Genomic DNA, 72,089 nt, shown 5'->3' with positions numbered 1-72,089 from the left:
TCATTTGGGTTGTGTGTCAATTCCAGCGAAAATAAAAAATGTTGGGATACCCGACAACAAGTCAAGTGTACCTTTTTGGCATCGCGTGGGCACAATATCACGCGGATTAATCGGGGGTTGAAAAGTGACCATTAAAAGTCATTATTTTAACATATATTGTGAGCTTTTCCAACCGAAAGCGTCTAAATCCGAGTAAAATACCATCAGCATTTAGTGAGGCTTGGCCGCGACCTTTTTGATCGAATGCACGGTAATTCCATTGCTTAGATAATACTAATAAACAGCCGACAGTACGGATCGTGAAAATTTCATGAGTCGATGGTCGGAGCCAATCTCAAAAGAAAGAGACCTCCATGCTGAGGAAGCTGTGCGCATCATTTCTCAGGGGCCGCGTGGCTCAACTCAAAATATTCCAGGCAACCCAAAGAGCAAATTGCGAATTGATTAGCGAGCCATCCACGGTCCGATTGAAAGAGAATTAGCCTCACGGCGAGAATGAGCCACTTAACCCTTTGCTTTTTCAAAAGGACATCATTTTAAAATTCCCTGATGAGGGAGGCGAATATCGCTTGAGTGTTTTCCTATTTGTGCTCGGCGTGGCGCTCAAACGTTTTAATCGTCAATAGACCAATAGAGAGGCGCAGGTCATCGGCATCAACTCATCGGGGCGAACCATTCATCACGAAGGAACAAACAAACTTTTCATTTTATCGCAGAGACGGTATTACCGAGTTCTGAATATTCAAATTTCAATTGAGCCTAACAAAACTAACCTAAAATTAATTCAAATTCGTTTGGACTGGATTGCTCAAATCCCTCATTTAATTAATTGTCCCCTGTTTGCGATGAGATTTGATTTCCAGCGTCAAAAATTGTACGCGAGAAGCGATAAATTTCAAGCAAAAAAATAAACTCTGCGGATTAAACAACACAAAAGGGTCGGTCTCCATTTGTCTCCCCCCTTTGTTGCTCCTAAGCAGACAGCAATGGAAACGAGAGAACAAGCCTTGCTCCTGTTTTTTTTATTTGCTTTCTGAAATGCGATTCCGTCGCTACTTTTGAATTTACTTCCGCAGTTTAATCGAAAACAAAATTATGGGATTTCCCGTGTCGCACCTTTTGATAATCCGCCATCTCGAAATGTTATATCATGCATATAAATACGCAGTAGTTTATTTTTTTACTCCAAAGATCTCACTTCAATTTTTTTTGGTGTATTCGAGAGATATCTCACGCATTTTTTTCATTATTTTAGTTTGTTGCCGCAGCGCGCTATGCTTTTGTTATTCCGCAAATCCGTCCGTGTGTGTCCAGAGTGCGCGCGTGTTGACGGCTTGCACTTGGGCAAACGGCCGCTGGCGCTAGTGAGAGGGGCATCGGGCGGAAGCATGCGCAGTGTGGCGAACAAAAGTAATTTTGTGAACAAACTCTCTCGCCTGCTCGGGAAAACAAGACTTTCCCTCTCGCCCCTCCATCACCTCATCCCTCCTCCGCCCCCTCCTTCTCTCCCTCCAAACCACTTTTTTTCACGCCACCGCCGGCTTTTGGGGGAATATTAAATTTTGAAGGAAAAACAGAAGAGGACGCGGCGAGCCCACGTACGCGGCCGGGGAAATGACGAGAGCGACGGCCAGTTTGTTTTGTTTCTAAACGCCTCTTGATTTCTAATGAATACGATATGAGAAAATATTAGGGGGCATAATTGAATATGGGTTGGGATTAAGACCCGGGAACGACAAACACTTTTTGGATTAGAGGTTGTTATGGTTGACTGGGTTGCCATCGAGGAGAGCGGGCGTGCACTCCAAACGCTGTCCCGATCTCACATGGAAATGTGCGTGTACCCAACGTGTGAATACGGAAATTTATTTGGAAGAAAATGTAGCATTTTGCGAACACATTTGCCGCCATTCCAGTCGTTATCAGTTCCTTGAATCCGCCTCAGTAGGTTCTCAATCGCGGCACATTCATTACATACCTAATGCTAGGAAGAAAACCAACAAACCCTTACAGTTTGCTACGGTTCAGACGTATAATTTTAATTAAATACAAATCAATAAAACTATTACCATTGAATAATTAACCCTTCAATTTCTCAATCTATATTCTTTTATTTAAAAAAAAAGTCCAGAAAATCACGCTCCTCTTGACCGATAGATACTTACAAAATCTGATAAGTCAAAGTCAAATGATACCTGAAAATAATCATGTTCCCCAAGAGACTTCACTATCAAAAAAGAAGGAGTTAAAACCCTTATGCGAAAACGATGCAAATGATAATAATACCCGTAGCTTTCGTTGCTTGAACTAGATTTCAATATTATCCCTTATCAATTACCCGGGTAATATATTCCAATTTCTATCGCATTCATGCAGAATGCTAATGCGAATAAGGGTCGAGCTCTCGATCAAAAGGTAAGCACCGAAATATGCGAGGAAGCTCGAATAATAACCAGCCTTGGGCAATAGGAGGTAGCGTTCGGGAGGACGAAGGCGATCGTCCTTCACTTATACAACAACATACCTGCGGAATCGTAAGAGGGGGTTATTGGATGATTGACTGAACACTGCCAGATCTTTATATATATATATATATATATATATATATATATATATATATATATATATATATATATATATATATATATATATATATATATACTATATATATACATTTGCCTCCGATGCTCCAAAGAAATGGAGCACTTCATATGCGTGCGCCTAGATGCTTTCGAGAGCGATCAACACTACAATTCCACTGAGGCGTCATAAAATTCACTTTAGCAGTTCAGCACTGTTTTGACAACAAAATATCATTAAAAAAATTTTACTGACATTCAAAAAAGCAGAAAATGAACATCACTTAAATCTCTATTATAATACTGTGCTATTTATTGCATATATGACGTCAGAACCACATAGAGTAAAATATTGTGGAGGTCACCCTAATTCAACCCACGGGACTTTTTCACGTGATATAGCAAGCCATTAAATTATATAGGAATTAATAAATGCAAATAAGAAGAGGAATTCATTTAAAATACTTCATATATATATATATTTATATATATCATTAAGTAATATACCGGTTAAGGTAGGTTTTTGGATGGACACAACTACTGAATACATATCATAAGATTCCCAAAAATATTCAAAATCCAGTATCCCACTCTACGTTGCAACCCCTTGACTGACTGACAATCTGAAGCTTGGTCATCAGCAAACCCAACTGATTTTACGAATTCCCCGCCCACTTTTATTCCTACCTCGAGTTCTTCCAATGCCTCGTTAATCATTTCATCTGCATACAGGTTGAACAACAACGGTGATAATGGGCAACCCTGCCTAACACCCCTTCCTAACACTGCCCAACCGGACTTCCCGTTCCCCACTCGCACCTGAGCAGTCTGAGACATGTACAGGTTGTGGATTAGCCTCCTTTCCCTCCAATCTATTCATATTTTCTTCAATATACACATTAGTTTTTCCCAATTCACTCTATCAAACGCTTTTCCGAAATCAACGAAACAGGCAAATACTTCCTGGTTGTATTCTATATTCCTCTCGATTAATAATCTCATAACTAAAATGGCATCACGCGTACCTCTCCCCTTCCTAAACCCAAACTGATCATCCCCTAAGTAATCATTTGACCTTATCTATATCCTTTTGTTTATAATCTTTATAACAACATTAGCTACGTTGGATATCAAACTTACTGCCCTGTAGTCCTCACAAGATGTAGCCTTTACCTTTTTCGGAATAGGAACTAAAACTGATCTCACAAAGTCTTCCGGCCAAATTCCTTCCTCATAGATACTACGAATCAGACCATATTGCCTCTTCCTCCCACATTTTACTAAACATTTGAATAGTTCCGTGGCAGTGTTATCGACCCCAACGGCCTTATTTAGTTTCATCTCCCTTAATTCCCTTTCTATCTCATCGTGTAGTACGCCTGGACCTAAGCTATCTTCCTCTACGTTATGTTCGTTTTCTATGCATAACTTTGTTGGTCTAAGTTCTTCACTATACAGTTCTTCTATATACTCCTTCCATCTCTCTTGACATTTCTTGTGCCAACTATTACCTTACTATTACAGGAATCATGTAATACTCGAGGAACTTCTGACAAGAACGAGAATACCTCTACCGAAGTACTTCCAAGATATTATTCCATTGAAGGTGTTAAGGCCTTCCACAAGATGGAGTTGAAAATAAAGAGAACAGATGGAAAATGCATTTGGAGGATCATCTCGAAGGAACGAAAATGCACACGAGAATAGTGAAAAAAGAAGGTGTTACGGAGAGGAAAGAAGGCTCCTTTTTTGCCAGGGTTGACTTTAATGCTGCTCTAAGGGATCGATAGACACACAGGGCCACCAGGTGATTCCTACATACATTTGCCCTCCCTGGAGAAGAAACCTGTTGGAACCCTGAAATGTGTCACACGCGACTTTGCAACAACGAGGCAATTCAACTAGCGATCGAAACGAACGCTTTTAAGAATATTGAATACCTATGGACGAAAAGTGATAGACTTGCATGTGAATGGATTAATTATCTTCCGTGTTATTAAGGAAAGATAGTTAGTTATCTATTCCATTAGATTGCAGGAATGACCTCCCAGGTTAATGAAGGTTCATCAGAATACATAAAACAACAATAATGGGGGTGCACATAGGGCATGGGTGTTTGTAATTATCTAAAATTCAGTCTACAGGGGTAAGGTGGAAGAAGAGACTGCGAAGTCCCAATCTCGCCCCCGAAATATTCGTTATATAACTTAAAAAAATGGATAATGCTGACATAACTGCTGCCGCAAAGGCATTGACGACGGACTAGACGAAGGATTCTCAGAAATGCGGTAAAGGAGACGAATCCATGACAATCCTTTGGTTTTTCTTGTATATTTTACGGGTAAATATGTTTCTGGCCATTTTATCACGGCATAACTTAGCGAAGGGCACCTGTTAGTTTTACCAAGATGGGCATTAAGAAAACTGATTCCGTTTTTACACGTTGACAATTCGTTCGAAATGACTATTGAAGCAGTGCAACTTTAAATCGAGATCGGCTTCACGGAGGAGGCCTCACTCCGCCCTCGCCTCCGTTGTTCGAGACCCAATTATTCGATGCTGAGGGCCCCCCAAGGCCTTCCCCTCCGACACTCTCCCATTTCATTCCGCCATTTGATAGAAGGGAAAATGCAGTAAATTATCGATTGAGGCGGCATGTTTCCATGCCCTTCTTTCCAGCGCAATACACTCAGCCAGCCATCTTTCAAACTGATCATTGTGCCTCGGAGTGCAGCAGCACACCCTTCATGCACGGAAACCAGTCGTGACCTCGTGCACATGCGTAGGAAATTACAATTAACTCCGAATGAATCAAATCACATCACCTCACGCGAAAAAGTCAGCAAATAGTGGTTTCAATTCATCATATTCTATGTGCCTTCCCCGGAAGCACTGTCCACCTCTTTCCAAAACGAAAGATAATTTTCCGAGAATATGCACATATTCCCGAGTGCAAAATAGTAGAAAGTCATTAGCTCCAACTCCAACCAAAAGCTAACATCAGCAATTAACAACAAACAAATAAGAAAAAATCAGTCATCAACATTATAAAATTTTGAATCGCATAAGAAAAAGAGAAATCATAAAAGGAGTGTTTTAGTAATTTCTTTAATGCTATGAATTATGTTAAGGTTATAACGATTTGGAAATGTTTTGGAGAAAATCAATTGAATACAATGGAATGAGAGCAAATAGAAATGAGAAAAGAAGACGAGAAGAAATTTACACCGAGGCATCTCATAATACATGCCGCCACTGGAAAGTATTGCTCGCACAGACGTAGATCGACCGGTGTATGCACTTTCATTTGCACCGTTAATAAACGACTCCTCTTCACCCGCTACAACTTAGAAGTTACCGAATGGCTTCCCCTTCCCTCATCGACATAACACGACATCACTGGTTGGATCAATGGAACCCGCGGAAAGGCCACTCACGCCAGCCAGATAGGTCAGATGTTTAAGTGCCCGACGAAAGGTCGTTGGTGCAGCGTACGTCTGAAAGCAAGGCGAGGAGACTCAAAGGCGTCTCTTTCCGGCGAAGCGAATACGGAAATCGAAGGTACAAATTACGAATGGGTGAAGCGACCGGAGACCATTGCGACGATGAACGTCCGAGTAATAATGAAGACCTGCATGGGAAACAGTGGAGAAGATTCACATGTAATTTAGAAGTAATAGAAAACGAAATTAAAGACTCCCTGAAAGTTATTCTTAAAAAGGAAACTAGGAGATTCGACTAAAAATTAGTGGAGTCCACAGTGGCGTCCAGACTGCTTGATCAAAAGATCACCGCACGTTTTAAGAGCAAAGCGAACGGCGGCGAATCAGCGATGGGAGAGGGAGAGAGGGTTCCGCCGCGACGGAGGGAGGAAGCACTCGGGCTCACTCGGGGGCGTTGTGTGTGCGGGAAGGCAGTAAGTCGAACGTGCCTTTCATGTCACGGCATTCTTTGCCAGTGAATAAAAGTCACCGGAGTCCGTGGCGGAATTTAAAATTGGATTTACCCTCTCGATTTGGAAACCTTTTCCTCCATGGAGACTAAAAAGAAATGACAGATCCGACGCAGGCCGGGGCGAGAGAGTAGGCGGTGTGGGCGAGCCTCAAGGGGCAGAGCTTGTTCCGGCGTCAATGCCAGCCGTTAAAAGGGTTAACATTCCATTTCGCATTTCTCGAATGAATAAAAATCGAAAACAAACGCGTGAGCTATTAAAAGTCTACATCAATCAATATTACTCTTTCAGAATAATGGTGGATTACTCGCCTTAAAAAAATAAAAAACACATCCAAAGGGCTTGGCACGGACCTTTGTGATGAAATAATTGAAACCTCCGCCTCCTCGTCCTCGGGTATTCCGTCTAAACTACACACGCACATCTCGTATCTGACGAGTGTAATCGGAATCGAATCAAGGAGCGGCGCGATTAGTAATTCGAGAAGCATAAGAGACTTCAAGAGAGAGATAGTTGGTCATAAAACCCAAATACGAGATATAATCCGGAATTAACCATTCATGTCTGGTAAATTTATTAAAAAGGTACATAATATGTTTGGAAATTCATTGCAAGCAGACGAAACAGTTTTGCAGGACACTATTTATGCGATTTAAAGAGTTTTCGCCAGAAAATTTAGGCCCAAATGACTTTTTATTGCACTGTTCGGGGAAATTAGTGTTAAAATGTGAATGGGCGAAAGTAAAATAGATGTGTCATCAAAGGCAGAATGGAAAATACCCGACTAACTGAAATTTCATTGGAAACTTTATTCCCTCCAATTACAATTTACGGGGATTTCAGAAATGATCCGAATAAAAATATCAATTGAAAAAATTTAATCGCAAAGTATTTATTCTCGCTCTGTTCTTAAAATTATTTATCGGCTATGTGGAACGAAAAAACAGGACTTTGGGCACCGCAAACAGTAGAGAGCAATGACATGCCAAAGAAGACTTATTGGTGATGTCAGTACCTTTATATTGCTGTTTTATTCTCAATTACGACATTCAAAAAATTCGAGTGAAGTGATGCTAACTTAAATTGAGACCATCATACGCTTGGACTTTCATCTAAGCAATCATTGGCATTTGCCATCTCCAATGACGGGTCATGCTCGACAGTTGGTTCTCAACCTCTTCAATCGCCTCCGACGTAGGTCACTTTTCCCTAACCCTCACACCTTATCTACCCCATAGCACCACTCCGCGCATCCAGCCAGCGAGCGAAGTCCACCCCGTGCACGCCATAGCCGTTAAAAAGGATCCTTTAAGGATATTTTATTGATTCTTTGCATAATGCAATTTAACTCTCCTTTACATGTACGATATCTTCCATTTCTTCATTCAGCCACCTATTGCTTCAAAGTTGCAGCCAGAAAAACCACGCCGTGCTCAGCCATTTTTGTCAGTAAAGAGGGGGCCGGACACTATTAATATTATTTTGAAGTTCTCGTACAGCGACGTCGGTCAAACCACGCTCGTCTCCTGTTGCCTTGAATTGCATGCAATCCGCCACCAATACACGTGTCGAATTCTTTCTACATTCAATATCCCTTTGTAAAAAGTAGCTATTGAAGTAGCATGTTATTTTGAGTATCAACTTTAAATACTTTTGGATGAAGACAATTGATAGGTACGTAAAGAGCACGCCGTAGTGGAGATAATGTCACTCATTAAAAATCATTCGTTTCATTTGTGAAAATCTCAAGTATCGCGGACCTTTCTCCGAAAATATCACTTCAACATTCATGCACATTGCATCCACGCGTATCCCAGCTGGCTAGGGACGAATTTCAAGCGCCATTTCATGCTGCAGGTGAAATCACACGACACATGAAAAATTGAAAGGAAAAAGTTACCGTAAAGGCTCTTTAGTAGGCATTGGCATTTCAAGGTGTTCTGAAGAGTTCCTGTTCGGAAGTTTGGTAATTTGGGCAGTACTCACACTGCACAAGAGGCATGCTCTTTCCTTTCGCCGATGCGAGAGACACTGCTTCCCAATATCAATGGAGAAAGAAGGACCAGTGATAGGGTCCTTTAATCTTATGCGGTCCCTTGCTAGGAGCATGGTTGATAAGAAACGCTCACATTACCTTGCTACGTTTACCTGACCTTTCTATGCTTACCTTCTTAGCTAACCTTCCTACGCTCACCACCACTCTACGTTCTACGTCATTGCGCCAACGCGCGTCGGAATTCGCCGTGATTACAGGCAGCGGGTACCAATGTGAAGACTTTCTGGTTGCCAAACATCAAGGATAATATGCATTTCGCGAATTTTCGACATTGCGACAGTGTCTCTCGAAGGACCGACTAAAGGTCTAAAGAACGTCCATTAAAACTCAAGAGTCAATAAAACATTCTACTGCAATAAACCACAAATTGGTTTCATAGCGCTCACCCAATGCTAATCCCTGTACGGCGAGTGAATTTCGCAAAGTGTGCTCACTGAGGGCAGTTATTTTTCCAGCACTGCTTGCGGTTTTCTATTAACATTTGGCACCGAAATAATCGCACACCATGAGTGGACCAAAGAGTGCCAAGGGGTCACCTGGAATTGAATCAGGACCCTCCGGCCAGTATTCCAACGCTCATGCTACTGAACTGAAATTGCCATCAATATACGATCACACTTAAAGAGTCTACATCATCTGCTTTCATATATGAAAGATAGATTTTCCGTTGGAACACTAAAATACTATTATTTCAGAAATTAAGTCCATCAAAAACAGGAAGTTTATTCGGGCATATAACAGAACTTAAAATAAAAGGCAATCATATAAAAAGATGAAGGGAGAAACATTTAATTAATTATTTAGGTAAAAGCGAGACATTTTGGGGAATATGCAAGAGGAAATCGAAACTGGAATGCCACATGCGTATTCAGCAAAGAGAAATTATTATGTCCGATCGAGAGAAGAGGAGGAATTTGTGTTGTCAAATGGAGATTTAAATCTTTTAAGAGAACAAGAGACGAGGATATGTCGTATCGTATTTGCTTGAGCACAAGATAAGCCTCCTTTGCACTATTCATAGGGTTTAGTCGGGAGCTAATGCAATTTTTCCTTTTGTAGAGACCTCAACGCTTGCTTACAAAACCTAGAGCTGTCCTGTGTCACGCACGCCTATATTAATTAACTGAAAATTATATAGATTATTTAAATATAGTGTCATTTGCACATTAATGAGTATTATGGCAACATGGGTAACCCGAAGAGGAAAATGAATGGGAAGAGATAATCCGAAGTTAGATAAAGGCTCACCTGAACGTAAAATGTGCCAGGGTTAATCCATTATCCTAACTCTCATTAGACTACGCATTGTCCGTGGTAAACATTCCAATGCGAACCGTTGTCGGAAGAGGTCAGTGTAACATCAATGGAATAAAAGCATCCATGTGGGGAGTTTTAACGCAAATTCTTGCATTATATTAGATTGTAAATCATTTAAAAAACCGAAAAAGCTCAAAAATAGTACTGAAATTTAGTTTAAAATTGTAAAAAAAACTGAAATTAGAAATTGCTGCGCGATAAGATCCCATTTCTAAGATAGACCCGTTCAATTACAACGAATTTCCTACGAATCAATTGTATTTCGTCTAACTCGCCTATCTCTTTGATAATAATTTTGCGTAATGAAAAGGTAATTAACTTGCCTACTTTTCATGAAAAAAATCGACACTCAATGTGGTAACCTGAAAAAATTAGCTCGTGAATCAATAGGACCGCCTGAAAAGTAAGCCTTTCAGTTGAGAAAAAGGCTGTCTATTGGGAAATTAACGTCTTAAGCCTAGGTGAAGAATTTACAACTGAACGAAAGAGGAGGGACGCAAGAAAGGTCCGCCATTTGAGAAGGAAATCATCATTCAAAAGGCAGCCGAAAGGCAAGCGTTGTTGATGACCTCCTGCTTGAGGTCAATGGAGTTGTAGCAGTAACGCACGAGCCACGCTTATTGCGTGACTCAGTGGGCTCATATTTAGTACATATATACGTGGGCCCATACCCAAAAAGTACGAACCTCCGATACAAATGCACTATGTGGAACAGTTAAGATGCTATGATTTACAACGAATACTTGTATTTAAAGTTAAATTTATGACCCAATATCAGGTCACTACTTTACTAAAGTCTACGGCGAGTAATGCTATCCGAGTCGCATTCGGAAACACACCGTTTGCACACCTTTCTTTGCAATAAACGAAATTGTTTATTAAGAGAAGGAATGAGGATGACTGATTACTAATTAAGAGGACAGCGGTGAAAATAATGTACGCTTCAGAAGGAAATACCATAAAATAGTTTAGTTTGCAACATTTTCAAAAACGGGGCACAACTTTGACCTTTAATCTCTACCTTTAAATGAAAGAAACACAGCCAAACAGATATAAGCGCATTTTATCCTGGCACAATTCTTGACCTAGGAAAAGGATAATCACCTAAGATACATTTCCGTGATGGGTATTCCAGTTGTTCTTGATTGGTACAACAGTCATCGACTTGGTTTTCATACATCAAATACGCGCACTCTCCAAAGCGTGGTGTGACAGGGAGGGAATGCATAATTCAATGAAAAACATATCCGCACATCTCCCCTTTAAAGTAACTTTATTGCAGAATGCATTTCAGTCGATTAAGCAAATGCAAAACAACGAAAATAATCAAAACAAATATTTGTATTCCTGATGGCTAAGCCAAATAACGTTGTACAATAAAGTAGCTTTAAAATGGAGAAGTTGGAGTGTGCTCTGCATTTAGGCACAGAACTTATGTCAGTGCCCCGTTTTTCTGTCATTGACATACCTCGCCTGAACATGACTACAAAAGTAAACGAAAGGGAATCGTCAAAATACAGGTCATCCTGCAGTTGCGGTGAAACGCGAACGTGAACTGCAGGGGAGTATGCCTTCGCCGTCCTGCACATTATTCTGTCAAATCATCAACCCACCACATGAATGGTAACTAGCGCATCCTGTGCCCAGAACATCCGCAGGAAATTAAGCCGTTCATCCGAGTTGTTCGCCTTCGATAGCAATAGTTATGAGATCGACGGCAACACTCGTCAATAGCAGCGAGTCCTCGAGATAGGATTCGATGAAGAGTTGGCGAACTTAAACATTGGCATTACGGCCAGAAACACCGACGGCGAGAAAATGAGTAGGCTAGGTCACCGAGGCACCATGAGACGTGGTTTACGGCGGTGCACGCCAAAGCACCAATGTCGCACATGAGTCAACCACCACGGGCGATCGACACGTGGAAGTGGGAAGAGAGGGCATTTCCAATCGATTTCCTCGATGGGGAATTTTCGTAGATGACGATTCTACATCATTGACATTCCTGAATTCATACTTCCTGATCTCAATTGAAATCGTCTGGCTCCGAAGTAAGATCACACGGGTACACAACAACGGATCCATAAGGATTAGGTGCTCGATTAAAGTTTTTAATCTCGCAAAAAGAAAAATAGTTATAAATATACACAAACCGGGCAAATGTCCGCATCAATAGTTAACGCAGGGAACATGGAAGGAATACTTGGCATTTAAACCACCCTCGTAGAACACATATAGTGGCGTAACTAACCTGCACACAGTATAGCTTAGCATTTTTTCCTAAGTTTTTGTTTTTTTTACAATAAATTCTACTTTGATCCGAAGACATGATTTCCATCGTTTCATCCAGATTCTAATTTTTGAGTTGAACTTTCTCGAGTGAACTGATTCAACGCGCAGCACCGTCGGTTGACTTCTCGAGTCGCCGGGGGAGGGCGGGGGCGGGTGGGGGAGGGGGGAGAAGAAGACGAAGATATGTTCAGTGTCGCGCGTTCGCTCCCCCGCGCGCCTCCGGCGTCATTCCCACCCCCGCCCGCCCTTTCTTCTCCCTCTTCCCTCCCTCACCCCAAGGAATTAAATAAATAATCGATATCCGAGTTATGTCGGAGGACACCCACGGAATCGATTGTACATGGGGGAGAGAGAGGAAGCGACCTCGCATGCGGCCTCTCCTCCGTTTGTGTGCGCGAGCATTCGAAAAACACGCGACAGGACTCCGTCACGCTCCCCCGTCCCCTCGACCACGCCAGCACAACGCTTCACTCCACCCCCCCTCCCCTGCCCGCCTCACTCGGGAGAGAGAACCCGTCTCTCCAATCACATTGGACTCTAATAAAAGATGAGGAAACTATATCCGCTATTGCACGGAAATCTAGTTCTAGTTATGACCTCGGCAATGCCCTCATTTCAAATTGAAAGCTGGTGGCTAGGAGGGAGGGAGACACGATGGCGGAGTGGTGATTTGAGATAAAAAAAACAAATTTGTTTAAACTCATCCATATTTATCGCTTGCATAATTGTTTTCGTTTCATCCATGCATTATTCCCCTCGGAGATTGGTTGATTGTAGCCGCCGATTCTTCGCTAATTTTCTTATGCCCTGATAACTCTTCCGTTTCATAATCATATTCATTTCGCCAGTGTTTTTCCATTTTATTTCATCCTTTTTTTCCCCTTTCCTCATTTATGTGTGTTTCCATTGAATTGTACTTCTACACCCCTTCTCAGCTGTTTCCGATGGCTACCCACCTGTTTCAAACACCAGTGAAGTTTGATCAAAATTAATAACTAATCTAATTTTCACATTTCTAAAACTATTCTTGTTTATATGATATTCTTATGCATTTTTAAGGCGAATAACTTAATCAGCTATTTATTGATCGTAAATGAGATACTGCATATTATACAGGACTTATTCCTTCGTCCCTTCTCAATAAACATACATATTTTTCAACAAATGCAACACGTGCGTATGATTTCAGTTGTCGCCAATGAATTAGATGGCAAGACCATCTGGACAGCTATTTAATTGAAAGAAGTGCTAATGCAGAATTTTTTGAACTAGAGAACGTTCAGCACTTGAGTGCTAACGCGTCTGATTTTTTTCCCGATAATATATCTTTTTTTGATGGAAACATTTAATTAATTAGGTTCTTTGATCCCGGGCTTTCGTGAAAAATTTGTCATCCATTCAAGAATGAGGAATGCGAAATGGGCAGGGGAAAATTTCCATTCCCAAATATTCTCGATGTCGGAGGAGGATGATCGGCACGCGACGCTGGGGTGAGCGGCGCAGCAAAAGGGCTTTCATCGTGCCGGGGAGGGGGTGGCCACGTGCAGGGCCCGCAGCTCGTCTGAAGAGGCGCCGCGGACGACATCCGCGCCATTCCCAAACCAGCGATTCAACGGATGGGACTGCTCCAATCGTCGTCGACTCCGCGCCGCGGAGATCCTATTCGATCACCGCCTTCTCTCCCGCCACGCATCAATCAGGCGCGCTCCCGTTCATTTCAAGCCCCCCCCCCCGTCATCTTATTTTTGTTTCTTAGGTTCCGAAGGAAAACCTCTCTCCATTTCCTACAGATTTATTTCCAATATTGCCTTCCCATTTTAATGCTAACGGAAACAAGAACAGAAACAGAATCAGTAAAAACCATCATCTCATTGCTAACTTTACATAAAGTAACAAATTTAATATTTTTTTCTCGGGACCAGTTTGTCCTCAATCACAGTGAAAATGAAATGAAGTCATTGGGTATTGTTTGAACTGGGACTGAATAGTATTTCCAATGCATCGCACATACATTACAATATATATTACAATGCGCGCTCCCGTTCATTTCAAGCCCCCCCCCCCCGTCATCTTATTTTTGTTTCTTAGGTTCCGAAGGAAAACCTCTCTCCATTTCCTACAGATTTATTTCCAATATTGCCTTCCCATTTTAATGCTAACGGAAACAAGAATTTATATCAGTAAAAACCATCATCTCATTGCTAACTTTACATAAAGTAACAAATTTAATATTTTTTTCTCGGGACCAGTTTGTCCTCAATCACAGTGAAAATGAAATGAAGTCATTGGGTATTGTTTGAACTGGGACTGAATAGTATTTCCAATGCATCGCACACTATATTTATATTAAAATTCATAGAATATCATGGAAATATTAACTGGGAAACTTTCTGAAATACTTCTCTTCTCGTTTATATAAAATTATTTCTTTAGTCGAAATAAATTCCCTGGTGTGTCCTCAGAACTTTTATTTTAACAATGGTATTCCTTAACATTTATTAATTTAATGAACCATCACTTCCAATCAATCGATAGAAAATAAGTTTTAATGTTGAAATATGGTTTTTCTGTTCATTGATAACGCCTTGCCAAGAACCCACAACAAATATTTCGGGAGGTCAATACGCGGTGATAGAAAATTAATACTTTATGTTTTTATAAAAAAGCCATACATATTCTACACCATCGAGAAAAATATATTCACTGTTTGTGTCTTCTTTTAGGAAATAGTTAATCATAGAAATAAACCGCCATCGGATTAATTCGTCCAATCAACGAGAACCCTTCTTACGGCTGAAACGTCCACATGACGAATATTTCGTCGTCCACAACGCGTATATGGTACATACAAACGACCTTCGCCGAACATAACGCCGAGGTGAAAATAAAAATAATCATCTTCACAACTTCCTTCAATTTGTGGCTTTAAGGATTTCGAAAATACGAGTATAACACAGAATTTGTCCACATCATATTCATCAAACTTCTCAACCTCTTCTCTCCCGCCATTATCAGGGAGAAACATAATGATATGCGAGTCTATTCCATGAACAGGCTTTCGTAAAATAAGTAGCCATAGCAAGGAAGTTCCAATCGACCTGGAGACGCGCGTGGTCCAGAGCAGGCAATTCTGCCCCCTCTGCCGCAGGAAGAGGCAAGACGCGGGGGGAGGGGGAGCGGCGGAAACGCCAACAACCCTTCGAGCTGCCCTGAGAGTGCGGGGCGAAGGCGAGCACGGGCCAGAGGGACACGCTCGCACACGAGCGTAGCGCTCCCAGAGTCGGGAGCCCTTAAAACAACTCAATCACCAGGACGGATATAAACGCTATACCCTCGCTTACGTGGATGGAGAAAGAGGACCCGGTTCCACAAAGTTAATGAGACAAAAATACGGGAGGGAGAGCACCTTAATCAACTCAAGCGGTGCGCGGGGAGGAGGCTAGAGGAGGCCTAGGCACCCAGCACCGGAGGCGAGGTCTACGATGCAAAGAAAGGAGAGCGGGAGAGATGATGAGGGCTTATGAAGAGGAATAGAATGGGGAGGAGGGAAAGGGCGGCGGGGATGGGGGAGGCAGAGAGAGAGAGAGAGAGCAGGGTTTTGCATGTAAATTGGAAACGGTGATTTAGCAAGTACAGTGGATCCTTGATCATCGAACGGTCGGGGTGGGCAGGAGGGAAGGAGGGAGCCTGAGGCGCCATCTACGGGCCGAGAAAAGAAGATAACGGTGGGGGGGGGGGCACTTGGAGTTGTTGTTGGATCAGGTGGGCGGGAGCGGAGGAGGGCATGAGTGAGAGGCCCCTCCTGCCCCCCTGCATGGACCCCTGCCCCCCCCGGACGCAGGGCGGGATGGGTTGGTTCGGATGGTGAAGTGTATGAAGTCAATTTCAAGACTGCCAAACGGGGCCAGCTTCCGTTCGATATAATTAGTTGGATGGCCATTCTGTGTCCTCCACTGAAGTGATTTCCGCGTGCGTTGCCCTCGCAATGAAAATGACTTGGTTCTATGCTCCTTTTCGATCTGAAACTTCTTTAATGAAATAGGCTTCAAAATGCTGCGTCCCAAAGTACACTGCGATCTGCACATAGGGCTTATTTAACCTCTATGAAGACAATTACACCATTAAATATCCGTTACCTGATAAAAAAAACATTATCATTTTCTATTCTTCAGTAGAACGTGAGTTATTATTTTACTTAAGTCATATATTTCCCCGAAGCTTTTACCTAGCTTCTTTTTCTAATTTTTTTTATCAATTAGAGAGATGTGTAACGACGTAAAGTCCACAGCCAGGGTGGTAAGGCCTGTCAGCAATCAGGTTACGCGTTTGAATCTTTTCTATTGTAGAATTATACCATTTAGTGGAATGGTTAGCTAGGGTTCGATAGTTCAACAAAACCGAACTTCACTTTCAAATGCAACGTATGTCACTCTAATGATTCCCACGGAACAGTAATGAGCGCCAAGACCAGAATTGCAATCTTCCCTTAAACAATTTATCCGGGGGACGCGTCAAATACCTACATGTCAAATCCGGGAGCAAATATCGCTTGCAGCCAACCTACCAACTGGAATCCAACGAGTCGTATCTAGCCTTCTATTGCAAATTTCAAACTGATAAATATGTAAAATTACCACTGTATCTTTTCCCTCAATTTTTACGAGGGCAAAGTCAAAACATCTATTGAGTGAGAGAGTAAGTCGTCAACTTCGTATTTTTAATTTTAAAAATCTAAACCACAATTCTTACAAACTCCCATAAGGGAAACTAGAAATATTTGTTAGAACGCAGAAAGGGTATTTTTTCATGGTAATGTATAATTTTAATATTCCAAGTTTCGCGCATTTATAAATTATTCTAAAAAATATATGTATCTCTAGCGACCCCCTTCTTTTCGACTTAGGCACGAGCCAGCAATTTTGTACCTTGCTAACTCGGGCCCCAGTCAGAAAAGGATGAGTCTCAAAATGAAACAAATAATTAACTTTGCGTATCGTTTCGCAAATCACTCTCCCAAACACTGGGCAGAATTTTAATTGCTTTATAAATTCATGCGTCGTCTAAAACAAATGAGTACAAAATCAACTCAAAGCTTTTATTTCGAAACTGATTTCTTCTTTAAATGGGATATACTATACATACTCTCGTCTGATTGCAGTGAAATCAAATCGCCCAAACGAACGGCTTTTATTGCGGATTCATTTGCGCCGTGAGCTCTTTTGACTTTCATTACGATAACAAACAAAGATCAAGGCCTTTGGTTACACAGTCAAAAATAGTGATTGACTTGCACACAATATTGACAAACAATGCACAGATTAGAGGGTCATGGCGATAACAGCACGGATGCCGGAAGATAAATCTCCTCCCGCACCGAAAACGATCAGCGGGTAAACCCCGGGGATGTGGGTCAACCGCATATCACCCCGAACCGGGGCCGCTGTGAGGCCACTTGAAAGGCGCGCGTCAACCAAAACGAGTCTTATTCGAATATGTACAACATGCTCGGAAAAAGGAGCCGTCGGGAGAAATGGGTAAGGTGAAGTACAGCCCCACTGTTCGATGCCCAGTGGGAAGGCGGGCGGAGGAGAGTTGGTGTTGCCGTGGCAATCCGTCACCTGGGAGATGCAGAGGAGGGAGTCGGAGAGAAAGAATGGCGGAGTAGAGTTGAACATCCTTCACGAGGCGGGCACGAAATCCAGAATTTTGAAAGAAGGCAGCGATCACGCGCGTTTGGAATGGCACAATATATCCGCAAATTTGGGAACAAAAGAAATGAACACAAAATGTGCGGATTAAACGTAAGCTCTAACGTACGAGTCAGTAAAATCTGATTTCTTAGCACAAATGATTCATCACGAAAATGTTTTAACCAAGATATCATTTGAATCGTGAAAATTATGCCACAAACTCAAATCTATTTTAATAAACGACTTGGGAAGTTTATATGCCTCAACTATTCTATGGTGTTCATATCTTTTTCATTTATTCTTAAATAATATGTAATGAAGCTAAGGAAACAATGTAGAAACATTACAAGTGCAATACCCACTTCTTTTGGCATCAACGTGTGAAATCTAAGGGCCTGAGACAAGTACAGGTTGCGGATTAGCCTCCTTTCCCTACAATCTATTCCTATTTTCTGAAATATACTCATTAGTTTTCCCAATTCACTCTATCAAACGCTTTTTCGAAATGTGCGAAACAGGCAAATACCACCTGGTTATGTTCTATATTCCTCTCGATTAATAATCTCATTACTGCAATGGCATCACGCGTACCTCTCCCCTTCCTAAACCCAAATTGATAATCCCCTAAGTAATCATTTGCCCTACTCTCTATCCTTTTGTTTATGATCCTGAGAACAACTTTAGCTGCGTGGGATATCAAACTAATTGTCCTTTAGTCCTCACATGACGTGGCCTTTACCTTTTTCGGAATAGGCACTAAAACTGATCTCACAAAGTCTTCCGGCCAGATTCCCTCCTCATAGATACTACGGATCAGCCCATATAGCCTCTTCCTCCAACATTTTCCTAAGCATTTCAATAGCTCCACGGGAATGTTATCCACCCCCACGGCCTTATTTAGTTTCATCTCCAAAGAAACTGCGGGAGATGCCGCAACAGTAACTTTTAACGGAGTCATCCGCTAATGTGCATTTCAATGCAACAGTTTCAGAGTGTAAAAATCATTCGCCTTGACTGGGATTCGAACCCAGATCCCTCAATATCCGGTCGAGTGCTTTAGCCACTTAAGCTACCGAGGCGTCCTCTTAAACTCTGAAAATAGTTTCATCTCCCTTAATGCCCTTTCTATCTCATTGTCGAGTGTGCCTGAACCTAAGCTATCTTCCTCTACGCCATGTTCCTTTTCTATGTCTAACTTTCTTGGTCTAAGTCCTTTACTATACAGTTCTTCTATATATTCCTTCCATCTCTCTTGGAACTTACCTGCATCAACTATTATCTTATCCCCCTTATCTCTAATTGTTAGCATAGATCTTCCTTTCCCACTTCCCGATAAAGATTTAACTTTGCTGCACAGCTCACCAATTTCACCCTTTCTCTGCAATCTTTCCATATCTTCACACTTATCCGCGATCCATGTTTTCCAAGTCCTTTTCGCGTCAACGTTGCCAATTGTGTCTTTCGCGTCTTTCGATAACCCTTTCGTGATACTTTCCAATTTTTCTTCGATAGTACTTGGCCCTTCACCATCTTCCATGATTTTCTCTACAGCCTGTTAGTACTCCTTCCTTTTCAAACCATTTAATGCTTCTACATTCCATTTTCTGACTCGCCGCCCCTGCCTTATCTTTTTGAAACGGACGCTACATTTCATAACAACTAAATTGTGGTCAGAGTCCGCATCCACTCCCGGGAAGCTGTGCGAATTTATACCACTGTTCCTAAACCTGTGTCTAACCAGGATATAATCTATCTGATACCTTTCAGAGTCACCTGGCATTTTCCATGTATACCTGCGTCTTTTGTGGTGTCTAAACCAAATTTTAATGATGACTATCCCCTGTCTCCGGCAGAACCCAACTGCTTTCTTCCCGCGGTCATTCCTCGTGCCTAAACCGTAGTCCCCCACCTCATCACCATCTCTTCCTTCGCCTTTCATCACATTCCAATCCCCAATCACTATCAAATGTTTCCCAGCAGGAACACACGCGATTGTCTTCTAATTGATCGTATATTCTATCGACCTCTTCCTCCATATTCTATCTACCTCTTCCTCCGTATGGTTCGGCTCGGTGGCATGTATACCTGAATAATAACCAAGTTCGTCGGTTCTGCTTTTATCTCTACTAGTAATAATTTATCCCTTACTTGCTCTATGTTGACTACGCTTCTCCCTACCTCTTCGTTTAATACTATGGCAACCCCTCGTCGGCTCTCGTCCCCGCCGCTGCATATTACTCTATAATTATCACTTCAGTAATCACTGCTATCCTTCGCATAGACCTAAAATGTCTATTTTCCCCTTTCCATCTCTCACTTGATAAATGTATGGAGGGCTGTTCTAAATACTTTCAAATGTTTAATTTACAGCAATCTCAAAGCAGCAACCTTTTCTATCTTCACGTGCAGGGACGGGCACAAACAAGCGCTGGCAAAGACAGCCCGAAGGACGTGGTTGGGAGTTAAGCTAAGGACGGAGGGCGAATAAATTGGACGGGATGACATCGCTAGTGTTTCACCACAATTCGATGCCGCGGCAATCGTCACCCTTGAAGGACGAGGTTGCGGGTGGCTGGGAAGGGCTCTACGTGGGGTGGGCGAGGGAGTCGCGGGCTGTGGTTTGGTATGAAAGACGCGACGTCGCGTCGGCAGAACTCGTCGCATTCCCGCTGCTCTTCGCCGCCATCCGCCCGTCGCTAATTAACTCCTCCACTCTCGGTGTCGCTAACTCACCGCCGCCCACACCCTCCCCCGGCCGTCACTTTAAACCCCTCGAAGTCGGGGTAAGAAACCGATTAGGGGAGTACCACTGGGAGTAGTTTATCCGCGCCGGGGTGGGGGCTACGAGAGGGAGGAAGGGCAGAGAGCGGCGGGAGTTCCGGGAGCGGTGTGGGGGGGGGGGAAGAGTTTGCGACGACCGAGGATCGGTCGTGTTTTGTGGTGTGAGTGTCGTGGGTGGAAAAATATGAAGAGTGGGGAGCGCGCAGGTCGGAAGAGCAGCGTGACGTTTGACGGCCTAAGGCCCGCGATTGGCGCCGCAGAGCTGTCTCCAATGGAAAAACTCTTCAACTTCAAATTCATCTTTACGAGTTTGGTTCAGCGGTATGCAATATTTTATCAGATATACTAGACCGTTTATGAAACATACGTTAGGATAATCAAGACTCAAACAAATTCGATCCGAAATGGATTTAACAGTCAAGATGACTCAAATAGCATGGGCACTGCTTCAAAATTTTCGGTCAATTTAGATTGATTACATTTATTTTCAGCCACAAAATTTTGCTGTTTAGTAAATTGGCTAAAAATATTATGTCAAAAGCATATAATGTTTTAATTACGCGATAATATTATTTAGCATAATTTTATATTAAATTATTTTAATGTAACATATTACACAAAATGACCAAAATTGATTTTAGCTGCACATTCTCCCGTGATTTTTTTTAAAAAGGTTAGGATTTACTTAATACGATGAAAGAGTCGCGTCGCGCGAAGGTGCGTCGCGGTGACCACCGAGTACATTCACCAGCGGTCACTCCTTCAAAGTGTAAAAGCCAAATAAAGATTAACCTGAGAGCATTACTTCAATCCGTTAGGTCATATCCCTTCCAGATAAAAATTCGAACATACCTCTATGCATACGTAAATACATATTCAAACACGAAAATCCGAACAGATGGCGAACATGTATTCATTTATATGGAAAAAGATGTAAGGAAAAGGTATGATGACACATATGAAAGATAAACACTGGAGAAATAGGTAAGGCGAAATCGAGCAGCTCCAAACGCTATCTCCTGGCCAAAGAATCGGGGTACTCAATTGTATAAACCCACATTTCACAGATTTCAATGTAAATTACGTTTCCTGGATTGCTCAAGTGGTTAGAGCATCGGTTCGGCGAGTAGAAAGATCTGTGGTTCAAGTCCCGGTCATGGATATTTACACATGTAATGAGTTCCATTCCGCCTTCCCACCATCATCAGCGAACCTAACTGAGTTTACCAATTCCCCGCCCACGTTCATTCCTACCTCCAGTTCTTCCCATGCCTCTGTAATCATTTCCTCTGCATACAGGTTGAACCGCAACGGTGATAATTGGCAACCCTGCCTTACACCTCTTCCTAACACTGCCCATCCTGACTCCCCGTTCCCCGCTCACACCTGTGCAGTCTGATACATGTACAGGTTACGCATTAATCTCCTTTCCCTCCAATCTTTTCCTATTTCCTGCAATACACTCATTAGTTTTCTCCAATTCACTCTATCAAACGCTTTTTCGAAATCTACGAAACAGGCAAATACCTCCTACTTTTGTTCTATATTGCTCTCGATTAATAATCTCATTACTGCAATGGCATCACGCGTACCTCTCCCCTTCCTCAATCCAAACTGATCATCCCCTAAGTATTCATTTGCCCTACTCTCTATCCTTTTGTTTATGATCTTGAGAACAACTTTAGCTGCGTGGGATATCAAACTTATTGTCGTGTAGTCCTCACATGCTGTAGCCTTGGCCTTTTTCGGAATAGGAACTAAAGCTGATCTCAGAAATTTTCCAATTCCTTCCTGATAAATACTACGAATCAGCCTATTTAGCCTCTTCCTCCCACATTTTCCTAAACATTTGAATAGTTCCGCGGGAATGTTATCCACCCCTACGGGCTTATTTAGTTTCATCTCCCTTCTATCTCATCGTCTAGTATGCCTGGACCTAAGCTGCCTTCCTCTACGTCATATTCTTTTTCAAAGTCTAAGTTTGTTGGTCGAAGTTCTTTACTATACAGCTGTTTTATATACTCCTTCCATCTCCTTTGGATCTTTCCAGTGTCAACTATTACCTTACCCGCCTTATCTCTAACTGCTATCGTTGATCTCCCTTTATTACTTCCCGATATAGATTTAACTTTGCTGTACAGCGCACCGATTTCACCCTTTATCTGCAGACTTTCCATATCCTGGTACTGCGTCTTCCACCATGCTTCTTTTGCTTTATTTGTCACCCGCCTCAATTTATTGTTTAACTCTTTAAACTTAATTTTGCCTATCTCTGCATATACATTCTTATATATATATATATATATATATATATATATATATATATATATATATATATATATATATATATATATATATAAGGGTTCGATTCCCAGCCTCCAGCCAAGGTATGCGATTTTTCGGGTACCAGGTCTTTCGGGGAAACCATAACCGGCACAGGGAAAGGAACTGCCCTGATGTGTTAATTTCACAAGCCGTCGGGCTTAGTACTGGGTGAACTCTACCATCACCTACCAAACCGAACTTTGAGTTGATTGCTGTGTTATGGTTATATATATATATATATATATATATATATATATATATATATATATATATATATATATGCGCGAGGTAATATAACAGCACTGCTGGCATTACTGGAGTGATAGTCACTGTGGGATTTGCATAATATAGAATAATGGGTTAAAAGTAGCCCAGTAAATATGGAACAACCAAAGGATAAAATAATACTTGAAGAGATGTAAGCAGCACCAAGGAACTTCATCGTCATTCTTCACTTCATGTCACTGTTCTGGTATGCACGCCACCGAGTAACCATACGGAGGAAGGGGGCGTTTGGATATACGATTAGTTAGAGGATATTATTGCGTGTGCTCCTGCAGGGAAACATTTCATTGTGATAGCGGTTTGGAATGCGACGGTAGGGGAACGAAGAGATGTTGATGAGGTGAGAGACACAAGAAATGACTGTGGGGGGAAAGCAAACTATTTCTGCAGGAAACAGGAATTACTCATCTCCAACACTTGGTTTAGACACCAAAAAAGGCGTAGGCATACATGGTAAATGTTAAATGACTCAGAAATATGTCAGTTTGATTACATTTTGGTCAGGCATAGTTTTAGGGACAGATTGATTCATTCGCACCGCTCAAAAAGAGTGGATCGCAGATCACATTGCAGTTATTATGAAACGTAGCGTCCATTTCAAAAAGATAAGACCGAGACAGTGTTATGAAATGGAAAGTTAAACCATTAAATGGAATGACAAGGAAGGAGTACCAACAGGTTGTAGAGTAAATCATGGTAGATGGCAAAGAGCTAAGTACTATCGAAGAAAAATGGGAATGTATCAAGAAAGGGTTATTTAAAGCCTCAAAATACACTTTAGGAACCGTTAACGGGAAAAGGACAAGGAAACCATGGATCGCGGATGAGATGATTACAAAGATGGACGAGAGAAGAAAATAAAAGAATGTTGACACAGAGTTAGGCAAAATGAAGTTCAAAGAGTTGAATAATTAATTGAGACAGGTAACAAATAAAGCCAAAGAAGCATGGTGGAAAACGCAGTGCTAGGATATGGAAATTTTGCAGAGGAAGGTGTAAATTTGTGCGCTTTACAAGAAGGTTGGTAAGAACGTCAAGAAAAGTCTCGTAAAAAATTTGAAATGGAGCGTAGTTATGCACGGCGCGGAAACGTGGCCACTGAAGTTGGATGATGGACATAGATTAGAAGTTTGTGGAATATGGGTGTGGTGAAGGTTGGAGAAGGTGCAGTGGATAAAAAGGAAAACTAATAAGGAAGTATGGTGTGTGAGGAGGGGTGACAAATCTTACACAAATCATAAGGAGGTTGGAAAAACGGATAAAGGGCGTATTAATCAGCAGTGTAATGTTGAATAAGACTATTATAGTGGGGAGAATGTTAGGGATGCGATAAAAGGGCAGGAACAGTATAAGGATGTTCGACGGGATGAAGGAAGGGAGAAGTATACACAGGTGAAGAGGGGCATGTTGTATAATAAAATGTTGTGTTATCTTTTGTTAGGGGAATCAAAATATTCATTTGTAAGTTGTGTCCATGCAAAACCTAAGTTAACTGGTAGATTACTTATTAGAATAATATAGATTTATGTATGCATACACATCATTGAAATTTATGAAATTAATATTCACGACTTTATTATTTCCATGGGAAAGATGATTTATCGAGTTTACTACTATTAATGCTTAAAATTCTTCAAAATACTCTTCCCCTTGTGTTAATGCATTTGCGGAGACTTGTATGCCGCCTTTGGTGGTCCCCTGAATCTCCTCGACGGGAATGTCTCTCAGGAACGTTGTAACATGCTTTAGGATATTCTTCTTTGTCTTCCTTTCAGTTCTCTCTTCAGTTGGGGCAACAGAAAAAAATCGCACGCAGCTAAGTCGGTACTGTGATGGGACTGGAAGACCACCGGGTCACGGATGCTCTGGGCCAGAAAGATAGTAACGATGAAGGACGGGCGGCGACACTTTCGGCATAAGCTTTGCACAGACCTTGTGCATTTCCGGATCCTAGGTCACTATCCTATGTACCGCAAATTGGGATATTTGCGGGGTGTCAGCAATTTTCTGGAATGCTCAGTCGACAATTGGAACGGATAATTCGCTCACATGATTCGCGTTTTCGTAGGTTTTGCCACTTGTTGGGTGTCCAGAACCGGGTTCACCAGTGACCTCCTACCGGCCCACTTTGAGTGTCTTGTATTACCTCCCGGACTTTGACCTTGAATTTCAGTCGCCCATGAAGGCCTCTTGAAGCATCTGGAATGTTTCGGTAGCCTTCTTTCCAAGCTGCACCCAAAACTTGAATGCATATCGCTGTTCAAGCGAACATTCAATCGCGCCGTTTTACAATGTCGAAAAACACTTCATGTGGAGGCAATTCTTTCCACTACGACTGCTCGGAGCAAACCGGCGATTTGCTTCGTTGGAAGATTAGACCACACCCACATTTCCCGACCTTTTTCATCACAATGCAATTGATAGTCGCGTATAATAAACCTATGGGCTTTACTTTCATAATTGCCCATGTTTATGTTGAATAGTTCTGGCAAAATATTTCGTTCTTTTTTAAATCGTTCGTTCATTTTGGCTTCTTTTATATTTCCTTTTTTCATACGCGTGGTTTTATCCCGATTCGTTCAAATGTGATGGATATTTCTTCTGTCTTTGTAGTCCATTCCAAGCGGTTCTAATACCAAAAATACCATGTTCCAGGAAATGTCGTCGAAGGCCTTCCATAATTATACAAGTGCCACATAATGGTTTTCTTATCTGTATCAATTTTGAACCAGGATCCTTTACCTGAATATTTCCTCATTTGCCCCTCGAAGTTCTTAATGTCCATTTGATTTTTCATGCGTCTTTCTCCTATCTTTCCTTCAGCTAATTATCCAAGAAATTAATTTAGTATTCAAAATATGTTTCTTGAAGTTTTTTGTACTTCGCATTTATCTGTCTCTGGTTTCTTCGGTATTGCATTTATCACACTTCCCGAATTCTTCAGTAAGTTTTCCACTCTCTGAGCCTTCTTTGCTTATTCCAAAGAGGATATTCTCCGCTTTGATCTCGATTGCCTTAATTATTTCGGTTTATTTCCCCAACTCAGGTTATCTGACTCTTTAGGTTTCTCTCCCCTCAGTCGAATCCTCTTCTCTCTTTTTCTCCGGGCAGCGTTTATCCTCTTTACACGAGTTTTTCTTTAATTACCGTCTATTGGTTTGGGCCCTTGGTAGAGTTTTTCAGTGCATTCCTTCCATGTCTTCATCTTCCTCTAATATATTTCCATTAGCATCTTGAAAATTATGGGACTCTATTTTTCTTTCTTCAATGGGTCAATTCAACAATTTATAAACAGTTTCCCTTTCTTCATTCTGCCATTGATTTCCTCGCAGCAGATTTCTATCTGATCCTTTTTTCTTCCTTGCAATCTCGAATAAGTTGATTCCACAACTTCTTATTTGGAATTCCCTTGGCTTCATCCTTCAGATTCTTGTATTATTTCGCTACCACGAGGTCTCTCATTTAAGCAGTTATCCATAGAAGCTTACATTTCGCCGTCATTCTTACGAGTCCTTCATCTGCCACTTCAATTATCATAGTCATTCATCTACATCAATACCCTACGAGCCACCAAAAAGGTGTGTGGCAGGGGGTTCAGACTAGGAGGAAAGGGTCAGGGATGAAGGGGTGAGGGTGTTCAAATGGATGGGGAAAGGTGTGGGGCGCCTGCAGAAAAAGTCTATAAAAATACTAGTATAACCCTGCGCAGTCGCTACCTTGTAGATAAATACTTATTATGTCGAGCCGGCTCCAGGGGGATTTCGATTACAAGCATTCTGGTTTCTTATTTTCTTGGAAAAATGACCATTTAAACTTATCTGTCTTGCAGTCCATCTCTCTGATCTTATATTCGTGATCCCTCCGCCCGTAATACGTTGGGGTTCGTATTATGTTCTCGATGTCATCGGAAAAGGACTCATCTTTAAATGTTTTTAATAAGTTAAATCTGTATTGTAAACGCCGCTGTGTAAGGAAATCCCAGCCTAAATTTTCCAGCAAAGCAAGCAACAATTTTTGACAAATCTAGCCTCCCTCCACTGAACTCGTTCCAATTCCGAAATCAAATTTATCTCTTGAGGATATTGGCAGCATACTCTAGGTGGGGCCTGACTAGGGCAATAAAACATCGTTCCTTCACTTTTTCGTCACATTTACCCAGCACTCTTTTACAAATCCCAGTTTTTTATTCGTGCGACCACACATTTCCCGTATGTGCTTTCCCCAGGACAGATCGTGAGTAATTGTTACACCCAAGTATTTAAAGGAATCCACCCTCGCGATGTGTTTGTTTCACTTTGTAACTAAATAGGGGGGTGTTACTCTTTTCCCAAAAATATATTACTACGCATTGTTTCAAATTTAATTCCAATTGCCATGTATCGCACCAAGTCTGGATTGCATTTAGGTCGTTAGCTAACGTGACTCCGTCATCGCGACTTCGAATGTCCCCATAAATCACCGCGTCGTCAGCAAAAAGACGGAGCCTGCTATTAACCACGGTACTGAGGTTATTTATGTAAATAAGAAACAAAAGGGGGCCTATTACACTTCCTTGTCGTACATCCGACGTGACCTTGACAGTATCGGATGATACACCGTCCAGGACGACTGTTAGAACAAGATATTTTAAAAATTGTCTAATCCAGCATATAACACTCCCGTGTATTCCATAAGTTTCCAACTTCGCGAGTAACTTGCAATGAGGGACTTTATCAAAAGCTTTTTTAAAATGTAGGAATATCGCATCAACTGTAATATTACTTTCACCGGAATGCATTATATCATGAACAAAGAGTGCGAGTTAAGTTTCGCAGGATCTACCTTTACGGAACCCGTGTTGGTTATTAATCAATAAATCTTGGCTATCGAGGTACCTAATTATGGAACTAACAATGATGTGCTCAAGAATCTTACAGGAGATGGAGGTGAGCGATATTGGCCTATAATTACTGGGGTCCTCCCAGTCTCCATTTTTAAATATGGGTGTCACAGAAGCTATCTTCCAGCCGCTTGGCACGCTTTCTTCTGCTAATGATTTCTTAAATATTATATTGAGATAAGGGGCAATTTCAGACGACAGTTCTTTATACACGCGAGCCGGCATCTCATCAGGTCCCGGAGATTTGTTGGGGTCGATGTTTTTACGAAGTAACTAACTCTATTCCGTGGGTGGATTGTCGAAAGTCGATTGCTTGCATTGGCTGCAGAAATGTTTTCGGAAGGTTCTCTGGTATATTCTGGGAGCATTGGTTGAAAACACTGTGGAAGAATGAGTTTAATATGTTGGCTTTGTCTAAACTACTTGTTACTTTATACCCCTTTTCGTTGCTCAATGAGTTTACGGTGGACTTTTTTCCTTGCACTTCCCTGACGTTGGACCAAAACATCTTTGGATTATCGTTTAAATCTTCACCTAAATTGTTCCTTTTGAACTCCGCTAGCGCCTTGCGGGAGGCCTTCTTGGCAGTGGACCTAGATGCTTTGTAATTCTGTATGGTTTCGGTTGATTTTATCAGAGGAGGAATCTTTAACCGCGTTTTCCATTCTGGTATGGCACACACACCCTTTGGCGTCTTAGTGATTTCCGAACTTCAGAGTTGTACCAACGGGGTTCCTTATTCTCTCTTATATATTTACTATGTATGAATCTCTGTATCGCTGAACGTGTTATCGCAAGAAAATTATTCCAGGTATCCTCGACACGAACAGTTTAACTCACGTTTTAAGCCATCATAGTCAGCTTTATTGAATAAATTAATTTTTCTCTTAAGTTTTTTAACTTTTTCTACGCTTAGGGAAAGTTTAGCGTTTACAGCCCTGTGATCACTGATTCCATCAATAACTCCTACATTTAAGACCCTTTCGGGTAGCTAATAGATCAAGAATGTTCTTTCCCCTTGTTGGTGAAGTGACTTATTGATGTAAGGAATGTGAGGTGAACGTCAATAAGAGGGACTCGCATAAATCCTTGACTTTACCTCAATTTATAAAACTGTACAAATCCCATTCTACTGCGGGAACATTAAAATCGCCACGGATGATTAGTCTATGCTCATTGCTCAGTCTAAGTCATTATGTCCTTCTGCGCCAGTCTCCTTGATTCCTTCTGCATTTCCTATCGAGGGTGAAACTTCCTCCAGCTGCTCCCTTTGAATCCAGTATCCTTTGTGTTCTATCCGGGTTCCGGTATACTTGTCACAGCACTATTTATATCTTCGTAGGGGCAGCACCTATTGATTAACCTGTTCTTGCACCTTAGTCTGGCAAAGATTGAGTCGGTATCCTAACTCTACTAGCCTGTGCCTTTGGGCTCACCCTCTGATCATATCATCGTGATATTCTCTTTTTATTGCCTGCACGATTCAATTCTTCTTGGCCATTCCTTCTTGGGTGTGATGCTTACTTCCACAATATTATGATCGTCTCTTGTTTGTACCATCAAATAGAGCGCACTCAAGATATCTTCGCTTCCGGCTTAATCAATCGATTCAACTCCCACAATGCCCATCCCCAATTATCTCCATCGTAGCATTTTCGCAATGGCCGCCAAGCATTATTCATGTAAGTTTCCACAGAATTGTTTTTTTTCTTTGAGAGAGTAGACTTATTTGAGTACTATGTTCATGGAGCAATGTATATGAATACCCAAGGACTTCCGAAAAGAGCGAGGCTTTTATTAAGGCGAGGAGGGAGGAGGCAGAGATATTTTCAGGAAAGAGAAATTTGGCCGGAAAGTTTAACTCGTGTAATAATTTTATCTTGTGAAGGTTTTTAATAGATGTATTTAGATTTTCGATGAATTCACGTTCCTGGCTTTGATGAAAATCGTGTTTTTACATGTTCGTGTTTACTTCTTTTCACGCCTATTTGCCTGGATCACCATTGTGGCTGTGTTCAAATCACATTTATGCGCTTGATGAGACTATTTTGGTAATTAAAACATTACACAAAACCACCTTCAAGCGCAACGTTTTGTTTTCCGAGGGTAAGCATTTTACTAACCAAATTACTTTTTGCAGTATCATAATAGTTTAACTCGATTTGGTGGGGCTGGTCTCCACCTCGCAACCGGGCGCTGGTCTCCAACTCGTCCAAAAGGTCTTGACAGAGGACCAAAAGGGCAGATTCACATGCCTGTCTGCTTGCAAAGACATTCTGCTACGACATCATGACGATTCCCCAACCCCCTTACAGTCCCGACTTGGCATCAGCCGACTATTTCCTATTCCCAAAAGTGCAATCCTCCCTGAAGTGCACCACCATGGGACCCTAAGTGCCATCAAAGAAGCTTGCACGCATACCCTTAGGGGTCTTCCGGAATCCGCCTCCCAGGGTGACCTCGAGTCGTTCGGAAAAGCCGCTCTGGTATAAAATTGTGTTGACGCTCTAAGGCTGTACCACTCTGCAAAATGTCGTGGTATTGTAGTAATATCTAAATAATCGATGTTTCCGAAAATTCGCCGATACTTTTTATACGAAATATGTGCCAAAACAACATGATGCAAGCATTACACCCCCTCTACTCGTGTATATCAACGCTTTATTAAGGCCTACCTATTTAGAGGTTTATTTAGGGATCCAATTTATCCAGATGTTTCAGTCCTGTATTAAATCATTTTGCTTTTAATGGCTCCAAGTTCAGCGTTTTTAATATTAGAATGACGTATTCTGTTCATTCACGAGGATTTTCACACAAAATGGAAACTTTTTAAAATGTTTATCATTAAGGATGTATACACATTACTTCGCAAGACTCCATAAGGGTGTGTATCGGAGCCTAACAGGGCGCCAGCCTTAATGCGCACTTGTACTTAAATATGAAAATATTCATAAATTCAATAGGTAACAAGTTTGCTTTCATCGCAATTGTTATCGCGCAGTTTCGTTTGGAGAAAAAGCCTTCAAATCCATCGAGGCTTCTTCTATTTCGATGATTTTATCGTCCGATGAGCGTGCCCTCAGCTCATTCGCTGGATTTGACTTGACTCCACCTTCGTGAGGGTCTAAGGCTCGCACACTCAACTGCATCCAAAGGACGTCACTGGCTGTTGCACAATATTTCCCCTGTAAGATTCCCGTCTGCCCTTGACGTTTCCTCCAGTGCCCACGCATGCCGTCAGAGGGCCGCCGGGGAGCGGGGCGGAGGGCGGGGGCAACGGCAGCCCGACGAAAGCCTGCCTTCGAGGACTCGCGAGCCAAGAGCTCCACCGAGCCCACGGCCCGAATCCGGACACCCGATGCATGCATTCATGCACTAAACAGCACCGCCGCGACAGAATTACTCCTCCCCCTGCACCGACTTATTTCAATTGCAATCCAAATCCATTCCCTGTGTACGTGACGGCGGTGGCAAATTAGTCTCTGAACAATAGCGAACACAGAATGATCGATCACCGGAAAGGAAATGTCAGAGTTCACGAAAATAACAAAAAATAACGTCATATATCATTGATCAGTGATTCATCACTGCATCAATCAGAAAATTAGTTGATTACAGCCCTTCATTCTTTCCAGTCCATTACCAAGTCTTTGTCCTCCTCCGTTACGTTCTTTTGGAATACGGAAAACCACGAGACCCTAACTTACGTTTGCCCTCTGATATTTTAAAATTATTTTTTCATTACCAGTCTATCTGTGTTGCCTCGATTGTTTAGTTTTTATTCATATAGGGCTTTACTTCTTACCCCTTCAGTGATTAACGATAAATTTTCGGTTCTTCATCAACCTGTTTCTTTGACGTTCACCACTCGCCTTAGTGCTAATCTGGTAGTTGGGGTTTCAAACACTCCTAATTTTCTCCCATCTTTCTAAATACATAGCTCTCATTATTTTTTCTTCACTACTTTCTTCACAGAAACCCATTGTTTTTTGACTGTAAACCTTCACGTTTTGAAGATACAAATTTCCCATTCATCATGATCTACTTCTTAGCTTGCTGCAATGTTAAAAGGAGGTAATTTTTGTTTTTCAACCATATCTTAAGGCCAAGACACATTAAGCCACTAAACAAGTGAATAGTTCTGGTATTAGCTGGGTTTAGTTAGTGCTACGTTATGAAACCAAGTTATAAATTCTGAAGACTTTCAAAACTTTTTCATTAGAGTGCTCCCAGTTACCAATATTTGACTATTATGATCCAGTTACCAAGATGTTCACAGTGAACTGTCCAAACCGGTAGAGCCGCAATAAAAAAGGGTGAAATATTACTCACAATTAATTATTAGTTCCCATACTAAGGAGATACTCCATAAAAATAAGTCTAAATCCATTCAATACAGGATTACACTGTACTGAATACAGGATACACTGTAAAAATAATACGCATTCTCGGGGAAAAATAGAATTGATAATCTCACTTGTACTAATGCTTAAAATTTTTCAAAACACTCTCCCCCCGCTTCACTACTTGCGAAGACGTGTCTGCCATACCTGGAAGGCACCGCGGCCTCGAAGGGAATGTCTCTCAGGGACGTTGTAACATCCTTTTGGATGTTTTTTCACGGTCTCCCAATGCTTTCCTTTCAGCTTTCTCTTCAGTCGGGGATACAAAATTAAGTCACCCGGAGCCAAGTTGGGACTGCACGGGGGCTGGAGCTGGTGCTCCGGGTCACGCACTTGGTAACGGTGAAGGACGTGTGCGTGGGGGCCTTGTCATGGTGGAGCGGACACTCCATCGCTCCCCGTCATAAAGTCGAAATACGTACGCTTAAATGAATATACTTTGTAACTTCCACACAACTTTAATTCGTCCTACCGGTTTTAACGCTTCGGCGTCATCATCAGGTACCTGATATGATGACGTCGAAGCGTTGAAACCGGTTGTACCAGTAAAAATTGCGTGGAAGTTACAGAGTATTTTCATTTAAACGAACATGAACCTCCACAAAGTTGAGCCCGAGACCATAGAATTCATCGAAATACGTACTTCACGCGGAGATACGTCTTTCCTCTCAGACTGCTTGGAGCAAACTGACAAGCGGCTGCGTTGGAAGGGCAGACCCCCAGCCACATTTCCCGACCAGTTTTCCCAGGATTCCGAGATTAGTCGTGTCCCCATAAAACCACGCGCAGTACTCTCATAAAGCACCATCTCTAACAATATGCACAATAAAAAGGCCAATGGTAGTGTAAAATGAAATTTGAATACTAGTTCATAGTGTCTCTGTGTTTAAATATGCTCAGTTTATTTTTTAATCTACCACATTATAAGCTCGTATCGTTGATAGAAACAGTGTTAACGCATTTATCATGCGCGTCGTCTATACGCATCTGCAAAAAATGAATATTAAATCCAAGGCCTTGGCTGCTAACCGCATGGCTAATCCACCATGTAAATAATGTTTAGGGGATGAAAACACATTTGCAGAGGATTTGACAAACATAATACATAATGAGATTACATGATGAAACGGGCGAGCAAACCGCCACTTGGGAGGCCAGGGAATTCAAGAAATTATGTGTCCGTGAGGAAGGGCGAAACTGAAACCCATGACGCACCATGCAACTTCTGGACAGCCTCGCAATCGGCCGGATATTGGTAGAGAGTGGGGGTGGGTTGGGGGAGGGATGGGGGAGGGATGGGGCGAGGGATGAAAGGGGAGAGGGAGGGAGGGAGTGGAGGGAGTGGAGGGAGTGGAGGGAGTGGAGGGAGTGGAGGGAGTGGAGGGAGTGGAGGGAGTGGAGGGAGTGGAGGGAGTGGGAGAGGCACTACGGCGGTTGGGGTGGCAGAAAGGGTGGAGTGGTAGCGAAGAGTTTACATTTTCGTTCGGAGGGAGGGTTATTTAGACAAGAACGCGACAGAGGTACAGGAGAAGAGCGAGGGAGTGAGGGAAAGGTGCGAATTCGAAGAGACGAAGGGTTGTTTTTCTTTCCCGCGAGGAGAGGGGGAGAGGGGGAGAGAGGGAGAGGGGGAGAGGGGGAGAGGGGGAGAGAGGGAGAGGGGGAGAGAGGGAGAGGGGGAGAGGGGGAGAGAGGGAGAGGGGGAGAGGGGGAGAGAGGGAGAGGGGGAGAGGGGGAGAGAGGGAGAGAGGGAGAGGGGGAGAGAGGGAGAGGGGGAGAGAGGGAGAGGGGAGAGAGAGGGAGAGGGGGAGAGGGGGGGGGGGAACGGCAGGAATTAAAGCTGTTTACAAGGCAGAATGCAGGCAACGCCATTTTCGTGATCCGTCCCTCCCATCCCGGCCCTGCCACTCCATTAGGGGCCGGCGGGGGGAGGAGAGGCGGCCAGGGGTCACGCGTGAATGGGTTTCTCGAGAGGGGGTTGGCACGTGGGGATGGGGGGTCGATAGTAACCACGACGGTGGCGAGGGACACTCCCCGGGACCCCCCCCCCCTTGTCCCGGGGAGTTTTCACAGTTGCCCCCCACGGAATGCCTCCCCGCGTGCTCTTCCAAAAACCCAGCCCAACACCGCCTCCCCGCCATTCCGCGGGGAGTCGCCGCGGTCTGCTGGGCACGCCCTGCCACCGCAACTGTCCAACCCTCATAAATAAATCTTTAATGCTAATTTCATGGCCTCATCTTTTGAATGCCGTACGAAACACCACTCCATGTAGTCACACTTGAAAGCATGCATATTTTTTCGTTGCGATTAATACATGAATAATTAGCAAACGGAAAAACCTGGCAAAGAAAAGAAGTTAGTACGGCTAAATTAAAAGAAAAATCTGGAAAAGAAGTTTGTGCGGCGAAATTAATCGAAAAGTTCGGTTTCCATGCATCATTTGTAATTGCCGTAGCACATAAAAAACCATTCCATAATAAAAGTAAATACTTGTTGACGTTGCGAGGTGACGAAAACTAGCAATAACGAATATGTTATCTGCGGATGCCGAGCAACTAATTGTAATTCATTGGGAAGCGATTCCGCGAAATGAAGCTGAAGTCATTAATTAACGACTCATTTCTATCCTAAAATGTTATCATTGCTCCCAAATGAAGAAAAGATAGTGTTAATTTAACTGATTAGGTTAATTTAATTAGCAAGACCTGAATGGAGGCATAGTTTCTATTAAGAGTTCGTGCAAGTAAGATTAAAAAAATCGAAGGTATCATCGAATGAGTACAATGGGAATTTAAAAATAATTTTTCTCGATGGGTAAGAAAGTTTTGATAATCTGATTTTCTGATAATCGGAAAAGATCAGATAATCTGGCCTGGCAATGCTGCACCGCAGAGAAACCTGGGTCCATTAAAGTTAATTTTTCAATTGGATTTACAAAGTTTTATTTTGACATTATTCATCATGGTTTAATTCCACAAAGGTACGCCTAAAACGATTAATTGATTCACTCATATTCAATCGCGATTCTACTAAAATTCTTCAAAATATTTGTTTGCCAAATTAATGCTTCAAAAGTTTACACATTTTTATATTTCATTCCTATTCGTTTTACATCGGTATTAATACAGTCTTCCAGAATAAATGGAAATATCTTGTTCGCTGCAAATCGCTTATCTTGACCACCCAATTCTCCACGCAGACTTTCCATCCTCATCCATGTGAGAGATATCTCCTATCATCTTCTTCCGGAAAGTTGGAGGGTTTCCACACGCACCCAATTTCAAATCCGCCAATCCCGATGGTGGCCCGCTTAAATCAGTGACTAGCTTCCAAAAAATGGTGATGGCAGTCGATAGATTAGGTTTGACCCAAGCCATGGGGATTATTTATATTGAGATCAACACTACCGTTCGCTTACTTAGTATTTTGTCGAAGTCATCGAGTGAAATTCTTACGTCCCCAAAACGCCTTCCACTAGCATTCAGTTCCTCTCCAAAGATCCCCGCATTCCCTTCATCTTAACTTCGCAAAGCCCACTGCTCATCCAGTCTTCCATTCCATTTGATTTTTGGAACCAGGCGAGGGAGGAATCCAACGAAAACATCTCCTACGCCGGGAGGCAGGAAATACCAGAGAAAAATGCGCTCTAAATTCGCCCAACGCTTCTTACCCACTTACAAAACGTTCTACAGTCCTGTATGTGGTTTAATTCTTTTACGATTATTGATTTTTTGATTGATGCACTTCCAGGTGGAGCACGTCAAGGGCAACATGGATAATCACTGCTTTCGCAAGCTAAGATATAGGAGAGCTCCCCTACTCTGCTCACGGTTTGAGTCGAGCTCAAGCATCGGAATGCAAGCGTGCGATGAAAAAACTTGGCGCCGAGGGAATCGACAGTAGTTCTGAGACTAAGATATTTAAATGACGACATTTTTATTTTCAAGGAAACAGAATAAAGTATCATTAAATGTTGTAGCTTTTCCATTTTTAAAGGCGTTCTTTCATCGAAGATCGTCACAGCATTCATTCCCTTGGCATAATGCAAAATATCCATTTTCGCTTCCTTCTTTAATATAGCGTTCTGTTTAACTTAGCTTATTAAAAACGAGCATTAGCAAATGTTCTCAGTTTATATATTCAAAGCTGAAAATTACTCGTATCTCGGAATTAATATTTTTCAAATAGTAATTGGACATCACATGACTACCATGACACCAGCTATCATTCATTACGTCGAAGTAAAATTTTCAAAAGTTTATTCCGCCTCTCGAGGCAGAAAATTGCAAAAAAAACATGCAACACAAATGAATAATATTTAACGTCGTTTTAAGAATGCTGACATAATATATGAAAAATTGAGTCACCTACCCCTTTCAACACATGGTGACTGCTACTCTTCAAGTTCACTGTCGAAGTAAAATGTTGTTTTATTATCATCGACACGCTTACCGAATATTTCCACCATCCTTCGTGAATTATGTCCTGACATCCCAAATAAGAGGTGATATTCAACTTCGATTTCCAATGATGTCATGGTTTTTTAGCTAATTTCCCTTCCATGTGTGGCGACATCCACGTCAGGTACGATGGATCGAGCCCCCTCGAGTTGGGCCCGAGGCCATAGCCATCCTCCTTCCTTGCCCTCAGCCGATCAGACTGAAGACCCCTGTCGCCTCATCCGGTCCATCTCTTCCCCTCGCCAAACCTCTTCTTCACACGACCCCCAAAAGACACCACGTCCCTCAAAACATCAAGCCTCCAACAATGAAACATCCCGGCTGTAACCATGGGAATAATTAGTACGTTCATGTTCATTAAATATTTTCAGCATAAGCAAAACAATTTATTTTACAGGGCTAATATTAGTAACTATTACATTTTATTGCAAGTAGCCAACCATGAAAAGATATTTTTTATCTCGAAAACCACTTGAATGGAAATGGGAAGAAGTGTTAGGCCACCAACCATAAGAGCAAGAAATTAAGCAGTATTTTGTGCTCTAGCAGTTATATAGGGCTGCCTATCTTTTCTGATGCGGCGATCACAAATTACATGAGGAAAACAGATTCATAATGTGAGTTGTTCACCACGGCCAACTTCCCTCAAACTATCATAGTAGTCTCCTTTAGCTATGTCAAGTTAGAGTATTTCCCTCACTATCACTATTCGATTCGCACAAAGCATACTTTAGGCGATATTTTCCCTTTATATTATGCATCAAAAAATAAAAACAACTACCAAAAATTCGGAACATGATTCTTAGAAATGGCATCGTACCTTTCTTTTGCAATTCCCTGCTGAAATTCAATTACCAACCTCCACCCTGCCGCGATAAGGTCTTACAAAATAAAGGTGACATTTTACGGTACATTTGGAGAGAATAAAAATTCTTTCATTTATTTAAAGACCATGAGAGAGGCTAACGAAGTAGGTAGTGATCTTGTATATTTAAGTTTGCGTTTTCTCGTTGAGCGTCGCGATCATTGAAATTTGAAATATTGCGAGAAACCACCGCGGCGGACCGTGCAGATATAACAAAGAGTGCAAACACTAGATTATGTTCTTGGTCATCACTTAATTTCTTTAAACAAACAATTATAGAACTGACTGGGAAAGATGAAAAATACTAATTGAAATTTTAACAACTTTTTAATATAAAATTAGCTTGATAAATAGTGAAATCTTTACGCATGGCTTAATTTATTTTTACGTTAAGACGAAATTTCACCATGCTAAGTTTTACTGCATTAATGCACCTGACGTGTCGTTTTCCATTGAAGTGCACTGAAATCATATTAGTATTGTATCACTGCAAGCTATAAGTAATATATGCACATGCTAATAGTTTAAGGGTAATATGATCGTGTTTATGAGATCTGTTAGATACAGTCACCTATTCAAACGTTTCCGAATATTTATCCAACAATAAGTTTGTTCTTTTGGTCCTCCAAAATAGTCAACATGGCATATGACACTTGCCTACCAACGTTCCGCAAAGTAACGTGGGCATCCTTGCTAGACTCTTATATAAAAGAGCGTGTTTAAGAAACTGGTGCGCAGTTCTTGCGTTTCCAGAGAATTTCCACCATGGATATCTGTGCCGATATACCTCACGGACAAATTTTTCTTCAGAAAAATATTTCCCTGTGCAAATATCCGCTCGTTTTCTAATTTGATCTCAGGCGATCTGTCCGTTCGTTAACACCATCTCCAGCGGGAGAGACTTGCAAAAAGGCTTTTATGAAGCATTCAAGTCATGAAGTGCAAAGAAGGTGAGGGAGGCATTCCTATCGTTTTACTCCGTCTCAAATTCCGAAGTGCTCGTCCATAAAATGCCTGATCTCTTTCGCGCGGCGCGGATGGACTGCGCAAGGTTTTTAAACTCTTCCCAGGGAGGCAGGACTCAATGGAATGCATACGTCAAGGGATTGCTTTGAGATGTACCGCAGCAGGTTCGAGTGACAGAGTCGCCGTGATTTCAATAACCCCAGCAATAAAATATTGCCAGAATAATAAAAGAAAACGCTGATAGCTTCGCATGGTGGATCTCTTATCCAAATGTCTCGATGCAATTAAGTATTCCAATTCTGAAGAATAAGGACGCTCTACTATGTAAGGTGCGAATCTCCAGGGAGTCTAATGCTATTTTTTACATGGCTCTCAATGAAAATATATTCTTTGCTGAAATATTGTAAAAACACATAAGATCTGTCCAGAAAGGATCAAGCCGTGCAATATTTTAAGAACAATAGCCTACTTAGAACAATGAGGAAGCCTTATTCCCCTTTCAAGGACTTCTCTTGGGACCTCACACTCTTATCCCAGCGTTCTGCCGCTCTTCAAAACCAATCGGTAAAGTCCTTTCGATGGGAGTGGTCGGTCATCTTCGAATTCTCTTTCATCTCGTCAACGTGAAGAATTTCGTAATGCAGTTGCAGGGGACTTGCTCCGAGCCACAGACGATGGATGACTCGGGTTTTCTATAGCAAAAAGGTCTTAACTGGGGATGATTCATTGGTTTGAAGTTATGACCCTGAAATAAAAGCAGAGTCTTTCTAAGAGTCGGTTGATCAGACCAAAGAGAATTTGACGAGGCAGCTGCTGACCATCCCGATCAAAAGGACTTTGCCGATTGGACTGAAAAGTGGAAGAGAGGCTGACATACATGTGTGATTTCCCTAGGGGAGTACTTAAAACTAAGGCCTACTCATTGTTCAAGGTAGGCTTTTTTTCTCAAATCACAATAGCACGGCTGCGTCGTTTCCGGAAAAACCTCGTGCATATTTCAGATGATATTTATATTTGTATCCGGTGGAATTTTAATCAATAATTTACCCAACAAACATTCGTTCTTAAACTGCTGCCTGATTCTGACATAACCAAGACGCATAAAAATTATTTATGCGATTTTCTCAAGCTGACAAAATTTTAACATTATTTTACTGAAAATGTATTCGTATGTTCGGTTGAATACTGGTGGTGAAATGGTTGATATGAATTAATTTCCCGGGACTCCCTTCATTAGTAGAATCTGTACGTGATTGCCAACAAGTGACCCGATCATATTAAATGTATGTCAACGACCTCTAAAATTGCCTCCAGAAAATAGGAAAACGATCCAGTGCCACTGTTTGAGCAAGTTAAAAAACTATTTCAACCCGCCACGAAAATAAAACAAAGAACTTTGAATATCCGAACATGCATCGCTATTTTCCCTTATACTGCCGGGCGGTGGATATTTATTTGCATTACAGATGACAGTATCGTCAGCAATGGGTGGATCGTATCGCATTGGGCATTTCACCGAGGCTGGCGTGAGGAAAAACCGTCATCGTGATACTAATCGAGAGAATTAAGATTCCTATTAATCAACCTCGAGCAATCGCAAGGTTTTCTTCGGGAATCAAAAATATACAACTATCAACTATGTTAATAGGGTGGCATTGGCATCAAAACTACCTCTACCAGCTACCAGGTCAGTCCTTCGGGGCAGAACCGATATGCTAGCTGAAAGGTCATGGGTTTGACTTCTTCCCGGGTAAATAAAAAGCTTATATTTTTTCGGAGGGACAATTCAATATCACAGGAAAATATAAACCTTTGGAATCCTTCGTGGAACAAAGTGCCTTTCAAAGCCGAAAATAAACCGGAACAAATTCAAAAAAATCTTTTTAAAAACCAAACAAATCTTGATTTGTCTCATCTTTTCATTCACGTGAATGTTAAATTTTGAGAGACAATCGAAGTTTTTCAGGTCGAGGGGAGAATGCCAATCATTCCCTGACCGCAATGAATCCCGACATTGAATTTCTTATTCCGACCAGTACCATTTCGGTAGCCATAGAAAGTCAGAGCCGTTTATAAATGCGGAAGGTGTGCTTGTATGTGTCCGGGGGTCACGAGAAGGGCGTAAGAAAGACGTGGAGTAAAATTGGCAGTTGGGCAGCAAACGTGGGAAGGAGAGGGTTTTACGCCAGCGCGTACACATCTTCACACACGAAGATTTAAAAGTTAGAATCGTCTTAATTTCATTTCACCCTTCTCTTAAAATAAAAAGCGCGGACTTGATCGGAACGGGTGCCACTCGGGAGCCACGAAAACGCGCACCCAGTTTTTGCCAGAGTGGAAAGAGTTAAATGAGTGGTTAAATTCAAAAGGAAATTTCGAAGAATCGCCGCGGCCTTATAAAGGGCAATAAATATCGCCTCCCGCTGATGCTCCTGATTTATTAATGCCACATGAAGCCAACTCCATCTCCTTCCTCCCCGTCCCTGTTAACCCACCCAACCCCCTTCGCCCACCCCATCGCTCCAAGCGTCCGCCCAACCCTCCCCACTCATCTCCACCTCCGATAACTCGCGGCAGAATTCCTGAAAAAGTTTCGCGGGTGCTCGTCCATAAAAAAATACATAACAGGAAAGGAGGAATATTTATTCTCTTTTTTTCGGCCAATGCCCTTCTAATGGACAAAAAATTATGAGGCGTGGGATTCTTTCCTCTCTTCCGATCTCCGACAACCTACCTCCCCCCCCCCCCCCCGACGCTCCCCCGCGACCCCACCGTCCCCGAAAACGCTCTCTCAAATTGAAGCCATGTTTAAACGACAGGTTTTTTGCTTCATTTGGATGGAAAAAATTATTATTTATATAGTCCCCGGACATGGAAGTCACCGCTCTTTGAGACTAGATGAGGGTCCTTTTGCATGAGCGGATCTCGTTTTTTACATTGCTTGCGTTCCTCCGGGAGCGATTTTTTAAATTAATCCAATGGTTCAATTGCTCTCAGCAGAGTGGAGAAAGCTATGAGAGGAGGGGGGGGATGTTCACGCAGAGCAATTGCATGTCGTCCGATTCCCTCGTTAATTTGGGACTCCTAGTAGTACTCGTGCTTGCCCCGCTCCCTACCTTCTCCATCCTTCGCCTCTTCTTTGTCTTTCCTTTGAAAATAGAGTCGTCAACAGCGTTTTCTTCCAAGCGTCGACTCTTTTACGCCGTGGTTTCTATGGCTACAACCTTGCATCACCAACGAGATGGTGTTGACGTAAATCGAGAAAAACTCACGAATACATTTTTTGGAGCAAATTTGTATGTACTCATTCTTCTAATAGAATGAAGAGCTTGATTGCAGAAGACTCAAGTGAAGTATCACGCCGAGAACTCCGTATCTCCATTTTTTTATCAATGGGTATGGATTAAATCACCAACGTAGACATATGCTAAGCAAAATTTCTAGCATTAGTGGAATTAAAACCCCCGGTAATTAGAAGCCATTTTATTGAGATTAAGGTTTGATCATAATTTTTACGACTTTTTTATATTTGCCAAAGATATAAAATAAAACCCTACCTTTTTTGTGTCTAAATTCAATTATTTGACAAATCATGACAACAAACTAGCAAAGTTTATGTCGAAATAAATTTAGAAGTAATTCAAAAATTCTCCACTAAATTTTCTTGGCAAAGCTCTTCAGTTTTCAATCCTACGATTATATTTCAACTATCATGTTCACGTGATACGAACACATGAACATGCCAACCAAAGAATGGCTTAATTTTTATTTACATCATTGGCTAAGATAGGTTCTGTTTTTTTCATCGGGCGGATGTTCCTGAGTTTCAAAATTATATTCATGTTCTCTTTCTGCCTTAACAAGGATTAGGCTTCCAATCCGATAAGACGATGTTAAGGAATTAAAATATTTGCTCCACAGATAACATCGATATGAATTTTCAACCGCTGTCAACGCTTCATTAATACCTTTTCACCAAGCTCACCAACTGTTCTTGCCATCGGACATATTGTGACGCCATTCACGCTTTTATCGACAGATATTATCCGAAGATGTCGACGCATTTCGGCACGTGGCAAATTCAGAGCACGCCATCTCCGTCAGTTTATCAGCGTCGGCACGATCGTTTCTATTTCGCTTCTATCGAACTCTGGTGGGTGTTCCTTCGGGCCTCCGATTGCAATGAAATCCAATATTATCGCTCTCCATTCGCGACTCCCACCCCCTCCAGCCAACACGACGTTTTCATTTTTAATTTCCTTACGTTGGAGTTGCCTCGAAATTGAAAACATCAAATAAGGAAGAAAATCGAGAAATAAAAGATAAAAATCTTAATTTCTATTCGGAAGGAGGAGAGTAAAATCTTCTAAAATTTATTTTTTAAATCGAACTTGACGCCCTTCGGATTTCCCACAAGTCTTCACTGTGAGGAGATTGCAAGGGACTGGGAGAGACTGTAACTTGCTTACGTGCTATGCGCTCACGAAAGCGTTGAATTATATTAATCAAATGTGTATTCACGATACAACTGATAATATTTCAGGCCTCAAAATCCAAAATTTCGCATATGGTGTCACGATTACGTTGGTGAATGTAAGTTGGGCGCGCACTTTACATGCACGAAGTTTATATTTTAGCGGCTATTTCTCCGATCTATTTTCACTCAAGAATATAAATGGCATTGAAATTCAATACACGAAATGTTCAGTAATGATTTTTTACACCTTAAGTTATTATAAGATATCAGGAAAATTACACATAATACAATTAGAATTTCTTTTTTGGCAAATATTACCTTCGTTAACTTTGAGCGTAGGAACTAATGAAATTTTGATGGAAAAATATAGCACAATTATGAGAGATTTAAGAAAGGAAAAATACATATGCCATTAATCAAAATGTAATGGCTTTCATACTTTGTGTACTTGTACTTGCCAGCCCCGGGGGTGGCGGGCAACAAGTCTCATGGACGTGAATAAAAATGTATAAATGTTAGCACTAGTGGACCCGGACAAAAATACATAAACACACAAAAAAGAAAAGAAACTCACTAGCTTTCGAATTTCCAGTGGTCGCAGCCATCTTTCTCAAGGAAGAAAGGGACAGAACCGGTTTGGTATAGTAAATATAAACACATATGTGGATTTTTAAAAAATAGAAACCCAAAGAAAGGGCACTAACATAAAACTAAATATGCGAGTGTCCTTTCTTTGTGTTTCTATGCTTTGAAAATCTACATCTGTGCGTTTATTTAAGCGTCGCTGAAGAGCGTTCCATTTCGAATATATATATATATATATATATATATATATATATATATATATATATATATATATACTCAAATATACAGAAATAGATATAAGGAAAGATCTATTTCTGTATATATGAGTATTTATTCGCCGTTTGGCGGGATTTCGTGTTTGAATGTGTATACTACTTTGATCAAAAAGTTCCCGGAATAACCACCGTGTGGCGCTCCCATCGTTCCGATTTGAGTTCTGTTTTTTTTGTTAAATTGGTACATCTGTTGTTGATATTCCCTTTTAATCTTAGTGTCATAACTTGACATTTGCAAAAGTTACGTAGCCAAGAGTACATCTATCTCTGTGTGTTGGCGATTTTTTACAATTTCAGAAATGGATTTAAATTTGCAACAACGAACTTGTATTAAATTTTGCGTAAAAAACGGATTTAGTGGCGCACGGACGTTGGAAATGTTGGAAAAGTGTTTCGGCAACGATTCTCTAAAAAAAACGGTCGTTTACCAGTGGCACGAGCGGTTCAGAAGTGGTCGTGAGTCAATCGAAGATGATGAACGCAGTGGCAGACCATCGACATCGAAAGTCGGTGAAAAAATTGATAAAGTAAAAGAAATGTTGGTCAATAACCGCAAATTAACCATCAGAGAAATAGCGGAGGACTTGAACATTGCCTATGGATCCGCCCAAGACATTGTGGTTAATGATTTGGGTTTCCGTCGTGTAGCAGCAAAGTTGGTGCCAAAAGACCTCAATTTCATGCAAAAAAGAGACCGTGTTGACGTCGCAAAAGACATGATTTACGAGGCTGGATCCGATCCCACATTCATCAAAAGGATCATTACTGGAGACGAGACGTGGGTTTATGAGTACGACACGCAATCCAGACATCAGGCAAGTGAATGGCGTTCACCAAATGAGCCGAGACCAAAAAAACCACGTCGTTTTCAGTCAAAAAAGAAGGCAATGCTGACGGTTTTCATGGATTACAACGGTGTAGTGCATCATGAATTTTTGCCAGAAGGCCAGACAGTAAACAAAGAGTATTATTTGGGCGTTATGAGACGTTTGCGTGAAGCAATTCGCCGAAAGAGACCAGAAATGTGGGCAGAAAACTCGTGGTTTTTGCACCATGATAACGCACCGTCGCACAGTGCTATCATTATTCGTAATTTTTTGACGAAAAATGCAACAAATACCATCCAACAGCCACCGAATTCACCCGATTTGGCTCCCTGTGACTTCTTTCTGTTCAATCGAGTTAAAAAACCATTACGGGGAACGCGTTTTAGCAGCCGAGAGGAAGTAATGGAAAAATCGCAGGAAGCACTGATGGACATACCGAAAACCGAATATAAAAAATGTTTCGAGGATTGGATCAAGCGCTGGCATAAGTGTGTTGCAGTCGATGGGGATTACTTTGAAGGGGACAATATAGATTTAGATGAATAAACTTGTATTTTTAATTTTCTGAATAAATTCCGGGAAATTTTTGATCAAGGTAGTATATATATATATATATATATATATATATATATATATATATATATATATATATGTATATATATATATATGTATATATATATATGTATATATATATGTATATATATATATATATGTATATATATATGTATATATATATATATATGTATATATATATGTATATATATATGTATATATATGTATATATATATATATGTATATATATATATGTATATATATATGTATATATATATGTATATGTATATATATATACACACATATATACACATATATACATGGGTGGTCTGAAAATTATCCGAACCAACAAAGATACAAGACATTTTTTCTGAAATTTTTAAGGCCGGAAATTTTTCAGACGACTCTCGTAAATATATTAATATGCATGTGTATATATAAATATATATGTATGTGTATAAATTAATATATATATAATATTTCTCAACACTCCATTGCACTTCGTGTAATTATATCGTCTCTTCGGATGTATTTTAGCAACATTTTCTCATACCCTACTACACATGCCTACTACTATTATTGAAATTTTGATGGATTAAAATTATTGTGGTGAAAAAGGTATGAAATGTTAAAAATAATAATCTGAGAATTCAAAAATTTTAAGACAAAGAAAACGATTAAGCGCGAAATGATTAATCGAGTCAACTCATCATTTAACTGGTAACATAATAAAATGGAACTGACCAGGATGACACACATGCTTCTCCGTGGCAACGAGCGCTCACCGCGACGTTCCATCCAAATATAATGGCCAGATGCCGTTTCCTACGCGCCATCCAACTAGATCAGACTTTTAAGACTTCCAATGGTGAATGCATTAAAAGTAAACTATGGAGGCACCATATACAGTATACCATACCTTCCCGCGATGTAACCGGATGCCAAAGACAGACGAGATGGAAACAAAGGGAATTACCAAATAAAACTACACCCAAATAAAGATAACTGTTGCCTTAAAGTTTAACAAAACTTTTGAAAACATTAACCTGGGACCAGGAAGTGAGCAAAATCTTCCCAACTGTTTATCGTATGGCAGGAGGTTGATAAGGGGAACAATCGTCCCAGAATCACTTTCGCGGTTCCCATGAGACGGAGTCGATATCCGTCTTGACGCACTTAACGCGACCTCCAACCCTCGCTGCCGTCATTTGGGGGCTTGTTTGATGATGTCAGGGCTGAGCGTGTGGCCCAGAGGGGGCGTCCAAAGCAGGACGACGTGAGTGGCTCCCTGACTGGGGCTAACATCCGCTTTCCCACCGGCCCCTGCCCAGGGGCAAACTGCTTCCGCGACTCATACAGAGAGGGTGGCACCGACCACGCCCACCACCTTCTCTCTCTCTCGCCCTTCCCGTCCTTGGCAATTCTGGATTCGTCTTTGTTTAACTGAATGTTGGAGATAGTGCGTGGAGGAAGCGGTCGGGAATCGGGAGAAAGGATTCAGAGGGAAGAGCCGGTAGAAAGGGAAGCCTTTGTCCACTCCTCACCCGATCCTCCGCTCCGGAAACTTCAAGGGGGGAAATTTTGTATTCCAAAAGTTATGGCGTGAGACGGGGGGGGGGGTGAGGGTAGAATGAAAAGAAGGTGGGGTAAGCACGGAGTAAGCATCCAACCCTTCGGAGCATTCAGGAAATAAATCAAGGAAGGAGACCAATTAAAGTTTCCCGCATGGGTGGAAAATATTTCTTCGTTCGTTAAATATTTATGTGCGGCTAGTAATGCGATTAAGCGCCTCACGTGGTCTCCGCGTAGCAAAAATCAAGCGACCAATTCAGGAGCGTTGGAGTGGGAGAGCTGAATGTTGGATGAGAAGTGCGGTATCGATAAATACCCGTGGCAGAGGTGACAAGGAGATTGACAGCGGCGCAGAGAGTGGATGTTCGGAAAAAAATGAAACGCGAATATCATTGCGGGCGCGTTCGCGGTGAAGGGATTGAGTGATGACGGGGAGCATTCCGATTCGGGACGGACGAAAGTTGAGGACGGACGGGAGCGGACACTGTCCACGCAGAGTCTAGCAGCTGCATTGCAACAAGACCAGGGAAAGGACGTCCGGAAACGAGTTGGAATAGGGCTGGAGGTCTCTTACGCCTTCCTCTTAATCACTTTCGCCAATTGCGAAAGGTGTGCTACAAATGCGTATTATGGCACTAATCCTTTCCGCCGAAAGGATAAAATCTACCACCAGCAAGAAGAATTAAGCTTAATTGTGAATCTTCGAACTCCGATATAATATCAAGGGAGAATTTCACGAAAAATATCAACATATTAACTTTTTATTTAACCAGTCCTTTTTCTCGTGATTAGAATTTTTTTGATATCAAAAATATCTGATTCGCAACCGAATAATACTTATCGAACTGAACCTTATTGACTCGACTTTGGAAGGCCAAATGTGTTTCCAAGTTCAAAGTCATCGTCATCTTTGCTGCTGTGAGAGAGCCAATTGGAACAGCGTTTGTGCATTGCTTATTGGTCCATAATTTATTTAACGGTTGAATGAAACGATAGAGTTTTTTTTTAAATTTTCACTATTTTCACAGCTAATGAAGCCGATCAGAACAGTAAGGTCGAAATAATTGAAGTCACCCGGAATGCGACTAAGACGGTGGTAACAATCGAACCCAGACATGGGTGTGAGCACACGAGATGGCGTAAGATGTCCGCAGGGCTCGCCCTTCCAAATCGATCCTCATTGGACGTATCCGCTGCTTGATACAATACCTGGCACTTAGCGATTCTTGGACTATTTTCTAGTTCTCCACTTTGATAGCATAGCATATTCAGATAGACTATTGATTTTTTATAATATCTGACTACATCCAATTGGACTTATTTCATTTGTTGCTCCTCTGTAGAACTTTTATTTTTTCTATGTTAACTTTAAGAAGCAGGAACACTTCATAATAGTTCCAATGAGTTCATTTTTGAATGCATATAAGAATCCCAGAATTGTCATCTTCACTCTCTTGTCTGCATTTCGTCTTTCACACAATGCATCCAGCTCCCACGGCGTCGATGAAGGCTAACGCATTTTTCAAGGCGTATATCTATTACATATGTGGAAAAGACATTATCATTAGATTCTCAGTAGATTCTATCCCACTAACCTCACAAGATAAAATGTGATTCATAAAACACTCCGCAGGTTTGATAATAAGGTCGAGGATGGGAAAATAGCTTCCCTCTACGCGTACGGGATCGGCCCTGTTCCAGCATTCTAAAAGAGATACACTGATGTTATAAGCATGATAAGAATAAATGCCGTTTAAGCATCAATTCTCCAGTAAATCTCTTAACTCATGTGGCTTCTACGAGGAAAAATGACCACAACATGTTCATCACAAACCATTATCCAACCCTTTCGAACTTGACTAATATCGTTGATATTTCTCCAAATCAAAAATTAAATAAGTAGAAATTTTTAATATCATACTGACTGATTTATTTCGTTTCTCGGGAAGATATTTGAAACAGATAAAAATTTCTGTAGGCAACAAAGTCAGAGATCGGAGGTTTAGCAGGGTCCCATCGTAAATGATTACGCGAATATCATCGCTCATCTGGACAATTTTTTTTGATCTCTCAAAAGGGAATTGAGTTACATTAAGAAAAACTAAGAAGTATGAACTCCTTTCGTATACTATGAGAATATAAATGACAGCTCCTACCTAAATTCGCCTATAGTTAGAACACCAAATTTTCCAAATTCCTTTAGAAATACCTGAAAAAAATTAGGGCCGCGTTCACAAGAATAGAACACGATTAAGACTCCAAATGACTTTCAGTGTTTCAGGCACGAGAACATAAAAGTATTAAAAAGGAAAACTTGGAGAAATCGAAATAATATATTTGGATTATGTGGGTGCTATAGGAACTAATGTAAAAAAACTGCAATCCCTTTTACCAGCATCTTTCGTTTAACTCCATAAATATTAAAATTGCGCTTATTCCCAATAATAAAGCGTTGCATTCCTTTCATAGAGACTGCGTGAATGTTGGCATTTTATTTCGTCCACCTTTGGATGGATTTTTAAAATTTTTTTTATTTAATAAATTTCCGGAGCACAAGTACCCCTTTCAATAGCATTAATTCAATATTTTCCTCGTGAATATGGGTAAAGAGAAAAATGCACACACAATATAGCGCACACTGCACGCACAAACACACGGCCCCAACTCTCCCGATTAACGAGTGAAAAAAATAACCATCCACGCCCGCGACACTTCTGAACATTACCCCTTCCCTCTCCAATTTTTCAAATTTTTTTTCTTTTTTCCTGCTCGCTATATTATTTTTTGGAGGTTTTGGGCGAAAAAAATCGGGTGTGTGCTGTGCTCTATCGATTTCATCAGTCAATACGACGACATCCACTCCCGGCCCACCCTCCCCAAGACTCTCCCTCCCAAAGCCCACTCCCGATAGAGAAAGGTCCGCCGCCCACACCCGGCTCTCCACTTCCCATTCCCACCGCTCCATTGCCCAGAAATCGAAAACGACAAAAATCCACGCGCCGTTTGCCGCGCGGAGAGAGGGATTGAGGGGGAGAGGGGGTGGGGGTAGGGGGGAGGGGAGCATGCATATGCGTGCGCGGAATCGTCCTGCTTTTATTTCTCGCCCTCCCAAAATAATAAATCACTCTAAGAGAAAGAGAAATAATAGCACATGCGCGCGTGAGTGGGTGGGTAGGTATCTCCGCAGGAAGGATTGGAGCGTATGGCAGGGGAGCTGGCCACCGGTATTTCGACAAAAATACATAGGGTATAGGTGGACTTAGCTAACTCTACCAATACGTATATTATATAACTCGGGTACCTCTCGGTCAATAATTAACAATACCAAGCAATGAGAAATGCATTAGACCGAGGGGAACAATTACGAACCAACATAAGTCCATAATTCGGGTCCGTCCTGTCGGTGTAAAAATATTCCTACGAATAAATGTGGATCAAACATCGTATTCATAAATTATTCTCACACAAGAAGGAAAGGATGATGCGAGCGCCGGCTGCTGAGCTTTAAATATGGGTGCCACATTTTTCACAATAACTCTAATATTTTTCTGGTTACCTGTATCTCCTTTGGAGACCTAAGAAAGCAACTCACCCTCTCTCTACTAATGTGCGACTTCAGCAAGTCCTATGGCTTACGGGTTTATGCGCAACGGACAAGAATTATCTGTTACGGTATCTAAAACCTTATGGGACTTTACTCAAGTGCTCTCGGGATCTAGGCAACATTACCATTAAACCCCTACCAACATAGGAATATAAGAATATATGTACATATATTTATATGCATATACCCGAGCGCAATTGTGAAATTTATGACGTGGATGAACAGGCAAGCCATGGTGATACACAAACGTGTCCCATGGGGGACATCTTCCCCGGAGCGCATAATGCATGCAAAACTCTACGGTCCCTGGGGGGGGGAGCTTTGCGAGTAAGAGAGTGGGCGCGCGGGAGATGAATGGTGCGTATTTTTGAGGGAATCCGGCGGGAAAGGGGGGGGGGGGCACTTAATCAACTCCGCAGACACGCACGACGAAGAAAATGAAGTGTGGCGCGGGAGGGGGCGGAGTGGAGTGGAGGGGAAGGCAGGCGGGCCACATCCCGAGAGCAGCGGACGCGGAGTCGAGCGGGGCGCACGACTGATGGGTTTCCTTTCGAGTCCTGCGACTACCCCGCGCACCCCTCTCGCGCTGCAACCGCAAATCCTCCAATCAAATGAAATATTTTTATGTAATCACGTCGGCTCCAGTCGTCACGTTTTGCGAACTCAATGTAACCAAACATGAGATTTTAAATGCTTGATTCTGAGAGCTTAAAATATTACTTCGTGCAACTATTAATGATTGTAGTGATTATTATTATGGTGTATTACCGCTTAAAATAGGTTAAGGTGGACACACTGACTAACTGAAATCAATGGTTTCATAATGGTTTCTACTTTGTGAAAATCACTAAATAAGTAAACTTGCGTTTTCTCTTAATCTAAACTTTATTTCGCTGCTAGCGGTTTTGACACACAGGTGATATCATCAGGTATGTAGCCTGGTCATCATACTTAATGATGTCACCAATGCATCAAAACCGGTAGCAGTGAAATTAAGTTTGGAGTGAGAAAACGCGTTTACTTATTCAGAGACACAGACTAATCTTTACTTCATTTTTAAAACCCTTCTCCTCGACCACACCTCAACGGATTAAATCTACGCTCACCAAATGATAGTTTCAGGTGTAACATGGAAATCCTTCACGATGAAAGAAGACATTTCGCCCTTTCACATGGAAGCTATGTGGAAAATATGGCATTTCTATGTGGAAAAGCAAAGTGTCTCCTTTCATCTGCGCTTATCCTCGGTGCAAAAAACAAAGTTCCATAGCAATGTTGTGATCATTATTTTATTTACATACTTCTTCATCGCCAACCCTCCCCTCCTCGTTATCAACTACCTCTCATCGCGAACAATTCTAAGCCTGGCGCAACTATTCCCGTCCTCTCCTCATTACTTTGACCTCCTTGGTCCAAAATACTTTCTAGATGAGCCACCGTGACTCTGGTTAAACGCTAAAATAAACCATTTAGCGAGGCTTTTAAGTTGGGACAGATATTTTTAATAAGATGATTACTAGTTGACTGCTATTTTATTTTTTCCAAACTGTACGTCAATTTTTACGATGATGCTGCGTATAAAAATGACAGTTTTTCACTAAGTGTACTCATAATGCATTCCGGAAATTACATGTTTTGATTCTCAACCGTTTATTATTATGGACATTGGTAGATGTGGAATTATTTTATAAAGCACAGAGGGCGCTACGTCGTATTTGCGCATGTGTGTGGAACTTGAAGGCGAAGCTATAAGGCGAATTTTGAAAGATTTCAATTTCAAAGGCGCTTACACGACACCGTAAATTATATAAAATTATCTATATCATAACCATAGAACAGCAGTTTAAGCAATGCAGCATAACTTATAGAAATATATTGCTACACACCAATTTTCACCTAAGGAAAACACCCTACAGGATATTTCCGTAATTTTTATACGAGTATTTATCGTAATTTGAATGTGCGACTGTAAAAATTGTTCAATGATCGTCGTATCATTGTTGAAGATATTTTTAAGGATATTTCTCGACAATTCTACATGTAAATGGACTTTTCTCAAAACTCATTCATGGTTTCCTGTAGTGTATCCGATATTGGAATTTTGTAGTTTTCGACGTATTTCCTTACTTTTAGAACCTCATTACGCCCAGCGTCGATAACCGTCCTACTTCCTGCTATCTATGAGCACCAGCCCCCTCGATATTTTACGCCCATCAAGACGTCATCTCGACGAAAAGCAGCCAGCACTTATTTACAGAGGCATAATTTGCCTGCATGTTTCGTTCCAGTACCTTTTCCTACCCCTTTTCCAACATTTAGTTTAATTTTAGAATTTATGGTCGGAGCAAGAACATAAAAATAAGTGAAACAGGTATATTCATTCACGAATACCAATTGATTTCAGGAGGCAAACGTCTTAAGACTTTCCCTCCCCTAAACCGCTTCCATGAAACAATAGCCGATTCCACATATAGTATACCCTACGTTGTGAGTCTGCACCCGCTGAAATTCACCGCCAGGTGGTGGGAGTGGGAGCAGACATTCTATTCTTGAGCGTGAGGCAAAATACGCCCCCAGCCTGAGTTTAGGAGTGTCAAGGGATCAATATATAAATCTAGGCACTAATCGGATGAAGACTGTCATTTATTTCTCATTCGAGGAATTCAGAGAAAATGTAGTATTTTTTGATATCTTCCGAATCAAAAATATTACTTAAGATTCATTAGAAGTTCCCCCAGCCAATTTTAAATTACTACACTAACAATCGGTGGATTTTGCATCTCAAACCGGAATAATAACTATAACAACGAATCTTAAATTTGGTATATACATTTAGTGAGTAGCTACTAATAACTAAACAAATTCACACGGATTTCACGCTTGAGGCTGGATGTTGTTTTCCAAGTGCTCATTTATTTCTCAATATCTTTACTAATTTACCCTGAAAACAACCGCTAGGGCGTTTGACACGGTGTGCGCACACAACGGAAAAATTTAACGCGAACATGACCCTACTGCGGTCGAACAATGTTATTATTATCCCAAATCGTTCGTGGAAAAAATTACATTTAAATCTATCTGTTCTCCACTTAATCTTTCTAATTTTACCAGCGTGATCTCTCCTACCGTAATACGATGGGGATAATAATACATTTTGAACATCACTATTAAAGAGACCTTCCGATTAATGCAAGTACTTCAATCTGTAATTTAACCTTCGCTCCGTGAGTGGTTCTCAGACTAGCTGCTCTAATATTTTGAATGCGCAACTAAGTTTATCATAACAACGTTTTACAAATCTATCTCCTCTACGCTGCGCGCGATCCAATTCGGCAATCAATCCAACTTCGTGAGGATCCCATTTAAATTAGCAGCATAATCTAAAAGAGGCCTAACCAACGACAGATAATATTTCTCTTTGACCTTTTCATCACATTTACTTAGCACTATTCTAATAAATTCCGATTTTTTGTTAGCTTGTCCTCATATTACCCGTACGTATTTCACTCAGGAGAGAGCGTAACGCCAAGGTATTAAATTGAGTCTACTCATTTCATTTTGGTGTCCCCAATGCAGTAGGAGTTCGGGAGGGAATTGCTTTTTTTCCAAAAATTTATGACAACGCATTTTTTTAAGTTCATGCTGATTGCGAAAAGTCGCTGCAGTGTTATATAGCATTAAGGTCATATGAAAAAGCTATTTTGTTCTCAGGATCACGGGTATCACGGTAAACCACATTATCGTCGGAAATTAACCATATGTTAATAGTAACTACGGAGTGATTGTCCTTAACGTAATGTAGGAATAAAAAAGGTCCGATTACACTTCCCTGAGGAACACCTGAAGTAACTTCCACTACATTTGAGCTAACTCAATCCATGACTACTCTTGGTTTTGCCGACCATTCAAAAAGTATTTAACCTAACCCCGGATATTTTTGTCCAAAACATATTATTATAGTTTTGCGAGTAGTTTACTATGAACTACTTTTTCGGAATCCGTGCTGATTTTTTATCGATGGATACTAATTATCGAGGTGCCTCACGACCGATCGCAATAGCAACTATATGTCCCTTAACCTTGCACGAAATGGAAGTGGGGGAAATGAGTCGGTAATTGCTCGGTTCCTCCTTTCTCTCTTTTTTCCGTCTCTGTTTTTTAATATTGGTGTTTCGCTGGCCATTTCCCAATCTCTGGGAACCTTGTGATCTACAAGCGAGTTCTTAAATATTATTTCTACTTGTAGCGTGATTTCCGAATCTAGATCCTCAAATAAACCAGCGGGCATTTCATCGGGCCCAGAGAATTCATTAGGCTTAATATTTTTCAGCAAACCTCGAAATAGCAACTATATGTCCCATAACCTTGCACGAAATGGAAGTGAGGGAAATGAGTTGGTAATTGCTCGGTTCCTCTTTGTCTCAGTTTTTAAATATTTGTGTTTCCCAATCCCTAGGAACCGTGATCTACCAGCGACATCTCAAATATTATTTCCAGTTACGGCGCAATATCCGAATCTAGATTCTTAAATATACGAGCGGGTTCGGGCCCGGAGAAATTAGAAGGCTAAATATTTTTCAGCAAACGTTCAATTCCAATGCATGAGATTTCAATTTTGGGCATTGGTTGACCAACACGATTTGGTAAGCTACCTGGGGTATTCTGTGAGATATTAGTGAAGACGCTATGAAAGAAGGAATTTAATAAGCTAGCATTTTTCAAACTGCTGATTACTCTTTCGCCTTTATCATTTTTGTTTGAATCAAAATTTGACATATTTCCCTTAACTTTTCTGATGGATGACCGAAATTCTTTTGGAATCTATTTCAAAATTTCCGCTAGCCTTTTCTTATTGAATTCTCTAAATACTTTCCGAATTTCATTCTTAGCATCACCCCTAGATATCTTATAATTATTAGTGATCTGATTCTTTTTTTCACTAGAGATATAATTTCTAATATTTATCATTTGGCATGACTTAGCCTTTGAAGTCGCCATGGTATTCTAACATCCGTGTTGTACCATCTAGGTTCCGTGTTATTCTTATATAAATTTACTGGCAATGAACTTGTTGACTGTTCAACGCGTGATCTGAGGGAAGCCATTCCACATATCCTCTATATTTTCTTGATTACAATTTTTCTTAAACCTAACAAATTGATTCTGTAGCTCGCCATTTAGACCACTACATTCCCCTTTTTTGAACACGTGAATTTTCCTTTTAGGCTTCTTAATTCGGATCCTATGTAGCGCAAACTTAGCATTTACTGCATTGTAGTCAATTATTCCTTTTAAAGTTTCTATCATTAAGACTTTTTCGGGAAATGTTGTGTCTGACGAATAAAGAATGTTATCGCCCCTAGTTGTTGAAGTGACAAGTTGGTGCAATGAGGTCAACGGAAAAGAATTCAATAGCGATTCGCAGATATCTTTGTCTTTACCCCCCATCTTAAAACTATGTGTTCTCCAATCAATTGATGGGACATTGAAATCTCCACCGATTATAACCAAGCGACTATTGCGTTGGCATTAGAAATCTTTGATTTGATTATTTAATTCTAGCATTGAATTGCCCTTGTTGACTGTCGGTCAGTAAAACGCGCGTGTATAATTTTTTTTGGATTGAGGACTTTTAATTGAGCACCAAACGCCTTCCGAACCATTACCCGGAATTATCTCAGCCCTGCTGATGCAAGAACTTTTACGTACCTACAATAAATACACCACCCCTAATTCTATTTGCTATGTCAATTCAATCATCGGAAAGGGATTTTGGGGAAATTTCACCGTCGGCAATGTCATTGGATAACCAGCTTTCTGTTCCAACAATTATGTCATCGCCTGTGCTTTGAATAAGGAGATGATATTCAGCGAACTTCTTTTTTGAAACATCGGCAATTAACTACCAATACACATAATGTTTTCTTGACATTATGGCTTTTTGAGTTTTTACGGAGGATCGTGTTCTTATTAATGTTGAATCCCCAATGAAATATTCCATCCGATGGTATGATTAGTGTTAAATGAACTATTGCTAGCACTGAACCTCACTTCGTTTGAAGCTACATAATTTGGCAAAGAAGATATAGGGACCAACTATTAGACCTACACGCTGACCTACACTTTAATCCAAAACAGCCCTGCAGTGCTCGAATATCCTACCTGCGACACATCTGTCGGCCTCGGATGTGTAGTGAACACCAGAACGGTTCGGGGGGTCCCTACATGATTGGTTCGCCGGACGAAGAGCGACGAAGGACGCAACCTCTGATTGATGTCTTCCACTCGGCTACAAACCAGAGGACCACGATCAATCCTCTGGACAAGGCTGCAGACAGAGAGCGTCACATCAACCCCCTCGACACCACCCAACCGCTTCACTTCCGAGTTGAACTCCCTGAAGGAATTCAGAATCTTTTCAGAACCACAGTCGACTCCATTGTTGATGCCAACATGAGCTACGACCTTCAGTCTGGAACACTTTGTTCCCGTGGCCAACCGCCTTCGTCACCTGGGAAACGCCGCCAATAGGAATTCACCAGGCGCTGGCTCACGCCCTCATGGTCTGCCCTCTTCCGCAATGGGGCCATTATACGTCTGAAATGCCAGAGACCTAAGACTGCGGTTCCCTTTCCCTATTTCTAAAATGTATATAGGATATTAGTTCAAGAAATATCCCCGTAAAGAGTTCCTTTCACAGGTTCCATGGTGAGGCCATCCGCAGAAAGGCAATGTTGCCCCCGAAGTGCCTTCGACTGTTTCTTTGTGTGCCCACTGGCTCAACTTAGCCTTGCTTGGCTTTACATCAGGTTTTCCTGGCGACACACCGTCAATAAATACTTATGCTATTTGTGGACATGTTGATCAAGCCAATCTGGGGGGGAGGGGGGTCGAACCCACAGGCTCTGCTAGGAGACCGTCTGTAATCAAATGTAAATTTGGCGAAAATAATTTTCACGCGGTGGGTTCTCCTCTGGAATGGACGACGAGAGTTGGGGTAGATGTTTGTCCTTCGCAAAATGCTAAGAATTTAGATAAAGAGTTTCATAAGACTGTTTCTTCATCCAAGGGGGATCGAGATGGTGAGTTGGCTAAGGAACTAGCTTCCAACTGAGAGGGCCCGGGTTCAAATACTGGAGGCAAAAAATATTTTTCAGCGGTATCCTGATCCCTACTTGAGTTGCTTTGTGTAGAGCACTTTGAGTTAGTGCGCCGTCCGTCGGATGGAACGTTAAGTTACGGATCCCTTAGAGCCTTTCGTTAAGAGCAGGCTAATGTCGACGCCGGGTTTCTCTCCACCCTACCTCCCTTCCCATTCATCCCTAATCGCGCGAATGACCTCAGCAGCTGGTCGCCTCCCCTAAATACAACTACTACTTCATCCTGGGTTAGGCAAGTACAGGTAGGTCCTTTATGTAACCTAACCTGCACCAATTTAAGGACAGAACATTGGCTGTTAGGTAAAATAGGTGAAGACCATTGATTGGTTCCGAGAGGAGACATTTGAAGTAGCCATGTTTTCAAAATCTAATGGAAAGATATCATTGTCAAGGTGATCACGAGGTCAAAATGTACTTTAATATCGCCCCTAATTTGTAACAATGGAAAAACACTCAGGCTATTTTTCATAAAAAACAATAATTTTGGAATAAATAGAAACGATGTTAAAAATACCCCTCCATAAATATTATTTTCCCAACATTCTCGTCATGAATAGCTGAATTATTGATGCTTTACCTGTTTACTGCTTCCGAAGACAAATCGGCTAACTCTTCGTCCAACGGTTAGACTAAGTTAAACCTTCTCCTTGCAGCACGGCGACCTCGGGATGATGCAAAAATAGCTAATTACACCAAAGTGACCTAAGAGGGATAATCACGACACGCTAACCACGCAGATCACCACAGAGACCTCCGCCCGAACAATTCCCGCTCGTGAGTGATCCCAATGCACAGCGGGATCCATGATAATATGCGGGGGTGATGCCTGCTGCTCAGGTCAACTCCCGACGACCTTGGGAGCTTTGGTGGTGGGGTAAGCTGACAACAACCGCAGCTCAATGGTTGCCTTGGTTACGCCGGAAGTGAGATACTTGTACCACCGACGGCCAGCAGGGCAACGGAAATGAAAACACTCACTGCGAACGATCATCGTCTCTCCGAACATCTTCAATCGATGGAAAATTCTATATAAGCGAGTTCCTCATTGTCATTAAGATCATGTAAAGTCTCATTAATTGAGTTCCCAAACCCTTATTATAATATTTTGCTGAATGTTTAACTAATTATTGTGAATAAGAACCATGTTTCAATTATTTTTTTCTTTTTAGGATTAGTATGGCTTGCATTAACCCCTGCGCAAGTGTAATTTATTGGGAAAGAAAACGCAACCCTGGATAATAAAAGCTGTCAACCAGCTAATGAGTGCTAACACTTTCTCTTGCTTTTTTTGCAAAATCTCCACAGTAATAGTGAAGGGTCCACAGCTATAATTACTGCTTTCATTTGTTCTTTTTTTTAAATTACACGAATTTTTCACATTTTCTATTAGAAATAAATTATGTATGATTTGGTTTATTATAGAATTCGTTCCTTTGGTTCAACTGCCTCATCCTATTCATATCTTCATACATACAAATGCCCGGCAGTTGCCGCAATGTCATTTGGCAGGAGACTGTAGAACACCAATCACGAAAACCACGAGTAAAAGGAAAAGGTGCGAATGGGGACATGGATGACAGGCGTGTGCTCCTCCCTTTGCGTGTGACTCGTCAGACAAAACTAATATTTGTCTGATTTCAGAACTTCTGATGGAGTTTCGCGTTCGTATATATTACAATAGTAACATTTGCAATGATTGAAACATCTCTCCCTCCTTCTCCTCTCTCGCTCTCTGGCACTGAGTCACAGCCAACAGCACCATCGGAGAGGAGACGGGACTTGAGGAATTGGTGATTGGGGTGGCGCACGAGGGACATCAAATTAAAGGAAAAAAAACTAAGGCCCGATGACAAGGTCCCACGAAGAATATGAAATTAAATAAGGTCTATGACAATTCCGTAAGAAAGAAGAGGCAAAATGAACTCTTCGGTAAGTTTGCAGGATTCCCTATGAATATTTTATACACAATTTCGCAATTCCGCGAAAAAACAAAACTCACGGCCCAGGTATCCCAGAATGACCATGTTATCAGGTGATGTCATACGAGTATTTAGGCGGCGAATGTGATGATCGCTCATTGGTCGCGTTCTGCTTTTTGGAAGTGTTGGTACGTTTTTGGTGGAAACCTGGTTTTATGTTGGTATTCGTTAGTACAACCCAATCAACAATTGAGGAACGAAACAATTTATTGGTCACATCTTACGACAAAATGGACCGACAAAAAAAGTCTTCGAGGATGAAATGGCCGGTGAGAACCAACAGTGGAATGATGAAGTTTTCTCGAGTCTTCCACGGGGTCAGGGGTTCCGTGTTGGCCGACGTTTCGAAGCTCGACTGGTGCATCGTCCTCGGGAAAGTCGGTGAGCAGTAGAGACTAATCTGCCCTGAGGACGATGCTCGAGTCGTGCTCCAAAACGTCGGACCACATGGATCCCCTGACCCCGTGGAAGACCCGAGAAAACTTCATCAAGCAGATATTTCGGGAAAGCACCAGTTCATACTTCAACCGCGAAATGTTGAAGACACGCAGATGTCGGAAAATTTCGGATTACCTCGACCGTCGGATTTCTTCGTATTTTTCCTCATTCCATGGAGCAACTCAAGGGCATTTCTCGCTGTATATTTCATGCAAAACTTGAGAAAATACAATAATGGTAGCAAAGTCTACATAATTGCTCTCAGCCTTCCCGATGTTAAAATCCATTGTAGAGAATTAGAAAGTCTCTCCACCCCTGGGTATTCTCAAACACTCATCCATACCCAATGGCCATTCAGCTGAAACGATTTCCAAATTGTCAGGCTTCTCCATTTCAGGGCTTATAAGACCTTCGCTACAAGATTTATAATTCGGAAATGCTCTTTGATTATTGCCTCGTTCACCTACCGCATTCAACTCCAGGCAGCACGTCGCCAATAGAGGCGTCCTTGCCTGCGAAACAAGTGGTCGGGGGTTCGATTCCCGCTTAAGGAGGGGGCTTTCTTCCAATTAGGGCTTGGATTTAGGTAGTTCCGGTCTTCATTCATACACCCTCACTACAACATCTAAATGGGCTGTTTTTGTTTCACTGTTAAATAAATAAAGCCAACCTGTAGGCATTCATAGCACTCAGTCAGAGTACATTTACAAGGTTAATAGATCTCTTTGCGTGAGACGATGTCTCCATCAACGGTTTTTCTTGAGAATGGGCGTATACTTGAGTGTAAAATTGTTGTTTTTCTACGGAAATGGGCCTACATATATTTTTTGGCCTGAAATCCACACCCTAAAGTTGTTGAGCAATCTCTAATTATATTCCGTGCGTCAATTACCGCAATGATAGCAGTGTTGAATCTTGTTAAAAATTACTTATTCTTCGTGGAGGCAAGATGAGGGCACTGCGAGGTCCCCCCCCCCCCCCCCGAAGCGGAGGCCTTCCTTCCGTCCAAACGCATTCTCCAGTCGCAGGGGGTGCTAATGTTGCATTTGCCCATTTCCTTGAGGCACCGAGCGGACACAAGCTACCAAGGGGCATGTATTTCATTCTTTGATAGTGAAAGTATTCACACCAATTTTACGAAACTATCTCCCCGCTTGGATTACCAGCAACTTTAACTGTATCCAGTGTGGAAGGAAGAGAGCAAAAATCAGGCGCACATCGGCACCTCTCAGATATACTGTTTCATTCCCCATCGCTTCGCGCCCTATGCTGGGCGTACCTCTGGTAAAATGTTTTCTAATGCATTCGATTAATATTCAAGTGTGTTGCGTAGCTCCATGACGTCCAAGTATTTTTTAATTAAATAAATAATATTTTTCTTGCACAGAATAATCTTCATAATTCTATAGATTCCCACTTCAACAGACCAAGGAGATTTGTGTATGCTTCTGCTGGCCGTGAGGGGACGGAGCGTGTGGCCTTGTGGGTAGAGTGTGCGGCTACCGGTGTGGGATTGGGTGCTTTAAAACCTGGTTGCTGTGTTTAGCCAAACCAAACAAGAGAGCCACTTAATTGAAGCTTCACCCTCATGATTAACCCCAGGTGGCAGAGGGAAAGGAACTGTGATCCTTTGCCCTTGCATGTTTGTGGGTTTCGCACACCCAAGGGCTTAAGACGAGGTGAGCATTAATCTCATCTTTCTCAACCAAAATTTAGCGTGATTTAAGTGGTGGAGAAGGGTCATTGAAAGCTGTAATTACCCTGAGAGAGTGCCGCTCGGTTTAAACGCCGTGGCTGCGATTTGAAAAAATGTATACCTGCATATTATAATAAATATTTACGAGTCCTCTTACCAAAGTTCGCCCAAATGACTCATTTCCGAAATATCCACTGAATGGCCGCACTTCCAAGGCGCGGGACTCAAACCCGCGGCCTTTGAGCGAGCCCCCGCCGAGCGCTTCATCAATTCGGGCGATGACATCGCCATGGATTCGCCCCGCACGGTTACTCGGCGGAGCGTGGCTCGCCGGGCTCCGCTCTCTCGCTGCTTCGCTTCCCCGCGAAGCCCGCCGCCCGCCTCGCGGCGAATCCCCGACCACTACCCGGGCGAAGGAGCCCACTGCGTCGCTCGATCAGAAAACAACGCAAGTCCTCCCGAGTGACCAGTGATTCTGAGGCATGAATGTCGTCTCCAAAGAGATAAATATAATGATATTTCAAACCCTAGATATGTGGGACTATGCTTGATTTCAGTGCGAAAGAATTGAGCATTCATTCACTCGCTTTTTCCCTTCCTGGAATCGAAATGCAATACCTACCAGTTAATACGGCATGAATGAAAAAACGCTTCTGTTAAGTTTTTTACATCAATAATAAAATTTAATGCAATGAAAATATAATATTTTAATGAGAATTAAAATTTAATGTTAAGGGATGTTAAAAATAAAGGTACCACTTTTTTCATTTTCACGGTTTACGAATTGTATTAAGAATATAGGATTGCTAATTCGAGTTTAGCGTACGCTCCGATAGAGAACGACAGAGGCTAGGGAGAATGGAGGCATTGGAATGGGGGTGTGGAGAAGGATGGTGAAAGTGAAGCGGACGGAGGAAGAAAAGTAAACGAGGAAGTGCTGGGCAATATGGTGAAAGGGGAGGAGAGGGAGAAATCATGAGGAGGCAGGACAAATGGACGAAGGGCGTATTGATCGGCACAGGAGTGTTAAGACTGTGATAGAGGGTTAGAGAATGATAGGCAAACGAGGAAAGGGCAGGAACAGGATGGGGATGTTGGATTTTATCAAGGAATTGCAATGAGATGAAGAGGGGCCTTTTGTTGCGTAGGATGTTGGGTTGCATTTTGCTAGGAGAAAAAAGACCTATCAACTGGTAGAATACCAACAATAATTACGTGCAAGTAAAATGTATTTAATATTACCGCATCTAGTCCTAACGAATATATTTTGTGTACTGAATGATAAACGAAATAATCAATTGTTAGATCCCGTGCAAATACACCAGTGAGATGTTCTTGGGAGTAGAGGGTACGGCTTCATGAGAGGAATACTTAGGTTCAACTCAAAGTAATAACCCTAGAAATTCACCTTAAAAGTTCTTTAGACGTAATTTTCTCCACCCCAGAAATTTCCGGTATTTTGTGCACAGAGAAAAGAGCTCCCCACCCACACACAAGAACTTGTATACTTAATTTATCAATTTTCCAAGAAGAGGGTCATCATGAGGTTAACTGAATGACCCCTAGCGATGAGGAAAAATTAAATAAGATCTCCATTGGCAATAGATGAACCATCATGAGGTCTGATAAGCGTGGGGCATATTCAATATCATCTCAATGCGTCGCAAAGCCTGCAAAGAATTAAAGCTTTTGGGATATGCCGCGAGTAGCTGGGATCCATCGTAAAATGCCAGTGAAATAATTGGTTTTAGGATTGGAATTAAGTTAGAGATTCAACAGATTTACGAAAATACTTTGACGAGGAGAATGGATGACAGAGTTCCTAGAGGATATAGTTTGAAACTCCGTCCAGACACGGAGAAGGCGAGAAAAAGGCTTTTAAAAAAGGTGGAGGAGTTTTTTTGTTGCAGAGGATATTAAGAGTCTTACATCAAATTGGCACAGCATAGCATATAGACAAAGTGTTAGACGACTGCAGGTTTTAATGATTTCTTTTCCCTCCCACAATAAGCGTCAATTACATAATAGGGCAATGCGCCCAAAATTTGCCATATTCACATTCAGTAGCCATATGCCGCTTCAATTATAAAAACCACAGATTCATCACCCCCTGCCACGCGCCCCCATTCCCAGGACGTGGCCTCGGCACACACGTGGGGGGGGGGCGGGGTACAACGCGCCAGGCCATATGCTGCCCCCCCCCCCCCCCTGCGCTCTCGTTTCGAAATTGGCTCGTCAGCCCTCCGATCATTTTGCCAATCACAACAATATTAGGACGCTTTCCGATAGAGGCGTTTTACTTCATCTACACTCATCCGAATTTCTAGTGTCGGCAAGAAAACAGCGATAACGGAAGAAGAAGAGAAGCCGAGAATTAACGTCAGCGATAGTCTGCATTCGGAATTTCTCAAACTCATATAAATCCTTCGCATCCCCTTTCCTTCGATGGCGCCATCCATTTTCTTCGAACCAATTCCCATTGCCCGATCCTTCTGCATAATCTTATTGTTGGAAGGAATTCCATTTTTTTTTCTTTGACGGCGTCAAAGCTATCCGAGCTTCAATTCTCAATTTACTGCGTGATGGCAAAAATTTCACTCTTTTATCCTCCTCTATTATTTTTATTCATATGTATTTTAAATGTCTTTACGTGGTCGGCAGAAAAAAACATGCCATTAAGTTATGAGGAGAAACAATCTATCTTACTAATTTCTTAGTTTTCCAGCGATTCGTTAGTGTCCTTTCTTCCAAGAGCACTCGACAAATTCTCAGCTCATTTGCTCCTCTCAAAACAATACTTTCCCCTGCGATTTGGCCGTATTCATTCTTTTCTCATGGCATAGCACCACAATTCTTTCACGCATAGTTATTTATTGCCCGCCCTTGCATCCATTCTACACTCCGTCACAACTCATTCATTTTCGAGCCTCTATCTCCAATCTTTTCACAGAACACCTCTCACATACTACACATTCCCTTGACCTTTATTCATTTCCCCGCACATCCTAGTTTCACTTCGAATTGCTTGCATTCCACGTCCGATTTTATTTAAAATCAAAAATATATCCAGCAGAGCGAGGGCTCATCTTCGAGGAATCGCCTTTAAATCCGTCAAACGTCCCATTCGATGCGATCTGTTATGCATGTTTGCCGCATACACACACAAACAAACTACAAACACACCACACACACACACAAACACTCTCGGCTCAAAGTTGGGCCACGGCCGGCAGCACCGCCGCCTCGCCGGGAGGTGTGAGCCCCGACGAGGTCGTCTCCCCTCGGCGCGGGAAGCCGGCGCTTTTATCGGCCGCCTAAATCTCATTTCCCCGATAAAATATCAACTGCTGCCAGCGCGCTGATGATATCTGCTGCTAAGAGACAGGCTGGATTTTCACTCGAGTTCGGTACTGAATGACTGCGAGGATCGGCGGGATGCTTTATTGAAGGCCGCTGGCGCCACAAATTGTTGTCGAGCCGAATTTTGACCTGGCAAAGAATTTGTCATATATGACCAAAAGCCACGAATTTCCATTGGCACATTCCAATAGTCAAGTTCAATCCTCGGTTTAATTTTAAAACTTTCTGGACAACTCCTTCTCATGTAATTACTGAATTATAGTCCGACAAACTAACCCCGGGCACCCCTCCTACCAAACCCCTGGCCACCCCTCAAAAGCCAAGAATGAGGCGATTCATTTAAAAACGGCAAATATCTTTCTTCGTGCGGTGTGGCACGCCTAAACTGCATTCAATTGAAATCCTTACAACCCCAAGAAACTTATTTATCCTCAAAATTCTCAATGGTTCTTTCGGTCACTCTCAGACATTTCAATGTCAACCAAGCCGTTTATCCATCACATGAATACTTAATAGCCAAATTTTCTTGACTGAATACCGTAGAGTGAATAAAAAAATAAATGCTACTGGAATACATTTTTGATGGATTTTCCATTAGTTAAAAATATTTACCTGGGTCTCTAAATCCCACCAGTGTCTCGCAAATGTTGAAGGCAAACATTTTGTGTAGTTTTGCTTGGCTCAATATTTGACATTCACTTAATAGAGTGGAACTTATAATTATAATTTTATACTAAATCAACTATTTTATCTTCACTTATTACTTTTCATTTTCATAATCCAGACCATGGCGCAATGAGGCCTTGTGTGAGGATACTTGCGATGAAAAACGAGAGGGAAAAATAAAAAAGGGGAGGAGGCATCACCACTACGCCATCGAAAGTGATGCTGACTCACAATGGGGCATTGCACGTTGACTGAACTGTGGATTTCCACGGAGAGGCGCGAAAATTATGTTTTTAATATCTCCCTCCGCTTTGGAGAAGACTCCATCCATCGAATCCGGAGCGGAGGAAGCGACTCTTTTGCCATTCGACACTTTTCGTTCAGCGAGAGGTTTCCGGATGCCTCCGAGTGGACACCGGAGCGACTTCGAAGCTGACGCCTCCGGAAACCATCCAATTCACGCACTTTGAAATCAACCTTAAACAGGGACAACATATGTATGCATAGCTTACTAAAAATAAAGTGCAATTTTCTATGAGGAATGGTGAGGCAAAAAAATATTGGGAAAAATCAATTAATTTGTCGCGTGCACCTGGATGTGGAAGAACTCATTGCGGCACTGTTTTGCGGATTACAGTCCTCATTAATATAGATAAACAATTGAAAAAGTTCATCAATGGACAAGGGTCACTTTCCCTATCAACTTTCCATCCATATCATATCTTCCATTATCATATCATCCATATCACATTTCCAAACCACGTTGTCATAGAATGAGGAGCCATATGTTTAACCATAACTGCATGTGTATGTTATCCTTTAAAATATATTTACTTAACATAAAAACAGTTATCAATCCGAAGGTTGCTTTTTCGAAAGTTTAGGATAAAATTTACCCAGTACTGATCCCAAAGGCGTTTGAAAATTGCACGTGAGCATGAGAAAAGGGGGGCAGGGGGGCTTTCCATGTACCACCCTGTGGTTTTGAAGATACTTGTGGTCCCGGAAAAATCCCCCAGCTCGAGAGAGCCAAGCGTCCCCGGGTATCGGACTTGGCCTCTGCGGCCTTAGGTTCACCCACTGGAAAACAGTGCCACCCTCAAAAATAAAATTCACATTAAAATAGCTGGCTTTAATAACTTAACATCAAAACTCCATTTAACAATAATCAAATTATAATTAACTCAAAAAATTACCAAAATATTTTCGAAATAGAGATGTGATGACGAGAACCCCCCTCGCCCGCTCCCGTCTCAATCGAGGCAAACACCAACGGCCTTTACTCTCCTACGACGAGTTTTGCAAAATCTTGAATGAAAGCCGCGCTTTTTACACTCGCATTCGCCCGCGTAGTCGCATGAATGCCAAGACCCCGCCGTGAGTCTCAAGCACCGGTTAACCTAAGACGATTGACGGAATCACGAAGCTGACGACAAATACAGCAATTGAGGCAGAAGATTGAATTTGTTAAATGTTGCTCTCCAGCAAATGCAATGGCGGACACAACATTTCTCCCCGCTCTCCCTCCCTCCACCTTCCCCTCCGCCCCCGACTTCATCGGGTCGCATTTCCTTGCCGTGTTGAATGAAATATGCGCGAAATGGAAGTACAAAACGTGATCCGCGGTCGGGAGGAGTGTGCACCTCTGTGGCAGGGGATCCGATGGGTGGGGCGGGCATCCGGCGGCCGGAGTGGAAACTCACCGCTGTGTGAAGCTGCTCGGGGAGGAAGGGGCGTTGTCGCGCTCACAGAGGGAAGGGCTGGAGCCTCCGCGTAAAACAGACAACGATAATAAAGACTGCACTTGAAGCCTTCTATCCCCCCCCCCCGCAATATGCATCACAAGAGCCATTGAATAACTGACCGGGGTCGGGGACTCGTCGTGGAAGGTCAGTGATAAAACGTCATAATCATTTTTTTCGTACATGAATGAAAATTAAAATATGTCTTAATAACCAACAAAAAATAAGTATTTTATTTACCTCTTAATACTGATATAAAAGAATTATGAAGTGGACACAGTCTTTGTGGGTTCTCCTGGTTCATTATTGGGTAGGAGGAAAGGCCTTCTGGGTGCGACGCGATGGGTTTGGGCAGGCATTCGTGGGGACAATCGATATGCGATCGACGGCCTTCCTTCCCGACTCATTGCACGCGTGCCCACTGCCATGGTGACTACCCTCCGTCGTCGGCTGCGCTAACTGGGTGCTACTTTGGCCAGGTGAGCACCGTTAACGCGCCTTGCTCACCACGGCCACGGGCGGGGCATGCCGGGGCGAGAAAGCGGACGGGGGCGAGAAAGCGGACGGGCGCGTGGGCGGACGGAATGGGGGGGCGCAGAGGACCTGCCCACCCCCGCGGGCACTCAGCAGGTGTCCCGGGAGGAGTCAGGAGAGGCGTGCGGAGCAGCAAATGCGATTTCCTCGCGTCGAGTTCGGAAAAATGCGAAGGAGGCAACCGATGTGCTAAAAAGTGGGCAAGAAAATTAATCAAGGGAAGAAAATAGTTAGGGCAATACTAAAAAAAAGAAGAATGGAGAAATATATCCTGGAAATCTGAGATAGGTTCAAAATAATTTCTTTAGAATTATTATTATTGCTAGTCTGTTGAACAACACAGTTTCAGGCGTAACATATTGGAAGTCGCTTTGACGAAACTTCGATCGTATTAAATGTACTTTATGTGGAAAAGCGAAGTCTCCTTTCATCAGGCATGTTTGTCCCAATACAAATGTTTAAGGTAGGTTTTGGCAGATTATGGAGTGAAATTTAGGCGGGCCGTATCACGCTTCTAATCAGCGACGGCCCACGACGAGGGAATATCAGCACAGACATTCGGCAAAGGCGGAGGGAGCAGACGAGCTTCAGGTTTAATGGGATGAACGGCGATGATATGGAGACAGCCGCACTTCTTAAATGATATCCGACCACGGACTGCCAAATTTAGAACTAAGATTCCATTACACCCTCATTACAAAGGTGTAGTACTAAGACCTAAATTATTTGCCACATCGGGATAAATATAAAAGATATATTCTCCTTGAACGTAGACTTAAAATGGAGTCTACGTTACTGTCCGGGAGAATGGGCATTGCCGCTCACAGCGCAAATGCATTTATCGGCGGGCAACTTCTCTTTCGCATTGCACTCTTGCGTCTCTAAAGGAACCCGAAGAGTAGGCTTACAACAATGGCTGTCCTATAATCATGCATGGCAAAGGGGACTATCTGGACTTCCCCGGATAAAAAGCGGTTTTCTTTCCTTCCGTTACGACCGAGCATTCAGCGCAATTCTAGCGTCGAACTTCCCCGAATATGGGGAGGGAACACAGAAAGGAGCGCCCAGACCAAATGGCGCCACGCACTCGCTCAACTCGCAGGAAGAAAACACCCCCCTATTTCCGGCCCTGCGACCGGTCACTCGTGACCTACCTTGGGAGAGGGCGGTGTGGAGCTGTCCGAGAACGATGACGGCCGCAAACAGAGCCCTCGCCGGGAGAGACGCCGTCCTGGCGTCGCCACCTCGACGTCCCATCGCCGTGACATTCGACACTCGGGGCATATTCTGGAGAAACTTGACGGACACTGTATGGGGGACGGGGGGTCACGGACGCAGGAAAAGGGAGCACTGCGAAGAACCTCGATTCCTTTGGAACTTGACTTTTCGATGAGGCAGAGACACACTCCTATATCCTGAATTATTTACGTTGCAACAGTATGGAATCAGCAATCACGAAGGCCTCTACACCTTGAGCACCCACTGACAACTTTTCAGGCGCCAAAGGCCGCTCACTTTCTTCAATATCCAGGAGACACTATGGAGGACCTGAGTGCTGAGGACCTCTCGGCCCACGAAATCTTTCAGGGGAAAGTGAAGAACCTTCTTTCTCACGGATGTCTAACACACGAGGCAGATGACGTCAAAAAGAGCTCCCTGCACCTCTTTCGACCCTCTGACGCATTGACATCGGAAGGGTATCGATGAGACGGCCCCAATCTTTGGCTTGCACCCCGAGTCGTCACCACTTCGGCCTATGGGGAAAATTCCTTCGGCCTTGAGATGCCTGCCGGGGTCGCCCTCGTCGAACACCACGAGGAACGGCTCCCGAGGAGCGAGGGAATACTCAATTCGACGACTCAGGCCAGAGCGCGACTGGGTCGCCGCTAAACGAACGCCCGTTAACCGGTCTTCGCCGGCGAGAGACTTGGCCCACTCGGGGCAAATGACGCCGTTATAGATGGGGCCCGTCGTGGGGAGAGACCGTGGGTATAGAAGAAGACCGGGGGAGGTGTGAACTCGCGAAAATGATCTCGGGGAGATATTCTTCTCTAACAGTTCTATGTCAACGCTCTGAGTGTTTTCCTGATGAACCGAAAAATGAGTGCGACCGGTACGAGGCAAGTAATAATTTGACCTCTCTAAGTCTACACAAGAGGACAAAACATGAGCAAATCAAGTGCCAAGATGGTGCCCTCGGAGACACAATCGGAGGCAAATGCCGGGACACGATCAACACCCGCTCGCTTGTACAATTGCAGCCCGATTCCAGAGGGCCCAAACTCCAGTTTATGACACTTGTATTTATTTCTAGAGCTTCCCTGTCCCCTTCAGAAATATTCCCTCGTTTAAAGATAGCGATAGGAAAGCAGTAACGCGATCACAATCAAAGACACGCGACTGAAAGGTGGCACGCGAATGAAACGGAGTCGCTGAAATGGATTTAACGGAGGGAAGGTGCGGAGGAAGGAGATAACATCTGCAGGATCGACGAGCGTCGCTGTCCCTAAGGGGGTTGGCCCACGAAGCACTGGGACCCCTTTCCCGACGAAGGACCGATCGCCGCGCTCCTTGCTCCGGCGGGAGACCTCCGGCCGTCGCGACTGTCTCCGGCGGCGGCAGCGGCACGGACGGCGGTCGGGTGTCGCGCCTCAAGACGCGGAGTCCTCGCTCCCCATTTGGAAACCACGGAGCGCTGAAATGGGGACTAGTGCAGGAGGGCCCTTCCTCACACCATTCCGACGGGCCGGGTCCCTTCTCGGAGAGATTCCGGAAATGCCTCGGGGTGAGGGCGATGATAATTGGAGTGGTGAGGCAAAGCAAACTGCCGCCGTCGCCCCGAATATTGCGCACGATCAGGTCCTTCAGCACATCCGTCAATCCATGGCACTGAATTCCCGAGGAAGGGGTAAAGGGTGGGATGGGGGGGAGGGCAAATGAGACGATGTTGTCGAACGCTATGTATTATGGCAGGGGTAAGACTGCCGGCTCCTTTGGGTGTCACTCGCACGCAGGACGCACATTGAGGGAGAAGGAAAGACGAAGATTAATCCCTTGTTTTGCTTTTTTGTCTGAAAATCAAAACAAGTACTGAAGCCGTTTTAAAGTTGATTGCGGACGTACCCTGAACTTTCCTCCTTTAAGGAATGCTCAAAAGATAGGCCGGGACCACTTGCATAGGGGACGACCATCGCGGACGGGGATATCCTTCGCGGCGAACTGATTTCCGAGAGGAGGGGAGGGGGGGGGGATCGGGAGAAGGGGCGGGGGTTGTCCCAGGAGGGAAGGTGGACGGGGCCCAAGCGAAGTTCAAGGGGATGGGGGGAGTGTGGGAGAGATAACCCGAAGAGAATGCGGGGGATGGAAAAGAGGGCACATTTATAATTGAATAGAATACACCAACTGAGTATACGTTGGTGTGTTTCCGTGCCCTGGTGCGTAAAATCTCCCGCGGTCGCCTTGACAGGCGAAGAAGGTGGGGGCGGTGGAGGAGGAAGAGGAGTAGGAGGACTTCCCCACCGGTCAGAGAACTACGACGGTCAGACCCCAACGGCAACCCGCGCGATACTGGATCGCCGGCTGGCTATTGGCAAGGGCCGGCGGCGAGGGAAGTGGATCGGGAGGGGAGGGAGGCTGCGAGAGGTGCGCGCGCACCGCCGGTTGTTGCCGCGACGGGCTTCGTAGATGGCAGTGGCTGTCGCGGGCGAGGGTGGAGGGAGCTCTCGTGACCACGAGGGGGGGGGGGGGGAGGCGCACATCTCTAGCATCGAGTAGT

The sequence above is a fragment of the Hetaerina americana genome, unplaced genomic scaffold (genome assembly GCF_022747635.1).
Source record: "Hetaerina americana unplaced genomic scaffold, ioHetAmer1.1.p SCAF_9, whole genome shotgun sequence".
NCBI classification, from domain to species: domain Eukaryota; kingdom Metazoa; phylum Arthropoda; class Insecta; order Odonata; family Calopterygidae; genus Hetaerina; species Hetaerina americana.
The sequence above is the reverse complement of the archived record's forward strand: the minus strand, read 5'-3'. Positions refer to the sequence as shown.